Source organism: Staurois parvus, unplaced genomic scaffold, assembly GCF_062004578.1.
Source record: "Staurois parvus isolate SC_StPar_1 unplaced genomic scaffold, SC_StPar_1.0 ptg000175l, whole genome shotgun sequence".
In the NCBI taxonomy this organism is placed as follows: Eukaryota; Metazoa; Chordata; class Amphibia; order Anura; family Ranidae; genus Staurois; species Staurois parvus.
This window is the reverse complement of record NW_028317971.1, coordinates 10,917,084-10,989,172: the sequence shown is the minus strand read 5'-3', so window position 1 is coordinate 10,989,172 and position 72,089 is coordinate 10,917,084. Positions and strand designations below refer to the sequence as shown.

Below are 72,089 nucleotides of genomic sequence, written 5' to 3'. Positions count from 1 at the left end.
CTGTCGTCTCATTAGAAGCATGCCCTGATGTTGTCAGGCATGCATACAAGCACGCAGGGGCCATACAAACTGCTCAGTACCATTTTGAGTTGCTGCAATGAAATTTCAGCAAAATGGACTAGCCTGCTGCATCATTTTTTCACTTTGAATTCCAGGGTGTCTTTTAATTCAGTCCTCTGTAGGTTGATCATTTTCATTTCCATCCAACGATGGGGCATCCTTATGTTCCCAATATATCAGTATAGATATCCAGCATATTTCCCCCATTGAGATCTAATGTGTTTTCAAAGTGTTCCTTTAATTTTTTTTGAGCAGTGTATTCTGCACTTTGATTGGATGTAGAGAAGAGAATACTACAGATAAACAGGTACAACAGATGTAAGGAGGATTTCTTTCATCTCTGTGTATCACCTGAAGCCAGTCACTGGGTATATGTAAGGGTTTACAAACACTTTAAAAGGAGATTACAGATTTTTTATATAGATTCACTCACATCACTTAAATAGTATAGTTTTAATGTATATAATAGTGTGTTTATATACACTAAAGCAGGGGCAGGCAACTTTAACAAGGTGGAGATCTACCTGAACAACATGGGAGAAGTCACAGTCACGGTGTTGCCTTCTCACACCTGATTTAAATCTCTACTTGTCGTACTACTGTGTCACAATCAAGTGCATTGCATGGCAATCATGGTGATGAGGAGGCAACATATCACTTCCTCATCACCTGTCAAATGCACTGGGATTGCTTTGCAGAGGAGCAGCAGTGCCTAATGTACCTGTGAATGAGCCTTTAGCTGTAATTGGCATCGGCACCCTAAGGGCTTGTTCTTATGTAGGTTGGTGGTGGTAAAACTTCGTGGTTGAATGAAAGCTTTACTGCCCCAAATTCCTACCCCCTTTAGCTGCTGAGGCAGCAGTCAAAAGGTGTACACGTGCCACAGCAGGAATTACACTCCTTGTTGCTTTTGGAGGGTGCTACTGACGGTCAACCGAGAGCCATTCAAGTAAATGGGCCACTCTGCAAGTGCCGTGCAACTGCACGCTTCTGCAGGATCCAAGGATTTAAAGCAGGTAGTGAGAAAGCAATGCACCGCTGCCTGTTTAAGCCCTTGTTTGCTGTACTACACATGCAGGGAAATTACAGAGTGGCCTCATTCACTTGAATGCGTCATGTTTAATATGTGATGAACGTGGTGCCCGACCCCTGCCCTTCTCACTAATTTGTGATAAAGGACCAGCCAATCTCATATCACGCTATCACTTGCATAACAATACCACCTCCTGCACAGAGATTTTCCAGCTCACAGGGCCACAATCTAGGTGTCAGCAGCCTGATGGCGATTGTCACTGGGTTAGGTTAATTACGCAATTAACCCTTCAACCTCCAAACTGCCACCAGATTGCTTTGGGACTATCAACCCTTCACAGTGTTAGCAAGAACAAATGTGAACAATAAAACGTCTGTAACACACACTGTCACCACAGACAGGTACAGTCAGAGGATTATTATATACAGTAGCACTCTTCAAGAGACAGGGATTCTTTAGTTTGCATTAAAAGCCTTAGAGATAATTTTAACACTTTTCAAAATAGGGTTTATTAATGAAAAGGTCAAATGGTACAATTAAAATATTTACAGAAAGGGATGTTACAAAGAAATAAAGAGAACAATAAAGCAACAGAGAAATAAAAGAAAGGAGTTAAGAAGGCAGAATTACTTGCATAGTCCTGGTTTTAGCAGAATCCAAAAATGTTGCCGGGGCTCTCAGGTCCGTTAAGATGTTCCTTGGTTAATGGTAAAATGAGAGCTTGCTTACTGGATCCGGTCAGTCCCTTTTCTGTGATATCAAAGGGGTGCTGCTAGAGACCAGCTGACCAATAATCCGGTTTAAAGGATGGGTGCTGGGAGGCCACCACGTTTACGACCAATTCCTAAATATAGTTTTATACTAACATTAATAACTTTCAATACGTGCAGGTGGTAATCTAGCAACTGGCAGATTACTTTTCACAATTATATTTCAAACCCAGGGATATCAAAGCACAGCGTACCTTGGCACCAAGGAGGCAGGAGACTTCTTTCTCCCCTTCCATATGTGCTAACAGTCATGTATGACCTTGATTTGTTCAGTATGACATTCCCCATGCAAATATACACCTAATATTAATGTGCCTGTTCCAATTGAATTCTATGAATTGTATGTGGAATTGTTACATTGTGGAATAGACGTTTTATGGCACACACTGCATTCCTTGAGCCTTAATGGCCTTACACGTCATATGTGATGGCTGTACTGAGTTATTATGGCTTTACGATAGGGCAGAGGAAAGTGTTTTTCATGGTTCATGGAAACAGACATCCTGCCAAAACTAATTAGCTGTTTACAGGTCTGGACACTGCGTCTATGTGTGTTTTAATTAAGATAAACGGTTCTTTTGAAGTTCGTTAAAAGTTACAGCTACACATTCCATAGTTTGCAAAGGGGGGGGGGGGGGGGAGTAGGAACACTGCTAATTAAACCAAAATGCTGAAACCTTAACAAGATGGCTGTCATATACAGCTCAATGTGTCTATTGCGCACAATCGTTACACCTCCACCCTCAGGTGATTGCATGCGAGGGAACTGCAATTTCCCTCCTGATGCAACCGACTCCTGCTGCTGGTTTGCCTTGTTGGGACACAAGCCCATTTTGCTCATTCACCTTTGTGTGGTCTGGTACAACTGCACTGCTGGAGAACCGGTTCCTTCTAAGAAGGGTGCTGTTCTCCCTAGCAACACTGTTGTTCCAACAAAGTGGGTTGTGAGGGGTGAGTACCAGTCTGCTGTAACATTCAAATATCGTGGCAGCTTCTGTGGTGCCCAGCTGATCACAAGACACTGCTGTTCAGGGGTGTCATATGCTTACTCACTGAGATGTAGCTTCTTGTCTAGGTGGAGGATGAGATGTCCCTCTCTGGTCTCATTCTTCAGGCCCAGGACTACACCTGACCTAAAAGGTAGTGGCGTCAGTGTGCGCAAAAAACGGACAGGTGAATTCCGTGGCCCGCATCACAGGTGTGCCGACAGGTACCTTCGTCCAGGTTGAACAATCTTCTTTACAGGCTGGCATCAAGGACACCATTTTCATCTGTTTTCCATTAGTTTGGTCAGTCACAGGTTCAGATGAGCCACAACACCAGGCGTCCTACTGTAGCCAGCTGTACCCAAGAATGACGTAACCTGCTTTTTGGCCTGGGGAGTAGGCCAGGCCATGATAGCCTCAGCCTTCCTAATTTCAGACCTCTGGGGGTCTCTTCCTACCTGTGGTTCCCAGTGCTGAAACACTGTAACTGTCAGAGGGGCATGTCAGAGGTTGACTGTCAGACTAGGCACTGGCAGTTTGTTCATGACTTGTGACAGAAGTCCAAATTGTTCTCCCCAGACAGGGCCAAACACTGCAAGGCCCCTAAAGTAGGCAACTGCATGTGGTTCCACTCCATATTGTAGTTCATTCATGATCCCCGGAGGATGTGCGTTCTCAACCCCAACTAGCTTTTCCTTAAATTCAGGCAAGCCGCATGGGTTGGTGAAGGCTGACTTGTCCTAAGCCTCCTGTGTTAGAGAGGTTGGCCTATACCCACTGCTCAGGTCCATGACTGTTAGACAGCAGGCACCTGCCAGCTGCTCAATTACACCTCATGGTTCCTGAGCATGGGGTAGACTGCAACCGCAAGGCTGGTGTTAAGTTTTCCAAGGTCCTCACAAAGCCTGGTCGTCTGCTCCCTTTTGGAGACTGAGACTACTGGTGACGCCCAGACCCTGTGGGAATTCTGAACCCCTGACTGCGGCATTCCGTCTCTGTGGCCCATTCTGTCTGTGCCTCCTGTGAGACGAGGTGGGACGAAAGCATGAGGGAAGGATACATCCTGCCATCCGCCTCAAACAGCATGGTGGGCCCTCCCAGGGTTTCCCTGAGTCCAGACATTATTTAACATAAGCACTGCCAGCAGCTGCTGTACCTGGATGGAAAGAAAGGGTGATTAGAGCTGAAGGCCTAAGCTCCCTCGCTGAGGGACGGCTATCAACTCCAATAGGGCCCCTCACACGTCCAATCCAGGTGTACTGCCACTGCCCATGACATGCGTTGCGCTGGGTGGTTGTGGAGGAGTGAATCAAAGCCAGAAATAAATCTGTGCAACTTCCTCCCTGGCTTTAGGTTTCCCCCCATGGAAACTCAGGCCATATCAGGTGACACTCTCAATATATGTCCCCTAGGCTGACTGGAAGCAATGAGCAGCTGGTTAACTCTTCCAGTCCCCAAGCCCCCTGCCTGTAGACTGTTCATTCCTAGCTTCTCATCATCCCATTCAAACTGTTGTTGATCTTTCTCAGCAGGGAAGCTCACAGTTAGCTTGGTCACTCCCCAGTGCTGGCTTAGTCATGGGATTACAAGTACCCCCCAGCTGTTCAAAGACAACTACTGGGGGTTATCGAGGCAGAATCCTCTGGGCTGGAGCAAGAAAAGGACCTATCCAGACTATTCCTTTGCTCAGCATCCAGAGACTGTGCCTTTGCCCACTTCTCAGCACTGTGGGTGACCCCCAACAATGAAAAAACATTATTACATTCAGTAATTACATTGTTAACATCAACGACACTCCCCCTCACCCTCCCTTTGTCCATCCACAGGTTGCCCAGATTTTTAACCCAACATCTGCACACAGTACCTTGGTATGTCAAGAGAGTTACGTGGAGGCATCCAGGGTATTGTTAGCAGGGGCATAATAGGAAACATGAGTACCTAAATCAGCACCCAACAGAACGGGTGTGGGGATTTCATCCAAGACTCCCACCTCTCTCATCTCACTTCTTGAACCCCAATCGATGAACAGTTTAGCATGGGGCATGCATGAACGAGTCCCCCCTAGCTCTGGTGAGGGTAAAGAACTTTCCTGCTATGGTGTCCTTTTTTCAATCAACTCTGGTCTCATCACTGTAACTTCCGCCCGTGTTACAGAAACCAGTTACGGTCCGGTTGCCCTCGGTGACTGACTGCAAATTGGCGGGGGTTACCCGAGTTTTCCTGCGGACAAACAGCACAGAAAAAGAGTTGCTGGCCGGCTTGGCAGGTGATGTCTTCCTCTGCTCAGGACACTGCATCCCGAGATGTTCAGGTTTCCCACAGGTGTAACATCTGCGGGTGTCAGTGGATTTGTGGGACACCCCGGTATATGTCTGAGGTTAGCTGATACATCCGGACAATTGCATCCTTTAGAGCAGGGTTTCTCAACCGAGGTTCCATGGATCTCTAGGTTTCCTCCAGCGATTGCTAGGGGTTCCTTGAGCAATGAGAAATTTCTGACTCTCAGATGCATGTCTACGGATATCATTGATCTTTTTTATCCATCTGTAAGGTGGTAATTCTTCCCAATGACACAAGTGTTAGGAGCATTCTTCCCACTGACCATCACACTATTGTATCATGAGTTTTAGCCATAGTAATGTTTTGCAGGGGTTCCCTGAGACCAGAAAGTTATTTCAGGGGTTCCTCTGTGTTGAAAAGGTTGAGAAAGGCTGCTTTAGAGCTTAATAATTGTCATCTTGTTCCACTGGCAATGCGACATAAGCATCCAGGGCCTTGCCGCGCAGCCCTGGTGTCAGGTATGGAGCCCATTGTGCTTGGGGCAGATGGTACTGGCGGCAAGTTTTTCAAATGACACTAAATACACGTCAATGTCACTGTCCTTTTCCAATATCAGGAATTGGGCTGCTGGACCCACAGGCAGAGAGGCGTCCCTGTGCTCTAGGGACCCGATATTTTGAGCCTTTTGCAGCTGCTGGAGCCTAGCAGTTTCCAGTTTGTGCCAATGATCAGCCTCCCTCTGTGCAGTCTCTTTGTCAGCCACTGCCCGGTGTTCCGCTCGCTCAGCTGCTGCCTGGCATTCAAAGAACTGCAGGTACACCAGAGGATCCATCTCCATAACGTGTTTCAGGGCTTTCTGCATTTGAGGAGAGTCTATGCTGGTTATAGGCACTTTGGTGCTGGCCTGCTCATGCAGTGAAGTGGAGGTGACATTCAGTGGTACTCCAGTATCAGTCTCTGCCCATCCTACAAGGCCATATCTGAACCACTCGGCACAGAGGTAGCGGGAACCCCTTCAGTTTCCGGTTCCCCTGGGTTCTGGTCTGCCCGGATATCATACTCTTGTAGGGCATGAATCAAAATTTCACAATTCTTGCCACTGACGTCAATTCCTCTTGCTTCACATTCAGAACTTAAATCATTTTTGCACATTCTGTTGTAATCTGATAACCCAGGCATAATTGCAAGGAAAAAAGATAGAACAGAAAGCAGAGATAGGAAGGAGCTGTTGCGGTCCCTTTTAAAAAAAATGCAACGCTTGTCTCTAAGGACTGTTTCCACAAAGGTTACAATCCTTCAGTGCACAGCGAATTCTGAACGCTGCACTGAATGCGCTAATGCAGAACTATCTCACGTATACTGCCAGCCAATATGTGACAAACGCGGTGCCCGACCCCTGCCCTTCTCACCAACTCATGACAAAGGACCAGCCAATCTCACACCGCACTGTCACTTGCGTAACAATGCCACCCTCAGCTGCACCCTGCACAGAGATTTTCCAGCTCGCGGGACTACAATCTAGGTGCAAGCAACCTGACAGCAATTGTCACTGGGTTAGTTTAATTATACAATTAATCCTTCAAACTCCAAACTGCCACCAGATAACTTTGGGACAATCAACCCTTCACAATGTTACATTGTGGAATAGATGTTTTATGGCACGCTCTGCATTCCTACAGCCTTAATGGCCTTACAGGTCATGTGTGACAGCTTGACTGAGTTTGTGGAAACATCCTGCCAAGACTAATTAGCGGTTTACAGCTCTGGCCAGGTCTGAACCGCTGCTTCTATTTGTGTTTTAATTAAGATAAGAGGTTAATTTGAAGTCCATTAAAAAGTTATAGCTACACATTCCACAGTTTGCAAAGGGGGTGTGTGGTGGTGGTGGGGGGGAGTAGGAACACTGCTTATGAAACCAAAATGCTGAGACCTTAACAAGATGGCTGTCGTGCACAGCTACAGGTCTCTATTGCACACAATCGTTACAGGCTGGTGTTACACCCAACAGCAATGACAGGGCATAGGAGCTGCACTACAGAGGAGACATCAACTTATGCAGCTCTTGCTCCCTACTACAGCTCCAACTTTGTAAGTAGTTCCTCTGCATTGCACTCTGTTTGATGCTCTGGGATGGCATGTCAGCAAGCCCAGACTGAGATCTACTGGTCACCTAGCCAAGATCTACTGGTAGATCACAATCTACTGGTTGTTGACCCCCGCACTAAAGTATAATGTATCAGCGATGATTACAGCTATATGAATTGTTCATATTTACTGCTTTCTTGGTCTTCTCTTTACACATTTACCAAGTTCTACCAGGTAGATGTTCATGTCACTGTGGATACCAGTTTTGGGCAGAAGATCTTGCAGGTGCTTTCTAGTGGGGTTTCCATGTTGTTTTTGGATTTGGGCATATGGGCCCTGTTGCTGTGTTGCCCATCCCTCGTGTTGGTCAGTGCTTTAGGACATCCCAAGTGTTCATGAATATGAAGACCTTGAGTTGTGTTCAAAATAATAGCAATCCAACTAACCAGATCAATCACTGTTTTTGGTATTATATATCTACATGGCAAATAATTTACTAGTAGGTGTAGTGGAGTAATAGAAAACAAACAGACACGACTGTCATGACATGCTTGCTGCGGATTCTGTGCAATTGAATAATTAATTGAAAAGGGCATGTTCAAAATAATAGCAGAGTGGAGCTCAATTAGTGAGGTCATTTAGTCTGGCCCTTATTTAGGGACAGAAGCAACAACTGTTGTACATGCTGAGTATAGTGTATTTCTCTCAGAAAATCTGAGTAAAATGGGTTGTTCTAGACCAGGGGTGGGCAAACTTTTTGACTTGAGGGCCGCAATGGGTTCATATATTGGACCCGGGGGCCGGACCAAGAGTAGATGAATGATGTGTATGTGTCATCCATAGTAAGTATAGTAATATTCCCCCATAGTAAGCATAGTAATTCATCCCCCATATAGTAATTCGTCCCCCATATAGTAATTCGTCCCCCATAGTAATTCATCCCCCATATAGCAATTCATCCCCCATATAGCAATTCATCCCCCATATAGCAATTCATCCCCCATATAGTAATTCATCCCCCATATAGCAATTCATCCCCCATAGTAATTCATCCCCCATATAGTAATTCATCCCCCATAGTAATTCATCCCCCATATAGTAATTCATCCCCCATATAGTAATTCATCCCCCATAGTAATTCATCCCCCACATAGTAATTCATCCCCCATATTAATTCATCCCCCATATTAATTCATCCCCCATATAGTAATTCGTCCCCCATATAGTAATTCATCCCCCATATAGTAATTCATTCCCCATATAGTAAGTCCTCCATATAGTAATTCATCCCCCAAATAGTAATTCCCCCATATAGTAAGTCCCCCATATAGTAATTCCCCCATATAGTAAGTCCTCCATATAGTAATTCATTCCCCATATAGTAAGTCCTCCATATAGTAATTCATTCCCCATATAGTAAGTCCTCCATATAGTAATTCATTCCCCATATAGTAAGTCCTCCATATAGTAATTCATTCCCCATATAGTAAGTCCTCCATATAGTAATTCATCCCCCATATAGTAAGTCCTCCATATAGTAATTCATTCCCCATATAGTAAGTCCTCCATATAGTAATTCATCCCCTATATAGTAAGTCCTCCATATAGTAATTCATTCCCCATATAGTAAGTCCTCCATATAGTAATTCATCCCCCAAATAGTAATTCCCCCATATAGTAAGTCCCCCATATAGTAAGTCCCCCCTGTGTCAATTCACTTACCTTTGCTCCGCGCGTTCCTCTCGTATTCCCGCGCCGTTCTGGTCTTCAGGGAGGACTGTGAGAGAAGAGTTCGTCACGCTGCCCCGCCTACATCCTGGCTGCCCCGCCTACATCCTGACAGCTGCAGAGTCCTGACGCCCGAGAGGAGGGAGGGGGCGGCCATCCGAGAGGGGGGGCGGCCATCCGAGAGGAGGGGAGGGGAGAGGAGGAGAGGAGGAGAGGAGGCCGCCCGCCCGCCCGAGAGGAGGGAGGGGAGCGGGCGCCCGGCACACAGGAGCTGCGGCTTGCCGACCACTGGCCTTTCGGGAGCCTAGCTCCGCGGGCCGGATTAAAAGGTCCGCCGGGCCGTATACGGCCCGCGGGCCGTAGTTTGCCCATTGCTGTTCTAGACACTGTTCAGAAGAACAGTGTACTTTGATTAAAAGTTGATGTAAGACGGGAAAACAAAGTACAGAAACTAATAGGCTTTAAAATGGCAACCAAAACCAAAACCAAAAAGACATTGAAGAAAACATAAAACTACCATTTGAAAGGATCACAGAATAGCCAAAATGGCAAATGATCAGCTCCAGAGTGATCAATGAAGGTCTAAAGTTACCTGTGAGTACTGTAACAATTAGAAGATGCCTATGTGAAGCCAAGCCATCTGCAAGAAGCCCCTGCAGAATCCCATTGTTGAAAAAAACGACATGAGCTGAAGGGGTTACAATCTTCCAAACAAAACATTGACTGGCCTAAAGAGCAATGGCGCAACAATTTGTGGACTGATGAAAGCAAGATCGTTCTTTTTGGGACTAGGGGCCAGAGTTTGTCAGACAACCCCTAAACACTGAATTCACGCCACAGTACATGGTGGCACAAGCATCATGACATGGGAAGTTTCTCAAACTATGGTGTTGGGCCTATTTATCACATACAAGGGATCATGGATCAGTCTGAATACATCAAAATATTTGAAGAGGATATGTTGCCTTATGCTGGAGAGGAAATTCATTGAAAAGGGTGTTTCAACAAGACAAAACACACCAGTAAGCAAGCAGCATCTTGGTTCCAGACCAACAAGATTAACGTGGCCAGTCCAAAACCCAGACCCTAATCCAATAGAAAACTTGTGGGCTGACATCAAAAATGCTGTTTTTGAGGTAAAACCAAGAGATGCAGAGGAATTGCAAAATATATACAATTGTCTTGGGCTGGAATACCTGTTTTCAGGTGCCAGAAGTTGGTCGACTCCATGCAACAGAGATGTGAAGGTTCTCAGAAACAGTGGTTATACTACCAAATATTAGTTCAGTGAGTCACAAGAAAGCTAAATCTTCAAGCATTTTTCAGTTTATATAATAAATGTTTGAGATTGTAAAGAAAAATGCAGACAATGCTATTTTTTTTGAACAGCCTAATATTCATTTTTCTTCACTTTCTGTAAAGTAGTAACAAATTTGAAAATTTTATCTGTGTTTTGATTTGAAATAGACTGCGCAGTGTTCCCAATGCATTGCGTGTGGAAATAAAAGCTTTACTCACTTTTTTAAACACACTGCTATCATTTATAACACAACTGTATGTGTCCTCTAATGTACAATTAAGAAATTAGCATTTTTGGTTTACCCGTAAAATCCTTTTCCTCAAGTACATCACAGGGCACAGAGATCCCCCCTTTTGTCTGTTCTCCTTTTGCTTGCTACAAAACTAAGGCTTAGTTGAGCTGGGGTTATACCTGGGCAGGATTTCCTGCTATTCTTGGCCAGTCTCCATTCACCTGAAAGTGGTAGCATAAGTCAAGTAGTCATGAAAATGAAGACCTCCAAAATATATACAAAATATATACACCTTTTCAGATCAAAGTAGGTACCAGGAGTAAGGCACACAGGGCTTTCAGATTTGTTGCTCTTTGAGGTGTCTTTGCAACCACTGTGGTCAAACTTGTTCAGTTTGATGATAGTGGAGAAATGGAGAATACATCCTATACCGCACATTACAGGCACTTTTAAAAGCCTGCACAGGTTTTTCATTTTTAAACTCTTGCTGCTCACATGATGCATATATGTGTGGCAGCTAAAAAAAGGTGGGCTTTTACTCCCACACACGCATCCATGTGCTGCAGATCTTTCTGTGGTGAGAGCACGATCCCAGCACGGTGACTGAGCTGTCAAAGACAGATCTTGGAAAACATCGGGCCACTGGTTCCCAATTGTGTGACTGCTGTGACAGCCAATCACAATGCTTGCATGATTACTCAATCCTTCCCTCCTGCCAAGCATATAGACCCTGTCAAAGGGATGCTGAGACTAGGCGGGAAGAAGCTAAAGTCGTACTAGCCTGAAATGCATGGTTTGAATGTAATCCTGCCACTTCCTATTGGCCAGTGAGGCCACTCATTGTATTGCTGGCCAATAGGAAGGCTCAGATGGTGGCAAGAAAAGACGTTAAATGCCAACCATGCGAGGTCTATTTGCAAGTGCTTTATAAAGTACCCAATGATTTCTGGCTACTCGGTGCCATGTAAAGAATTGAAAAGCATATGCAGGTGAGAGGCCAGCGTACTATGCTTAAACCACTCTACGGGCACACTTTAAATCAGAGGTAATCTGAAGTACACTGTATGGCCAAAAGCTTTGTAGGCACCTAACCATCACACCTCCTACAGTACAGGGCCAAAATTATACAGGCACCCCACCATATTATTGAGTTTGGGTGTGAAGGAACTCAAGTGGCCTGCACAGAGGCTAGACTTCATTCCCATTAAATAAATGTATGATGAACTTGAACGCCGACTGTGAGGCAGGTCTTCTTAACCAACATTTGCACCTGTCCACACAAATGCTCTTTTAGCTGAATGACTACAAATCCCCACAAACACCCATCAAAATCATGTGGAAAATCTGGTGGTTTTTCAAAGGTGTTTCAACAAGCTCATCTGTAGGAGCCTTATACAGTGTATAATTACATAAAAATGTTATGTTATATTTCCAAGCTGTAGGCTTAAAAAGCAAAAAAAGAAATAATGGAGACAAGGAAAAAGGAACAAAGCAAAGGACAATAGTTCACATATATGACCAGAGTGGAAAATGTTCATCAAAAAAAGGAAAAATGTGAAGCGAAGAACATAGGAGATGCCACTGCTGACATTTTAAAAGGTGAAGGCTGCAGAACTGTTTACTTGATCCTAGCTTCGCTACATGAGAGCTATGTGGTAGGACCTTATAAACACAATGTCCATGCAGTAAAAGTACTACCATAGGCAAATGACAAATATCAAGATTAAGCTATGTATATAAACAATACCTCTTGCCAAACTGATGTGTGCCTTTTTCTCTTTAAAACTTTTCATGCCCCTTTCTGATTCAGAAACTAGCAGTCAGAAGACCTCTCAAGACCACTGTGCATTGAATGGGACAGAAGGAGAAGGAATCTTCTTTCAAATGTAACCACATTTCCCAGCATGCCTCTAGCACATCAGATCAGCATATATTGGCTGTATGCAGGAGGAGAAGGTTAAGGGCAATGATTGCATATTGTTTTGAGGAGTCCTGGAAACAGCAGGCCATGGTATGGCTAATCCCTATGATTACTTATGCCCACAATGGAATAGAGGAATGCCCACAAGGAAGGAAGTATGCAACATGCCATTCATCATGAGTGAATAATAAGATGAGAAGATGCAGAAGGCTTTCAATACTGTGGTTAGCAAAAATTCAATGGCGAGATAACATTGGCAATCCTAACCCGGAAATCATTAAAGCTGCGGGATCAACAAGTAACATTATAGCTATTATTTTGAGACATTGGGCATAAAAAGTGCATTTATTCTTACTAAGTACTTGTACTGGATTATTTTAATATCTGTATAGAATTCTATTTTAACAAAGCTACCACAAGACATAGCTAAAACCATACAGAAAAGTATTGTGTAAGGCAACAGTCAAGTGTTTAGATCAGATGGTCACTGCATGCAATGTAACAGTGGCACCTGCGGCATGACATAATGAGAAACTCAAACACTTGCCACAACAGATACTGTATATAATACCAAAAAATAGTTTTGTAATTTACTGGGAAACAGTTAAATACGTCAGGAAAACAGCAACTGTCAGAAGCGCAGGGCAAGCTCAGGACACCCCTGTATCAATTTATACATTTCTAAGTAACATTTAAAAAAGTTACAACAGGCCAAGTAAGTACAAAATATAATTTTTATTTACATAAAAAGACACAAACTTGCAGTACAGCATGGCCATCAGGAATCTTCCTTCTCCTGGAAACTGTAAAGGATTAAAAAGAGGACTTAAAAAATTGCCAAGAATTTTAATTCTAATTTTAATAAGGCCTCGTTCACACCTTATGCAGAGAGGTTTTTAGTACCTGTCTCTGCAAGGGCAGAAAGAAAACTGTTCTCTAGGTTTCCTATTTACACCACAACACTGGTATCATATGTAATTTTTTTCTATGCTTAAATCTGCAACATGTATGCAGTTTTCTGGTCAGATTAACAAAACAAAAAAAAAAGCCCTCACATGACAACTAGGGAAGCACAGTGGCTAAATGGTTAGTACTTCCGCCTGGCAGTACTAGGTTTGTTGGTTCAAATCCCAACCACGGCACCACTTTCCTGGAGTTTGCATGTTCTCCCTGTTCCTGCGTAGGTTTGCTCAGGGTACTTCCAGGTTCCCACACCAAAGAGATGCTGGTAGGTTAATTGGATCCTGTCTAAATTGGCCCTAGTATGTATATGTATGAATGTAAGTTAGGGACCTTAAACTGTATGCCCCTTGAGGGTTAGGGACTGATGTGAATGTACAATATATATATGTAAAGTGCTGCATAAATTGACGGCGCTATATAAGTACCTGAATTAAATAAATAACTTTGTGGTGAGAACAGGGCATGTAGAGAACTATTGTTTTCCTCGTGTCCTTGCACAGACCTATGTTAGAAATGCGCACGTCTCGGCACTTGGTATGAGCAAGCCCAAAATATTAAAAATATTCTGTGCAAGTGAAACCAGTAAATTTTTTTTCCATCAGTGTGTATGCACACATGGTGGAAACGAGGCCTAAGGGAAAGGACAGTAACCAGCAGCAGCAAAGCAGTCCATCTTACAGTCATGTTTTCCATAAACGAAAATAGGATTGGCTGCTGTAGGTTATTGTACTTTTTTCCATTTAGCCTAATAAATTCTTTATCAACCCAACAAAAAGACATTTTGGACTTCCAATTTCAGAATCAGTAGAAAGTAAATCAGTTAAATGCCCCATAGATACTGTATGTTCAAACTAAACTTATTTATACATCAGTCAAGCAGTCAACTTTCATTCATACAAACTGCCTTTAGATTAGAAAGAAACTAGAAGTAAAAAGCTATATTGCCCAACAAATATGCCAATATAGTTGATTACCATCAATCCAAAGAAAAATACCCATATACAGTACTAATAAACAATTTCAAGTAATGTAAACTGGCAACCAAAAAAGAAAAGAAAAAAAAAAAAAAAAAAGGAGGAGGAGGAGGGGGGAGGAGGAGGGGGGAGGAGGAGGAGGGAGGAGGAGGAGGGAGGAGGGGGGAGGAGGAGGAGGGAGGAGGGGGGAGGAGGAGGAGGGAGGAGGGGGGAGGAGGAGGGAGGGAGGAGGAGAAGAAGAGGTCCTCAGGAGCTTTTAGCCATAATGTGTTCATATGCACATTACCCTACCAAAGTGAACCCCTCCAGCTCTGCTATATCAGAGGTCCCCTACTTTGCTTCCATTTTTGCTCCTTCTTCTGAGTTTGGAGCTTTTGACCACTTGATTTGTCAAGCCTAGAAGTTGCTACTTCCACAAATGTGCATGGCACTTACATTGTGTTAAGCCTGTACACAGAGCATTTGTGGCTCAGTGTACGCCAAAACCCTTTACATGGCGAGTCCGATCAGGTCCGCCTGGCAGTTTTTCAGGCGGACCTGATCGGATGGTCCATTCACCAACACGGACAGGCAGATTAGAAATATATATATATATATATATATATATATCTCAACAGAAATGGATTTTCCCTCTTCCATTTGGGTGAATCAGATTGGAGGTCAATCAGGTGTAAATGGACAGCGGAATCCATTTACACCCCTGCCACCCACAGACACATGTCCACACTGCACAGACTGAGCAGATATGGACCTGTCATCTGCCCCACTCTGCTCTGCTGTGCCCTAAATAGAAAAGTACTGACAGGCAGGGAGAAACATTTATGATAGAAGAGACAACACAGCCCCTGCTGTCATCAAAAAAGTCTGTTGGCACTTTTCACAAAAGCAATCTCACATTCACTTTAAGACTAGGGGGGGGGGGGGGCAAACAGATGCCAATTTTTAAACTTCACATTAAATTTATAGAGACATTACTTGCCTTCAGTTTGATGTGTCCTTTCTGTCTTCTAGTTTAGTGGAGCAGGGGCTAATACAACAGGAGGAGCTGTCACTGGCTCTCATCAAAGGGTGCCTGACCTTGCCCGCCCTTTCTGGTCTCTTCCCCCATTTACAGAAGCTCTACTACCGCTTCTGTGAAAGAAACATGATCTATGAATGGAGGGGGCAGACCTTTTGATCATCCAGCAGTCCTCAATTCAGAGACCATGTTTCATTCATGAAAGCTGTAAAATGGCTTCTATGAATAGAAGATGAGGGTGGAAAGGGCAGGCATAGTGAGGCACTCTTGATGAGAGCCTGTGACAGCTCCCACAGTTCTAGCAATCCCCATTGTCCCGAAAGATTGCGGGGGCAGGTGAGGTTTTATCAGAGGAGAAAGCTTACCACTGAACTAGAACACAGAGGACACATCACAATGAGGGTAAACAAAGTCCCTTGTGATTTTTTTTGTAAGGTAAATGTAGGCTCTAAGCCCAGCCAAACTGCTTCAAATACACTGTTCAGACATCATCTATCTTCCTTAAGCAGTCTCTAATAAAATGCATAATATATATGCTGGAAAGGGGGCTTTACGCTATTGGATGAAGTATGCAAACTCATATTTATTTTTTCTTGGCAAACCACTACAGTGTAGCAAAGGAAATTGACCTAACCAAATTTTTATCTGCCAAACATAGTAGTCCTTATCTGGATTTGAAGACTATAACACAAACATCTGACATATACACAAAATAAATAAATAAATAAAACGGTGTAAGGGGAACTGCACAGGAGGAAGTTGCCTTTGTATGAAAACAAGAAGGGGAAGTCTGTTTCAGAAGAATTTTTAGAGAGTAGCACTACAATGGACAGGAAAGAAATATATGTTACAGGGCAATACAGGCAATATAACTTAAAGATGAAGTTGAGGTATGATTTTGGACCCAGCACAAGTATGCACATACCATACCAATCCTTGTGTAAGCAGCAAATCACTGAAGTAGTCACTGCTACATTGAAAATAATTAATTATTATTATACAGTATTTATATAGCACCAAAGGGTATGCTCAGCGCTGTACAATAGGCTCAGCGCTGTACAATAGACCTACAAAGTCATGCACAACCTTACCCCAGCTACATGACCAACCTCATCTGAAAATATCCTTCACACAATCCTCTTCACTCCTCCAAATGGCTCCTGCTCTTTAGCTCTATCAACACCACACCCCATGCTCACTTCCAGGACTTCTCCAGAGCCTCTCCAATAATCCAGAACTCCCTATTCCAACCTGTATAGCTACCTCCTACTCTTGACTGCCTTTAGGCCACATATGTCAAGCACAAGGCCCACGGGCCAAATGCAGCCCGCCAGGCTATTTCCAGTGGCCCTTGCACCTCTTCTGCAGCTGTGGCACCCCCACCTTGTCTCAGCAGTAGAACATAACTCCTCCATCAGATCCTGTGTTTCTCCATGCAGCTGCAGAGAGGTTCATCTCTGAACCCCCGTCTCAGCAGTTGGCAGCAAAGAAAGTGACAGAAAAGCTCCTGTGCAAGTTTGGCACCCCTGCTTCAGGCAATCTCATCTCTTCAGGGAAGCCTATCCTCCCTCTTCCCTAACTGCATCTTACTTTCTTGAACAACTCATCCCTGCATAGTTATTACCTTTTGTATCACCTTCCCGTCTCTTTAGATTGCAAGGTCTCATGGGCAGAGCCCTTCTAACCCTCTTGTATTGAATCTTACTGTAACTGTATGGTCACTGTTTATTTTGTAAAGTGCGGTGCAAACTGTTGGTGCTATATCAATCCAGTATTATATTATTTTAAGCTATTATTTCTGTGTCAATTCATGTCTTATTTTTTTCAGCATGCAAAAATTAAAATGAAGCAAGCAGACAGCAATGTACACTGTAAACCACACAGAAAAAAAGGATCTCCACTTACCGACACTGCACACAGGTATAAAAGACAGTCTGACCTTCATCGGCAGAACGCATTTGTCTTGTGTAAAAAACCATTTTTTCATACCCACAGCGTGAGCAACGCCTGTCAATCTAAGAAAACGCAGATGTTAACAGAGCTGAATATGTCCAAAATAGAACAGTTTAACGACTCTACAGTATGCAGAGAGAGATTGAAAGGAATACTCTGTGGGTCTGGCCTAAATCTGTGCAGTGCTACAGAAGCAACAGCAGTTCAAAAATACACCAGCCCCACATTATATTTCCAGATAAATGTTTTTGTTTTTTCTTTAAATGTTCTTTATTTTTTCCCCCTTATATACACAAAGGAGTTGTCTAGGTGCTTGGAAAAGTTTAGTTCAATCCGAACACCTTTTTTGTTAAGCGCTGGATTTTGCACAACAATACAGCCTGCCACTATCAAAGCAAATTGGGTACATTTCCAGAAAGTCTCTTGAGGAGTGCAGGCCAATGCCACAAATATTACAATTTATCAATATGCAGTCGTGACAAAGAATATTAAGATGAAATGCTGTATGTTAAAATTGTTTCATAGGGTTAGCAGGGCACCTTTACAATTTATCATATGAACACAAATCATGTTTCCCTGCAAATCTACCACGTTAAAATTATCTTAAACCAAATGGATCAGTACATCTAGCATATGGAAACTGCCTTAAAAACAAATTCCAGACATAAAAAAAAGATGCTTCCTCCCGTCTTTCAGAAGGAGTAATATTTCCCTTATACCTCACTCAAGTATGGTCCCTACATCGGCGCAACCAGTCTCGTGAAGTCTCCCTCTCTAAGACACTCCTGACCACAGTCGCACCCCTGCCTCCTCCACATACAATGCAGGGTTAACCCTTTTACTCTACGGCCAGGTCTGTACGTCAAACAAGCAACATATACTTATTTAACAGCAAAAGTGAAGCATGCAAACGGGACATATATATTACTCTACATAAATGAGTACACCCCTTTTGAAAAGTAAGATTTTAATCAATCTCTCAATGAATACAAGAACAATTTCCAAATTTTTGACAAAACTGGGTTTTATAGAACATTTGTTTAGGTCATTACACGAGTAAGGTTGATAATATAACGTAGATTAAAATATCTTCAGTTTTACTCAAATTACTTGGTCAGATCAGGTGACACACTTGGCCACTGAATCACTTTCGCCCTGCTCTTCAGAAATCCAACAGTGGCCTTAGATGTGCGTTTTGAATCATTGCCATGTTGGAAAAGTGCACGACGACCAACGGCATGGAGTGCTGGTAGTATCTTGTCTTTCAATATAGAGCAGTAGATCAGTGAATTCATGATACCATCAATGAAATGCAGCTCCCTGACACAAGCAGCACTCATGCAGCCCCACAGAAGGACACTGCCACCACCATTTTTCACTGTAGGCACCATGCATATTTCTTTGTGTTCCTCACCTTTGCAACACCATACAGTTTTGAAGTCATCAATTCCAAAAACATTTATTTTGGTCCCAGTAGTCTTCTTTCTCAGCATGGGCCCTGGAAAATTCTAGGCTGGCATTTTTGTGCATGGGCTTTCGGAGAGGCTTCCTTCATGGACAACACCCATGCATGCCATTCCTCTGCAGTGTACGCCGTATTGTGTCACGGGAAACAATCACCCCAGTTTGGCTTTCTACTTCTTTAGCTAACTGCAGTGAACTTGCATGATGATTTTCTTCAACCCTTCTCAACAGAAGACACTCCTATAGCAGTGTTAACTTCTGTGGACATCCTGGATGTCTCTGTGAGATAGTTGCAGTTCCATATTTGTTACATTTTTGCACCACTTTTGCTAAAGTATTCTGACTGACAAGTAAAACTTTGCTGATCTTCTTGTAGCCTTCACTTTTGTTGTGTAAAGAAATTATTTTCCTTTCTCAGCCCTTGTGACATTTCTCTTCCATGTGGTACCATTGCTGACAGCATGAAATGGGAAGGAGTTTTCTTTAAGTAATGCCCTTTTATAATCAACTGTCTGCTGGACACCTGTTTAATGAATAATTAGACTCACCTGTAGTTGAATTCTTGTCAATTAGGATTTTGTCTAAAATTTAGCTTTACTTCTAAGACTTTCATTGGGGTGTATTCATTTCTCCAACATGGTCTTGAATTCATTTGTTAGGAAATATACATTTTTGAGTGTGCAAATTAAAAAAAATCTTGTTTACAATCAATGGCCCACATTTGTGGAAGTATTTTGTAGTATAGTGCCCCATAGAAAATGTTGATTCTAAAATGGAAAGGATTTCTCTACATACATACATACACACACTATATTGCCAAAAGTATTGGGACACCCTCCAAATCATTGGATTCAGGTGTTCCAAGCACCTCCATGACCACAGGTGTATAAAATCAAGCACCTAGGCATGCAGACTGCTTCTACAAACATTTGTGAAAGAATGGGTCACTCTCAGGAGCTCACTGAATTCAAATTGCAAAGATTAGCATGTGATTTGAAGAGGAATACAATTCCTGTCCAAATCTCATGTGGTTTCCCCACTGCTCCTTTGTGAACCCAGGCTTATTACAGCACGAGCTCACACAGAAGTGGTGCGGGAAACCTCTCTGCAGGCATCCCATGCTGAGTGTCAGGGGTAGGAGAGAAAGCAGCAGGGGATTTGAAATCCCCACTGCTTTCTTTCCTCTACGTCCAGCGATGATAGTTCTGGCTAGACGACATCCGATTAGTCAGCACCATCCATGTGACTGTGCTGACCAATCAAAAGTCCTCTAGCCCGAACTGTCATAGCTGCAAGGAGAGGAAATCCCCACTGCTTCACACAGGAGTCGTGGAGAAACCGCATGCAATCTGGACAGGAATTGCATTCCTGTTCAAATCACATGCTATTCTTTACGGTGCAATTTGCGTCCATTAACGCAAATCGTACCAGAAAGTATTGGTATCGACGAGTACTTGACCGAAAGTGCCGGTAAATAAAACAGTATTGGTGCATCCCTAATATATACCTCTGCGCTAGAAGCTTCAAAAATGAAAAACACTGTAAAAGCAGTGTCCACCACATCCTAAGTGAAAAGATTGCCACATCAGTGGGAAAGCAGCACACTAAAAGGTGCTACACTACATAAACACTGAAACTATCCACTATCAACTAAAGACGCTATTAAATGAAACATGTTGGGCGAGCCTGGACAGTAACGTCATCACGCACGGCCACAAGCTCATGCAGATTGTCTGGGGAGTGCACTATCGAGTCCAAAGTGAAGGACACCAGTGTAGGCAATACTGCGGAGTCAAGGAGATTGGCACCCGTGGGCTTTAACTAGGTGCATATGACCTAATTGACAGACATTGTACTGAAGTTGACACAAGAAGGTTGCAGTGAATTTGCACAAGTGTATGGCTGCACATTTTAATTGAAGTTTGGATCGCACATTTAATTTTGAAATGTATTGTATATGCACTTTATGTCTTTTGCACTTAATTATTATCTATATTATAGCAGATGTAAATAGCCAGTAGTGGATCTGCAGATGTTCTTTACAGCATTGTTTCAGAAAATTCATCTGATTCAAGTTTACATTTCATGAAGTAGATGCAAAAAGCCGGTGGTGGATCTTCAGAAGGTTATTACGGCACTACTTCAAAGAATTTTTTCATATGAGGTTTATATATGCATTACATTTTTCCTGTTTAGGTGTTCATTTCTATGTCATTTAAGGGACAGCATACCTAATTTTACATGATGGGACTTTATATATGCCATATGGAGTGAATGTATGTATTTTAAAATTGTTTTTTCAATTAAAACAGAACAGTTTTTATTACAAAAAATCATATGCAGAATAAATGAACAGTCTGAACACACACACTTTAAGTTCCATTTACTTGTTTCACTTTGCTCTTGTATACTGGACAAGCCGAATGCTAGCAACCCAATTGCTTCTAACACTCCCTCTAACAGACTATGGCACTGCATTAGTTTCACTGGAGGGCAGGTAAGACATCACGTGTCTTTCGAACTCATTAAAGAGAACCTGTCACCAAAAACATCATCACATAGGGGACTTTTTGTCTCCTATGCGATGAACAAAAAAGTTTGTGTTTTTTTACTTGTAAAAAATATTGAGCGGTCAAGCACATAAAATCCCCCCGTACAAACAAACACATGTGTCTGCGGTATCTACGAATGGAAATGTTGATTGCGATACATGTTACATGTCAGGGTAAGTAATACAGCCTGTTTCTCTATCCGCTAGACATAATGAGCATTTAACCCTTGCAGTGTGAAGGAACCCAGTGCAAGGGTAAATTTTATCCAACTCTTGGAGTTGGGTTTTAACTTCCAAACAATTTTTTATTTTTGTCCATCCATTCCTGATATTTACAAAGCCCTGTCAGACAACATAGCTAAACCACAACCTGATGTTTCGCTATTACAGGTAAAATAAAAAAAAAATCACAATTAGGTCATCCCCCTGCTCCCCGGCTTTGAACAATGAATTACATCTTTCTGCTCCTCCTGTCAGTATGTTCCTTGTAATCCCATTACAGCCAGGAAAGCAGCTGATCAAATATGATATGTGTTTCAGCAGCTGTTCTGAAGGGCAGTAGAGACATCAGGGGTCTAACAGACCCCTGATATCTCCATAAAGAGTACCTGTCACTGCCAAAAGCTATCAAAAGGAGGCTTGTCCACCCCTTGTGATAGCAATAAAGTTATATGACCAAAAAAATTGCAAACTAGCCACTTTCCCTCCAGAGGATTTACCCCTCCCCCCCCCCCCCCCCACTTCCTGACCAGGCTATTTTTTGCGATACGGCGCTGCAATTGCGCGGTCATGCAATGCTGCACCCAAATGAAATTTATGTCCTTTTTTTCCCCACAAACAGAGCTTTCTTTTGGTGGTATTTGATCACCTGTACTTTTTTTTTATTTGCGCTATAAACAAAAAAAAGACTGAAAATTTTGAAAGAAAAGAAATATTTTTGACTTTTTGTTATAAAATATATATATAAAAAAAAAAAAGTAAATAAAAAAAAAATCCCAATACATGTAAATTAATTGGTTTACGTGAAAGTTATAGCATCTACAAATGGCGGTGTATATATACTGGAGTTTTAAAAAAACTTTTTTTACTAGTAATGGTGGCGATCAGCAACTAATAGCTGGACTGCAGCGGGCATTCTGACAGTGGGAGTGAACTAACTGCCACCTCAATAACGCTAATACAGTGATTAGTGCTAATAAAAAACACTGACACTGTACTGACACTAGGCAGGAAAGGGTTAACATCTGGGGCGATCAAAGGGTTAACTGTGTGTGTTTTACTAGGGAAACCTGCTCCTTTGTATTTCTCTGCTATGCAGACAAATACACAGCACCATGTTATTGCTGGCAGGAAAGAGACCTGGGTTGTTTACACACAGGTCTCTGTCCTGTCACTGTTTCTCCGTGGTCGCCGAGTGCCGACAGGGAATTTCTGGCCGGGACCCAGTGATCAAAATCTGTAGCCGCCAATGGTGCATGGGTAGAATGGCACGTGCTCCCTACCTGGAAATGCAAATCATGTATATATACACGTGATTTTGCGCAGCCCTGCCGCCCTGTAGCAGGATTTCTGCTATAGGGAGGTGGGGAAGCGGTTAAAAAGCACTCCACGCACATGCACTCAAAAGAAAACATGCACGTAGGTCCGGCAAACATCTATGTGAGGTATCTCACGTCGTACAGTGCACAAGTGTCCTCAATTCAACAAGGTCATTTGACAAAAATCATCAGGAAGTGACATCAGTCGCTTATGATGGAACCGGAAGTGCCCATTCCGCCATCTTGTAAATTGGAAGACGTGTATTAACCTACCAATGTGAGCGTTTCAAGCTAAATAAGCCTGTTTTTAGTGGGATTTTCTGAACAGTTTCAATTCCTTTACATTATTTGTATCCAACCTGTTTTTTTTAAGGGAATTATGCTTTTGGGATACCGGAGGAAGAAGTATTGGGAAGATGCTTATGAGCAAACCCTGGGTCACAGAAGCAAGATTGGAAAGGTGTTTTGGCACATGCAGGAAGGACCACATCTTTGTGAATGATAATGGAGGATTTGGTTTGTTTACAACGGGAGCGCAATAGAACGTGAACACAATTATATGAATAATTTCTTTGTTTTGTTGGCATTATACTATTGAGTTTGTTCTTTTTCGGGATAGAAGATTACAAGGGAATTCAACGAATGAAGATACTGATTTAAAGTGATATGCAATACAAAGTCTGTGTTTTGGTAAGAATATAAGCAATAGGGGAGTAAAGAAGTCATGAGACATTGGGGATTTTGGTGACATGCTAGCATGTACACATGTAAGCACAATATCAGAGAATACGTTTTATGTATAAGGTATTACACTATATGAGGTTTTCTCTTTTTTGGGAAGACACGAGGATATATGAATATAAGAAGAGATGGAATACAATGTAGTGATAAAGCTTTATTGGACTCATTTTAACATGGATCAATGAATCCAGTAAGATTCTGCAACACTAAACATAGATAGGAAATATAGATTGAATGATTTAACAAACTGTCTGTAGAAGAGATAATTTTGTGGGCAAATAGTGCTGGATAATCTGGACTCATGTATACATGTTATTAAATATGTGATTGCGTTAAATTGCGCTGAATTCACTGTGCCAACAATCATTACATGTATATAAAAAATGCATCAATCCCATGCAAAAATATAAGTGTTTCCTGCAATTACCAATACATGAAATTCATATAAAATGATATCCTGTGAAACAATACATAAATGTCAATAAAAGGTGTCCTGTGTACTCCACAACAAATAAATCATCATAATTAATAATTAATTGTTGTTATATTTAATCATTGTGGAGTACACAGGACACTATTTTTTAAATGGGATTGATGCATTTTTTATATATGTAGTGATTGTTGGCACAGTGAAATCACTATAGCACAGTCACATTTATTTATTAGTATTACATACACTACAAGTATGAGTGACGGCAGCTGTAGACATAAAAAAAGAAAAGATTTTAGAGCGGGGTTTTGTGTGTGACGAAGACTTTAGTTTGAAAGTCATTTATACATCTGAGGTATCACTGCGAACATAAGAGTGGAAGAATTAATTTGAGGGCCATTTTAGATAAACTGATAACTTGTAAAGACTTTTAAAGTGTCTCCTATGGACAGTTTTAGGTACCGCCGATTGTTGCCATTTCACAGGTGTGCGCAATTTTAAATCTTGGTATCTACTGGACGCAACAGGAAGAAGGGTCAGCCGCACACCGGAGTGTTGATGACCATAGTGTATATTTATTGATCCATAGGACACACAAAACACCAGAACATGAATACAGGACCTGTTAACGCGTTTCATAAAATCTCTTGTTATGATTAAGCCCAAGATCATGTGAAACACGTTAACAGGTCCTGTATTCATGTTCTGGTGTTTTGTGTGTCCTATGGATCAATAAATACACACTATATTCATCAATCCTCCGGTGTGCGGCTGACCCTTCTTCCTATTGCATTGTGTGTGGTGGCGAGCCAGAGCCTGCACCTGTCGTGGTTTGATCTGCATTGTTTGCCTGAGCGGTATATCTCTGTTCTTTGGATATCTACCGGACGCAACATCCTTTATATTTTTCCAAAAAATTTTGTGTATTAAATTGTGTTTGTGTGCACTAAAATTCAGTTACGTTTCTTTTCCCTGAAAATCTGTGCTTGATAAATGGCTGTGCAAACATAGTGAGACATAAAAAATTGCAACAGCCACCACTTTATTCCCCAGGCTTCTCTGCTTTTAGAAAATATATGATATTTGGGGGTTCTAAATAATTTTCTAGCAAAAAATGATTTTTAAATGTATATGAAAAATGTCAAAATTGCCCCAGCAGGCAAGCAGCTAAAGAAATTAGACGAATTGGTTGTACTTGTTGTGATAATTGTGCGTAGAGATACGGACGCTGACAATCATATTTGTATCATACCCTACAAATATTCTCATTCCGTCAAGTCCCCCCTCCCTCTTGGAAGGGAATGTGGTCTGTGTGTGTGCACTGCGGTCACAAATGCATAAGGCACAGCTGGATACTCTTCGTGGTTGTAACCCCAATTAAGCTTGGTGCCAGAGGGTCTGACAAACACTTTTTATCTGGAATGGTAAGATATGCCATATTTGGTGTCTGGACTTCAGAATATGATTCTGCATATTAATCTACCAGTGGCTGGGATGCTACATGTACATATTGAAGGTTATTGACCATGGTATAAACTTGGGAGGGATTTGGTCATAGCCTGGGTCCCCCGCCTAACACTCCTCCCCAAATGAGGCGATTGGCCTTTGGCTTCAGTAGACACCCCCTGCTGGGAAACTAGAAAAAAGGCCGTCATGCCTGGAGAAAGAAGAAGAGATTCTCCCTTTTAACACCAGGAACCATCTTTGGGAGAAAAGACAACCTTTTGTTCAGACACTTGGGGGTTTATTTACTAAAGCTGGAGAGTCCAAAATCAGACTCCCTTCTGCATAGAAACCAATCAGCTTCCAGGTTTCATTGCCAAAGCTTCATTGAACAAGCTGAGGTTAGAAGCTGATTGGTTTCTATGCAGAAGGGAGTCTGATTTTGGACTCTTCAGCTTTAGTAAATAAACCCCTTGGACTCTGCTTAAACCAAGGACTTCTGCAAGTATCCTACCTTCTGAAACTTCTCTTTTATTTCTATGTTGTTTTATGCTCTCTATATTATATATATATATATATATATATATATATATATATATATTTGTTACATCTTTTCTGTAAATATTTTAATTGCACCATTTTAACCTTTTTAGTAATAAAACCTATTTTCTGAAAAGTGTTGAAACTGTCTCTAACACTTTTAATGCAAACTAAAAGAATCCCTGTCTCTGAAGACTGCTACCGTGTGTTTTAACCCTCTGGATACATCTGTCTGCGATGACAGTGTGTATACAGACGCTTATTCATACATCATAGTGTTACTGCTAAGATTTGTGAGTTTCCTACTTCTCTGCAAAAAGGTGGTGGTGGCAGTGTGAAAACTTAATTGAGTAATTAACCTGACCCAGTAACAAATCGCTCTCAGGCTGCTGGCACACAGATTGTGGTCCAGCGAGCTGGAAAATCTTTGTGCAGGGCGCAGCTGAGAGTGGCATTGTTACGCAAGTGGCAGCGCGGTCTTAGATTGGCTGGTCCTTCGGTCACAAGTTGGTGAGAAGGGCTGGGGTTATGACACACTGGCAGTATTATGAAGTTATGAGAATAACCCTTTCCTGACAGACGGCAAAACAAATCTTAACACGTGAAAACAGTTTTGCAACTTTAACATATCCCAACTACTTAGTGTATCCAGGTGAATTATAACTTGTTTTTTCAGGACAAACTGGGCTTTCAGTTGGTGGTAAATTGTAATGGATATCTTCTGATTCCCCCCTCCCACCCCACCAAAGGAAACGTGGCACAAAATAGTAAAAAAAATATTTATAGCCAAATTTAAAAATATATATATTTCTTGCCATCGCGATAACCTACCACCAAAGAGCAACCCAAAATAAATTCTCCTGCTCCTGATGATTGCAGCAATACCACATTTGTGTATGTTATTTTGTTGTTTGCACCCATAGTAGGGCCCAGAAACAATAGTGTGCATTTTGCTTTTTCTTTTTTTAATCCTATCTAAAATTCACTGACTCTGACCCAGATCAAACCCTGATCTATATTTTATATTTATTTATTTTTACACACTTTTCTTTGGTTACACTTTTCCCTTTTACAAAGGAGAAAAAGATACAATGTATCTTCTTCTCCATTCAACAGGAGAAAATAACACAGGTTGGGCTGTACAGTGAGTAATCACTGTGATCGCCAATCAGAGACTATCCCTGTGATCAGGTGATTGGAAAATAGGCCTCATGGTTATCAATTGTTAGTAGGAGCCCCAGATCTCTGGATGGGAGCTTGGTGTCTTGCTGGGAGTGTGCTCTCAGCTCACAGTAGAGCATATACTGTATGTGGCTCCAAATAAGAAGACCCACTTTTGTTAGGTTGGATATATACTTTTATGCAGGGTGTAGACAATGAGTGAAAAAAAGAAATTTAAAGAAAAAAAAAAATCATAAAATAAAAATATGATTATAAATACCATATTAAAAAATAGTAAAAAGAATATAAAAAGAATAAAAAACAAAAACCTGTAGTGCGCTGTATAGCATGTGCATAAACAAAATGAGTTGTGTGTTGAGCACCCAAGGTGAACATCTTACCAGGGGTCCTTTTAAGCTGTCGGTCTCTTCAGCCTCATTTGACAATGCAATGGTGTCCAGCTTGTTAAACATTACAGATGTCTGAACATACTTTCCCAGGAAATCTAGAACAGGAAAAGATGTATGGTTGATAGATTACAAAAACATTTTGCTTGTCTCCCTTTGCTCTCCATTCCGACACCCACCCTGCTGATGCCAGGCACCGATACGGTGAGTGTGTGCACGCTCATTCCCCTTTTCTAACTAAGCTCATACCTTTTTTTTAAGTTAGCAGCCCCCACTTTCAGACTCCTCACCTAAGCGAGAATGACATATTTATCATCCCGTAGCCTCCTGGGATATATACGCCATATCCCCCAGGAGGCTGTGGAGCTTAAAGTGATTGTAAAGTTTTAGATTTTTTTTTTTTTAAATAACAAACATGTTATACTTACCTGCTCTGTGTAATTGTTTTGCACAGAGCAGCCTCGATCCTCCTCTTCTCAGGTCCCCAACCAGTGCTCCAGGCTCCTCCCTCCCACTGAGTGCCCTTGAGCATGCTGCTCTTACTCTGGTGGTACACATGCGTGCTCGCTTTTGTGATGCCTCTGTGTGTCTGAGACACAGGGGTTTGGACATTTTTGAAAAAATTACTTGTCCAAGGAACTAAAATCAGTGTCCCAATCTTCTTGTCCCTTATGACAATTTACATGTCCAGATAAAAAACATTTTTCTTAACCAAAACTGTATTTAAAATCGGAGGCAATATTAGGAATGTTTTAAAAACAAAAAGGGATTTTATGGTGACTTAAACATTTAATATTTTTAACACTGCGCTCTTTATTTCTGCCTCCCCTCCCTGCCTGTCTCCAGCACCGCACTCGGGGACTAGCAGGGAGCAGAGAGACCTTGCAGTGTAAAGAGCACCGATTGGGTGCTTGTCAGGAAAAGGGAGTGTCAGGCTTATCCTTTATCCCTTTCGCGTTTTTTGCTCAAGATTAAAAAAAATAATTTTAGGCCTGAAGATTACACAAAACCCCCAAACATGATATATTTTCTGAAATCAGACACCCTACAGAATAAAATAGTGGTAGTTCCAATTTTTTTATGTTGCATGATATTACTGCAAAATTTCAGTAACAAATACAAGTTAGTTCATTTTAAGGCACAAAAAGAAGCCATAAATAACCATATTTTTTTGTAAAATATAAAAGATGAGGTTGCAGCAAGTAAATAGATATCCAACTTATCAAACCTTAAATTTGTGCGCACTCGTGAAATGGCGACGAACTTCAGTACCCTATATTTTCTATAGATCGACACTTTTAAACATTTCAATACCGGGCAATTTTACACCTTCCTGCCCAGGCCATTTTTCAGGTTTCAGCGCTCTCACACTTTGAATGACAATTGCGGTCATACAACATTTCTACCCAAACTAAAATTTTATCATTTTCTTCACACAACTAGAGCTTTCTTTTGGTGGTATTTAATCACCGCTGGGGTTTTTATTTTTTGCTAAATTAACAAAAAAAGACCAAAAATTTTGTTAAAAAAAAACAACACATTTTTCTTTGTTTCTGTTATAAACGTTTACAAATAAATAATTGTTGTTCATAAATTTAGGCCGAGATGTATTCTGCTACATGTCTTTGGTGAAAATAACCCAAATTAGGATGTATTATTTCGTTTGTAGGAAAGTTATAGAGTTCACAAACTATGGTATAGATCTGAAAATTGATCATCCCACGATGTGCATGAGAGAAAAAGCTCTCCAGTGTCATTGCCTCCTAACTGGCTCCCACTGTTGTCAATCACAATCAGTGAAGGGGTTTTTTTTTTTTTTGTTTTTTTACACAATTTGCTTATAGCAAAGAATTACTTTGCTATAAGTAAGCATTTACCTGAATGACATCGATTCATTCAGGTTTTTGTTCTTTGTGCTTAGCTGTGATTTGGCCACAGCTAATCACATGACATGTGCATGTGACCTGCTGTGACCATTCACAGCTAGGCACTAGTATACAATGGATGGCATGAATGAAGCCATCCATTGTATACAACTGTCATGTGACCTGCTGTAATTGGTCACAGCTGGTCACATGGTACCGGCAACGGGGGCCAGTACTCAGATCTGTCATCGTCTGTGTCCGAGGTACACGGCCGGTGACAGATCGCGCCGCTGCACGGCTCTGCAACCGCACGAACTGCGCATGTGCGGGAGGACGCCAAATGGCGTACACCCCGGAAAGCTGAAGCATTTTTGCGGCCGCCAAATGGCTATAGGCCGGCGGCTAATGGTTAAAGCTCCTTATATGTCATCAGTATAGCGTACGGAGGAGGTGTGGTGCTAGAATTATTGCTCTCGTTCTGGCGTGTGGGGTGATATGCAACATGTGTATCACAATCAATGTTTTCGTAAGTAGGTGCCCCAATGTGTGCATTTACATTTGTACATGCGTATATGTGGGGGGGGGGGCATGGTGTGTGCTTGGGTGTAACTTTCATTTTTTACAATTAAAAAAAACAAAACAAAAAAAAACCCTTTTTTTAACCTAATTTTGTTTTTTCATCACATAGAGGACAATGTCCCCTACGTGATGATTTTTTTGGAGACAGGTTCTCTTTATTGAGGCATCCAAGATCTAAAAGACCCTGGATGTCTCCCCTCTGTTCCCCTGAATGTAATGCAGTGCACATCACACTGCATTACATTCTTTCCCTGGCTTAATTGCTGGGAATCTCTCACCGGGGACCCGGAAGTGACATAACGTCACTTATGGGTCGGGTCAGAACAAAAAAGGGAGGGGAGTGGACGGGTCTGCTCTCCTCCCTCCCCTAAAGCCACCGGCGGTGAGCCAATCCCGGGCCCGCAGATGGGCAAGCACAGCCCGAGAAACAGTGGGCGGAGGAAGTAGAGAGGCTGGCACTGTGTGGAAGCTTTCCACCTGACAGGTGAGCCCTGTTGCTTTCCTGCAGCAGGGCTGAAGGTAAAAAAAAAAAAAAAAACCCCTACCTGCCTGGCGCCAAAAACTACATGTCCCAGGCGTCGGGCGATAGGATTTCAACATCCCTGGAGACAGAGTGTGGTGAGGCTCTACCCCACTCACTGACTGTGATTGACAACAGTGGGAGCCAGTTAGGAGGCAAAGACACGGGAGAGCTTTTCTCTCATGCACATCGTGGGATGGGGATCAGGCTCAGATACGTATCAGTGGGGGTTGAGGTGAAAGCTGCACACTGAAGGTTTTTTACCTTCACAATAGAATGCACGAAAATAAAAAACCTTCAGGCTTTAGAACCACTTGAAGCAATGCACTTTTTATTTGATCCTTCAGTCCAACTTGAGGCCTGCCGCAGCCTCTGCCGGCCCCACCTGAGGCCTGCCGCAGCCTCTGCCGGCCCCACCTGAGGCCTGCCGCAGCCTCTGCCGGCCCCACCTGAGGCCTGCCGCAGCCTCTGCCGGCCCCACCTGAGGCCTGCCGCAGCCTCTGCCGGTCCCACCTGAGGCCTGCCGCAGCCTCTGCCGGTCCCACCTGAGGCCTGCCGCAGCCTCTGCCGGCCCCACCTGAGACCTGCCGCAGCCTCTGCCGGCCCCACCTGAGACCTGCCGCAGCCTCTGCCGGCCCCACCTGAGGCCTGCCGCAGCCTCTGCCGGCCCCACCTGAGGCCTGCCGCAGCCTCTGCCGGCCCCACCTGAGGCCTGCCGCAGCCTCTGCCGGCCCCACCTGAGGCCTGCCGCAGCCTCTGCCGGCCCCACCTGAGGCCTGCCGCAGCCTCTGCCGGCCCCACCTGAGGCCTGCCGCAGCCTCTGCCGGCCCCACCTGAGGCCTGCCGCAGCCTCTGCCGGCCCCACCTGAGGCCTGCCGCAGCCTCTGCCGGCCCCACCTGAGGCCTGCCGCAGCCTCTGCCGGCCCCACCTGAGGCCTGCCGCAGCCCCATCTGAGGCCTGCCGTAGCCTCTGCCAGCTCCATGTACGGCCTGCCGTAGCCTCTGAGTCCCATCTGAGGCCTCCAGATACAACTTTATTCCATTAAAGTCAGGAGTATAATTCGAGAAGCAGCCAACACATTTCAGGGAGCCAAGTACCCACTTCATCAGGACTGGAAAGAACATAACAAGATTTTCATATCAATCTGTCCATTCACTGGGTCATAATTAAGATCACAGTCAATTGTAATGAGAGTATCAAAATAACTGCATAAAAATGAGGACATGGGGCTGAGCAAAAGTTAAAACATAGGCGCTGAACAAAAATGAGGACATGGGGGCTGAACAAAAATGAGGACACGGGGGCTGAAAAAAAATGAGGACACGGGGGCTGAACAAAAATGAGGACACGGGGGCTGAACAAAAATGAGGACACGGGGGCTGAACAAAAATGAGGACACGGGGGCTGAACAAAAATGAGGACACGGGGGCTGAACAAAAATGAGGACACGGGGGCTGAACAAAAATGAGGACACGGGGGCTGAACAAAAATGAGGACACGGGAGCTGAACAAAAATGAGGACACGGGGGCTGAACAAAAATGAGGACACGGGGGCTGAACAAAAATGAGGACACGGGGGCTGAACAAAAATGAGGACACGGGGGCTGAACAAAAATGAGGACACGGGGGCTGAACAAAAATGAGGACACGGGGGCAGAACAAAAATGAGGACACGGGGGCTGAACAAAAATGAGGACACGGGGGCTGAACAAAAATGAGGACACGGGGGCTGAACAAAAATGAGGACACGGGGGCAGAACAAAAATGAGGACACGGGGGCAGAACAAAAATGAGGACATGGGGGCTGAACAAAAAAAAACAGTGGGAGCCAGTTAGGAGGCAAAGACACGGGAGAGCTTTTTCTCTCATGCACATCGTGGGATGGGGATCAGGCTCAGATACGTATCAGTGGGGGTTGAGGCGAAAGCTGCACACTGAAGTTTTTTTACCTTCACAATAGAATGCACGAAAATAAAAAACCTTCAGGCTTTAGAACCACTTGAAGCAATGCACTTTTTATTTGATCCTTCAGTCCCACCTGAGACCTTCCGTAGCATCTGCCAGCCCCACCTGAGGCCTGCCGTAGCCTCTGCCAGCCGCACCTGAGGCCTGCCGTAGCCTCTGCCAGCATCTGAGACCTGCTGTAGCCTCTCCCAGTCCCATCTGAGGCCTGCCGTAGCCTCTGCCATTCCCATCTGAGGCCTGCCGTAGCCTCTGCCATTCCCATCTCAGGCCTGCCGTAGCCTCTGCCATTCCCATCTGAGGGCCTGCCGTAGCCTCTGCCATTCCCACCTGAGGCCTGCCGTAGTCTCTGCCAGCCGCACCTGAGGCCTGCCGTAACCTCTGCCAGCCGCACCGGAGGCCTGCCGTAGCCTCTTCCAGCATCTGAGACCTGCCGTAGCCTCTCCCAGTCCCATCTGAGGCCTGCCGTAGCCTCTGCCATTCCGATCTGAGGCCTGCCGTAGCCTCTGCCATTCCGATCTGAGGCCTGCCGTAGCCTCTGCCAGCCCCATCTGAGGCCTGCCGTAGCCTCTGCCAGCCCCATCTGAGGCCTGCCGTAGCCTCTGCCAGCCCCATCTGAGGCCTGCCGTAGCCTCTGCCAGTCCCATCTGAGACCTGCCGTAGCCTCTGTCAGTCCCATCCGAGGCCTCCAGATACAACTTTATTCCATTAAAGTCAGGGGTATAATTCGAGAAGTAGCCAACACATTTCAGGGAGCTAAGTACCCACTTCATCAGGACTGGAAAGAACATAACAAGATTTTCATATCAATCTGTCCCTTCACTGGGTCATAATTAAGATTACAGTCAATTGTAATGAGAGTATCAAAATAATTGTATAAAAATAAAAACATGGGGGCTGAACAAAAATGAGGACATGGGGGCTGAACAGAAATGAGGACATGGGGGCTGAACAAAAATGAGGACATGGGGGCTGAACAAAAATGAGGACATGGGGGCTGAACAAAAATGAGGACATGGGGGCTGAACAAAAATGAGGACATGGGGGCTGAACAAAAAAAAACAGTGGGAGCTAGTTAGGAGGCTTTAGAACCACTTGAAGCAATGCACTTTTTATTTGATCCTTCAGTCCCACCTGAGGCCTTCCGTAGCATCTGCCAGCCCCACCTGAGGCCTGCCGTAGCCTCTGCCAGCCGCACCTGAGGCCTGCCGTAGCCTCTGCCAGCCTCTGAGACCTGCTGTAGCCTCTCCCAGTCCCATCTGAGGCCTGCCGTAGCCTCTGCCATTCCCATCTGAGGCCTGCCGTAGCCTCTGCCATTCCCATCTCAGGCCTGCCGTAGCCTCTGCCATTCCCATCTGAGGGCCTGCCGTAGCCTCTGCCATTCCCACCTGAGGCCTGCCGTAGCCTCTGCCAGCCGCACCAGAGGCCTGCCGTAACCTCTGCCAGCCGCACCGGAGGCCTGCCGTAGCCTCTGCCAGCATCTGAGACCTGCCGTAGCCTCTCCCAGTCCCATCTGAGGCCTGCCGTAGCCTCTGCCATTCCGATCTGAGGCCTGCCGTAGCCTCTGCCAGCCCCATCTGAGGCCTGCCGTAGCCTCTGCCAGCCCCATCTGAGGCCTGCCGTAGCCTCTGCCAGCCCCATCTGAGGCCTGCCGTAGCCTCTGCCAGCCCCATCTGAGGCCTGCCGTAGCCTCTGCCAGCCCCATCTGAGGCCTGCCGTAGCCTCTGTCAGTCCCATCCGAGGCCTCCAGATACAACTTTATTCCATTAAAGACAGGGGTATAATTCGAGAAGTAGCCAACACATTTCAGGGAGCTAAGTACCCACTTCATCAGGACTGGAAAGAACATAACAAGATTTTCATATCAATCTGTCCCTTCACTGGGTCATAATTAAGATTACAGTCAATTGTAATGAGAGTATCAAAATAATTGTATAAAAATAAAAACATGGGGGCTGAACAAAAATGAGGACATGGGGGCTGAGCAAAAATGAGGACATGGGGGCTGAGCAAAAATGAGGACATGGGGGCTGAACAAAAATGAGGACATGGGGGCTGAACAAAAATGAGGACATGGGTGCTGAACAAAAATGAGGACATGGGCGCTGAACAAAAATGAGGACATGGGCGCTGAACAAAAATGAGGACATGGGCGCTGAACAAAAATGAGGACATGGGCGCTGAACAAAAATGAGGACATGGGCGCTGAACAAAAATGAGGACATGGGGGCTGAACAAAAATGAGGACATGGGGGCTGAACAAAAAAAAACAGTGGGAGCCAGTTAGGAGGCAAAGACACGGGAGAGCTTTTTCGCTCATGCACATCGTGGGATGGGGATCAGGCACAGATACGTATCAGTGGGGGTTGAGGCGAAAGCTGCACGCTGAGGTTTTTTACCTTCACAACAGAATGCACGAAAATAAAAAACCTTCAGGCTTTAGAACCACTTGAAGCAATGCACTTTTTATTTGATCCTTCAGTCCCACCCGAGGACTGCCGTAGCCTCTGCCAGACCCATCCGAGACCTGCCGTAGCCTCTGCCAGCCCCATCTGAGGCCCGCCGTAGCCTCTGCCAGCCCCATCTGAGGCCCGCCGTAGCCTCTGCCAGCCCCATCTGAGGCCCGCCGTAGCCTCTGCCAGCCCCATCTGAGGCCCGCCGTAGCCTCTGCCAGCCCCATCTGAGGCCTGCCGTAGCCACTGCCAGCCCCATCTGAGGCCCGCCGTAGCCTCTGCCAGCCCCATCTGAGGCCCGCCGTAGCCTCTGCCAGCCCCATCTGAGGCCTGCCGTAGCCTCTGCCAGCCCCATCTGAGGCCTGCCGTAGCCTCTGCCAGTCCCATCTGAGACCTGCCGTAGCCTCTGTCAGTCCCATCCGAGGCCTCCAGATACAACTTTATTCCATTAAAGTCAGGGGTATAATTCGAGAAGTAGCCAACACATTTCAGGGAGCTAAGAACCCACTTCATCAGGACTGGAAAGAACATAACAAGATTTTCATATCAATCTGTCCCTTCACTGGGTCATAATTAAGATTACAGTCAATTGTAATGAGAGTATCAAAATAATTGCATAAAAATAAAAACATGGGAGCTGAACAAAAATGAGGGCATGGGGGCTGAACAAAAATGAGGGCATGGGGGCTGAACAAAAATGAGGGCATGGGCGCTGAACAAAAATGAGGACATGGGGGCAGAACAAAAATGAGGACATGGGGGCAGAACAAAAATGAGGACATGGGGGCTGAACAAAAATGAGGACATGGGGGCTGAACAAAAATGAGGACATGGGGGCTGAACAAAAATGAGGACATGGGGGCTGAACAAAAATGAGGACATGGGGGCTGAACAAAAATGAGGACATGGGGGCTGAACAAAAAAAAACAGTGGGAGCTAGTTAGGAGGCAAAGACACGGGAGAGCTTTTTCTCTCATGCACATCGTGGGATGGGGATCAGGCTCAGATACGTATCAGTGGGGGTTGAGGCGAAAGCTGCACTCTGAAGGTTTTTTACCTTCACAATAGAATGCACGAAAATAAAAAACCTTCAGGCTTTAGAACCACTTGAAGCAATGCACTTTTTATTTGATCCTTCAGTCCCACCCGAGGCCTGCCGTAGCCTCTGACAGACCCATCTGAGGCCTGCCGTAGCCTCTGACAGACCCATCTGAGGCCTGCCGTAGCCTCTGACAGACCCGTCTGAGGCCTGCCGTAGCCTCTGACAGACCCGTCTGAGGCCTGCCGTAGCCTCTGACAGACCCGACTGAGGCCTGCCGTAGCCTCTGTCAGCCCCATCTGAGGCCTGCCGTAGCCTCTGCCAGCTCCATGTAAGGCCTGCGGTAGCCTCTGTCAGTCCCATCTGAGGCCTCCAGATACAACTTTACTCCATTAAAGTCAGGGGTATAATTCGAGAAGTAGCCAAAACATTTCAGAGAGCCAAGTACCCACTTCATCAGGACTGGAAAGAACATAACAAGATTTTCATATTAATCTGTCCCTTCACTGGGTCATAATTAACCATTAACCGCCCGGCCAATGGCCGTTTGGCGGCTTCAAATGTGTCTCTGCACTCCGAGTGCACGCCATTTGGCGTGCTCCCGCACATGCGCAGTTTGCGCTAATGCAGAGCGGCGCAGCAGTGCGATCTGTCACCGGCTGTGCACCTCGGACACGGCCGATGACAGATCCGAGTACCGGCTCCCGTTGCTGGTACCATGTGACCTGCTGTGACCAAACACAGCAGGTCACATGACAGTTGTATAAAATGGATGGCTTCATTCATGATGCCATCCATTGTATACTAGTGCCTAGCTGTGAATGGTCACAGCTAATCACATGCACATGTCATGTGATTAGCTGTGACCAAATCACAGCTAAGCACAAAAAAAAAAAAAAAAAAAAAAAAAAAAGCTGAATGAATCGTTTTCATTCAGGTAAATGCTTGCTTATAGCAAAGTAATTCTTTGCTATAAGCAAATTGTGTAAAAAAAAAATAAATAAATACTGATCACTTCCCCAAAGTAGTACAATTAGTAGTAGTAGTAGTACAAGAAACAAGTGTTACTATAGTAACACTGTACTACTTTGGTCATAGTATAATATGAAAAAAAAAATCTTAAAAAAAATTTAAAAAATGTAATAAACAATTAAATATAATTTAAAAAAAAAAAATTATATATATATATATATTTTTTTTTTTTTTTTTTTTTTTTTTTTTTTTCATACCGTCACCAGTCAGTGTCCCTGTTAATCGCCATGCCAGTTATATGATGACGCTGTACTGCACTGGTGACTGTATGTAAAAAAAAAAAAATAGTGAAAATAATTTTTTTAATTTTTTCATTTTCCGAAAAATTATGACAAAAAAATACAGCTTCAAAAAACTCGCCATGCCTCTTATGAAGTACGTCGGACTGTCTACTCTGCAAAAAGGGGTCATTTGGGGATATCTGTACTATTCTGACATTCTTGGACCTCAAGAAATTAGATTGGTCAGTACTTCAGGATCGATCAATTTTCAGATCTATACCATAGTTTGTGAACTCTATAACTTTCCTACAAACTAAATAATACATCCTAATTTGGGTTATTTTCACCAAAGACATGTAGCAGAATACATCTCGGCCTAAATTTATGAAGAACAATTATTTATTTGTAAACTTTTATAACAGAAACAAAGAAAAATGTGGGTTTTTTTTTAAAATTTTGGTCTTTTTTTGTTAATTTAGCAAAAAATAAAAACCCCAGCGGTGATTAAATACCACCAACAGAAAGCTCTAGTTGTGTGAAGAAAATGATAAAATTTTAGTTTGGGTACAATGTTGTATGACCGCGCAATTGTCATTCAAAGTGTGAGAGCGCTGAAAAGTGAAAAATGGCCTGGGCAGGAAGGTGTAAAATTGCACGGTATTGAAACGGTTAAGATCACAGTCAATTGTTATGAGAGTATCAAAATAATTGCATAAAAATGAGCACATGGGCGCTGATAAAAATGAGGAGACATGGGCGCTGAACAAAAATGAGGAGACATGGGCGCTGATAAAAATGAAGAGACATGGGCGCTGATAAAAATGAGGAGACATGGGCGCTGATAAAAATGAGGAGACATGGGCGCTGATAAAAATTAAGAGACATGGGCGCTGAATACAAATGAGGAGACATGGGCGCTGAATACAAATGAGGAGACATGGGCGCTGAATACAAATGAGGAGACATGGGCGCTGAACGAAAATGAGGAGACATGGGCGCAGATGGGAATGACAGAGGCTACGGCAGGCCTCAGATGGGAATGACAGAGGCTACGGCAGGCCTCAGATGGGAACGACAGAGGCTACGGCAGGCCTCAGATGGGAACGACAGAGGCTACGGCAGGCCTCAGATGGGAACGACAGAGGCTACGGCAGGTCTCAGATGCTGGCAGAGGCTACGGCAGGTCTCAGGTGCGCCCATGTCAGCCCCATCTGAGGCCTGCCGTAGCCTCTGTCAGCCCCATCTGAGGCCTGCCGTAGCCTCTGTCAGCCCCATCTGAGGCCTGCCGTAGCCTCTGTCAGCCCCATCGGAGGCCTGCCGTAGCCTCTGTCAGCCCCATCTGAGGCCTGCCGTAGCCTCTGTCAGCCCCATCTGAGGCCTGCCGTAGCCTCTGTCAGCCCCATCTGAGGCCTGCCGTAGCCTCTGTCAGCCCCATCTGAGGCCTGCCGTAGCCTCTGTCAGCCCCATCTGAGGCCTGCCGTAGCCTCTGTCAGCCCCATCTGAGGCCTGCCGTAGCCTCTGCCAGCCACACCTGAGGCCTGCCGTAGCCTCTGCCAGCCGCACCTGAGGCCTGCCGTAGCCTCTCCCATTCCGATCTGAGGCCTGCCGTAGCCTCTGCCAGTCCCATCTGAGGTCTGCCGTAGCCTCTGCCAGCCCCATCTGAGGTCTGCCGTAGCCTCTGCCAGCCCCATCTGAGGTCTGCCGTAGCCTCTGCCAGCCCCATCTGAGGTCTGCCGTAGCCTCTGCCAGCCCCATCTGAGGTCTGCCGTAGCCTCTGCCAGCCCCATCTGAGGTCTGCCGTAGCCTCTGCCAGCCCCATCTGAGGTCTGCCGTAGCCTCTGCCAGCCCCATCTGAGGTCTGCCGTAGCCTCTGCCAGCCCCATCTGAGGTCTGCCGTAGCCTCTGCCAGCCCCATCTGAGGTCTGCCGTAGCCTCTGCCAGCCCCATCTGAGGCCTGCCGTAGCCTCTGCCAGCCCCATTTGAGGCCCGCCGTAGCCTCTGCCAGCCCCATCTGAGGCCTGCCGTAGCCTCTGCCAGCCCCATCTGAGGCCTGCCGTAGCCTCTGCCAGCCCCATCTGAGGCCAGCCGTAGCCTCTGCCAGCCCCATCTGAGGCCCGCCGTAGCCTCTGCCAGCCCCATCTGAGGCCCGCCGTAGCCTCTGCCAGCCCCATCTGAGGCCTGCCGTAGCCTCTGCCAGCCCCATCTGAGGCCTGCCGTAGCCTCTGCCAGCCCCATCTGAGGCCTGCCGTAGCCTCTGCCAGCCCCATCTGAGGCCTGCCGTAGCCTCTGCCAGTCCCATCTGAGACCTGCCGTAGCCTCTGTCAGTCCCATCCGAGGCCTCCAGATACAACTTTATTCCATTAAAGTCAGGGGTATAATTCGAGAAGTAGCCAACACATTTCAGGGAGCTAAGAACTCACTTCATCAGGACTGGAAAGAACATAAGATTTTCATATCAATCTGTCCCTTCGCTGGGTCATAATTAAGATTACAGTCAATTGTAATGAGAGTATCAAAATAATTGCATAAAAATAAAAACATGGGGGCTGAACAAAAATGAGGACATGGGGACTGAACAAAAATGAGGACATGGGCGCTGAACAAAAATGAGGACATGGGCGCTGAACAAAAATGAGGACATGGGGGCTGAACAAAAATGAGGACATGGGGGCTGAACAAAAATGAGGACATGGGGGCTGAACAAAAATGAGGACATGGGGGCTGAACAAAAATGAGGACATGGGGGCTGAACAAAAATGAGGACATGGGGGCTGAACAAAAATGAGAAATTCTGAAATTCTGAAGGACCCTCTGCACACTGGTATATACCCTTTCAAGCAAACTATGCAACAAATAGGGATATTTGGTTCACACATATTGCAATACATGTTTAAGCTGGCCAACTGCGTCAAAGGGATCTCTTGTTTGAACAAAAATGAGGACATGGGGGCTGAACAAAAAAAAAACAGTGGGAGCTAGTTAGGAGGCAAAGACACGGGAGAGCTTTTTCTCTCATGCACATCGTGGGATGGGGATCAGGCTCAGATACGTATCAGTGGGGGTTGAGGCGAAAGCTGCACGCTGAGGTTTTTTACCTTCACAATAGAATGCATGAAAATAAAAAACCTTCAGGCTTTAGAACCACTTGAAGCAATGCACTTTTTATTTGATCTTTCAGTCCCACCCGAGGCCTGCCGTAGCCTCTGACAGACCCGTCTGAGGCCTGCCGTAGCCTCTGACAGACCCGTCTGAGGCCTGCCGTAGCCTCTGACAGACCCGTCTGAGGCCTGCCGTAGCCTCTGACAGACCCGTCTGAGGCCTGCCGTAGCCTCTGACAGACCCGTCTGAGGCCTGCCGTAGCCTCTGACAGACCCGTCTGAGGCCTGCCGTAGCCTCTGACAGACCCGTCTGAGGTCTGCCGTAGCCTCTGCCAGCCCCATCTGAGGCCTGCCGTAGCCTCTGCCAGCTCCATGTAAGGCCTGCGGTAGCCTCTGTCAGTCCCATCTGAGGCCTCCAGATACAACTTTACTCCATTAAAGTCAGGGGTATATTCGAGAAGTAGCCAAAACATTTCAGAGAGCCAAGTACCCACTTCATCAGGACTGGAAAGAACATAACAAGATTTTCATATTAATCTGTCCCTTCACTGGGTCATAATTAACCATTAACCGCCCGGCCAATGGCCGTTTGGCGGCTTCAAATGTGTCTCTGCACTCCGAATGCATGCCATTTGGCGTGCTCCCGCACATGCGCAGTTTGCGCTAATGCAGAGCGGCGCAGCAGTGCGATCTGTCACCGGCTGTGCACCTCGGACACGGCTGATGACAGATCCGAGTACCGGCTCCCGTTGCTGGTACCATGTGACCTGCTGTGACCAAACACAGCAGGTCACATGACAGTTGTATAAAATGGATCATTCATGATGCCATCCATTGTATACTAGTGCCTAGCTGTGAATGGTCACAGCTAATCACATGCACATGTCATGTGATTAGCTGTGACCAAATCACAGCTAAGCACAAAAAAAAAAAAACAAAAAAAAAAAAAAAAAGCTGAATGAATCGTTTTCATTCAGGTAAATGCTTGCTTATAGCAAAGTAATTCTTTGCTATAAGCAAATTGTGTAGAAAAAAAAAAAAAAATACTGATCACTTCCCCAAAGTAGTACAATTAGTAGTAGTAGTAGTACAAGTAACAAGTGTTACTATGGTAACACTGTACTACTTTGGTCATAGTATAATATGAAAAAAAAAATCTTAAAAAAAATTTAAAAATATGTAATAAACAATTAAATATAATAAAAAAAAATATATATATATATATATATATATATATATATATATATATATATATATATATATATTTTTTTTTTTTTTTTTTTTTTTTCATACCGTCACCAGTCAGTGTCCCTGTTAATCGCCATGCCAGTTATATGATGACGCTGTACTGCACTGGTGACAGTATGTAAAAAAAAAAAATTGTGAAAATAATTTTTTTAATTTTTTCATTTTCCGAAAAATTATGACAAAAAAAATACAACTTCAAAAAACTCGCCATGCCTCTTATGAAGTACGTCGGACTGTCTACTCTGCAAAAAGGGGTCATTTGGGGGATATCTGTACTGTTCTGACATTCTTGGACCTCAAGAAATTAGATTGGCTGTCAGTACTTCAGGATTGATCAATATTCAGATCTATACCATAGTTTGTGAACTCTATAACTTTCCTACAAACGAAATAATACATCCTAATTTGGGTTATTTTCACCAAAGACATGTAGCAGAATACATCTCGGCCTAAATTTATGAAGAACAATTATTTATTTGTAAACTTTTATAACAGAAACAAAGAAAAATGTGGGTTTTTTTTTTAAATTTTGATCTTTTTTTGTTAATTTAGCAAAAAATAAAAACCCCAGCGGTGATTAAATACCACCAAAAGAAAGCTCTAGTTGTGTGAAGAAAATGATAAAATTTTAGTTTGGGTACAATGTTGTATGACCGCGCAATTGTCATTCAAAGTGTGAGAGCGCTGAAAAGTGAAAAATGGCCTGGGCAGGAAGGTGTAAAATTGCACGGTATTGAAACGGTTAAGATCACAGTCAATTGTTATGAGAGTATCAAAATAATTGCATAAAAATGAGCACGTGGGCGCTGAAAAAAAATGAGGAGACATGGGCGCTGATAAAAATGAGGAGACATGGGCGCTGATAAAAATGAGGAGACATGGGTGCTGATAAAAATGAGGAGACATGGGTGCTGATAAAAATGAGGAGACATGGGCGCAGATGGGAATGACAGAGGCTACGGCAGGCCTCAGATGGGAATGACAGAGGCTACGGCAGGCCTCAGATGGGAACGACAGAGGCTACGGCAGGCCTCAGATGGGAACGACAGAGGCTACGGCAGGCCTCAGATGGGAACGACAGAGGCTACGGCAGGCCTCAGATGGGAACGACAGAGGCTACGGCAGGTCTCAGATGGGAACGACAGAGGCTACGGCAGGTCTCAGATGCTGGCAGAGGCTACGGCAGGCCTCAGGTGCGCCCATGTCAGCCCCATTTGAGGCCTGCCGTAGCCTCTGTCAGCCCCATCTGAGGCCTGCCGTAGCCTCTGTCAGCCCCATCTGAGGCCTGCCGTAGCTTCTGTCAGCCCCATCTGAGGACTGCCGTAGCCTCTGTCAGCCCCATCTGAGGCCTGCCGTAGCCTCTGTCAGCCCCATCTGAGGCCTGCCGTAACCTCTGTCAGCCCCATCTGAGGCCTGCCGTAGCCTCTGTCAGCCCCATCTGAGGCCTGCCGTAGCCTCTGTCAGCCCCATCTGAGGCCTGCCGTAGCCTCTGTCAGCCCCATCTGAGGCCTGCCGTAGCCTCTGTCAGCCCCATCTGAGGCCTGCCGTAGCCTCTGTCAGCCCCATCTGAGGCCTGCCGTAGCCTCTGTCAGCCCCATCTTAGGCCTGCCGTAGCCTCTGTCAGCCCCATCTGAGGCCTGCCGTAGCCTCTGTCAGCCCCATCTGAGGCCTGCCGTAGCCTCTGTCAGCCCCATCTGAGGCCTGCCGCAGCCTCTACCAGCCCCATCGGAGGCCTGCCGCAGCCTCTGCCAGCTCCATGTAAGACCTGCGGTAGCCTCTGTCAGTCCCATCTGAGGCCTCCAGATACAACTTTATTCCATTAAAGTCAGGGGTATAATTCGAGAAGTAGCCAAAACATTTCAGGGAGCCAAGTACCCACTTCATCAGGACTGGAAAGAACATAACAAGATTTTCATATCAATCTGTCCCTTCACTGGGTCATAATTAAGATTACAGTCAATTGTAATGAGAGTATCAAAATAATTGCATAAAAATAAAAACATGGGGGCTGAACAAAAATGAGGACATGGGGGCTGAACAAAAATGAGGACATGGGGGCTGAACAAAAGTTAAAACATGGGGGCTGAACAAAAATGAGGACATGGGGGCTGAACAAAAAAAAACAGTGGGAGCCAGTTAGGAGGCAAAGACACGGGAGAGCTTTTTCTCTCATGCACATCGTGGGATGGGGATCAGGCTCAGATACGTATCAGTGGGGGTTGAGGCGAAAGCTGCACGCTGAAGGTTTTTTTACCTTCACAATAGAATGCACGAAAATAAAAAAACCTTCAGGTTTTAGAACCACTTGAAGCAATGCACTTTTTATTTGATCCTTCAGTCCCACCTGAGACCTTCCGTAGCATCTGCCAGCCCCACCTGAGGCCTGCCGTAGCCTCTGCCAGCCGCACCTGAGGCCTGCCGTAGCCTCTGCCAGCCGCACCTGAGGCCTGCCGTAGCCTCTGCCAGCCGCACCTGAGGCCTGCCGTAGCCTCTGCCATTCCCATCTGAGGCCTGCCGTAGCCTCTGCCATTCCCATCTGAGGCCTGCCGTAGCCTCTGCCATTCCCATCTGAGGCCTGCTGTAGCCTCTGCCATTCCCATCTGAGGCCTGCCGTAGCCTCTGCCATTCCCATCTGAGGCCTGCCGTAGCCTCTGCCAGCCCCATCTGAGGCCTGCCGCAGCCTCTGCCAGCTCCATGTAAGACCTGCGGTAGCCTCTGTCAGTCCCATCTGAGGCCTCCAGATACAACTTTATTCCATTAAAGTCAGAGGTATAATTCGAGAAGTAGCCAACACATTTCAGGGAGCCAAGTACCCACTTCATCAGGACTGGAAAGAACATAACAAGATTTTCATATCAATCTGTCCCTTCACTGGGTCATAATTAAGATTACAGTCAATTGTAATGAGTATCAAAATAATTGCATAAAAATAAGGACATGGGGGCTGAACAAAAATGAGGGCATGGGGGCTGAACAAAAATGAGGGCATGGGGGCTGAACAAAAATGAGGACATGGGGGCTGAACAAAAATGAGGGCATGGGGGCTGAACAAAAATGAGGGCATGGGGGCTGAACAAAAATGAGGACATGGGGGCTGAACAAAAGTTAAAACATGGGGGCTGAACAAAAATGAGGACATGGGGGCTGAACAAAAATGAGGACATCGGGGCTGAACAAAAGTTAAAACATAGGCGCTGAACAAAAATGAGGATATGGGGGCTGAACAAAAATGAGGACATGGGGGCTGAACAAAAGTTAAAACATAGGCGCTGAACAAAAAAGAGGACATGGGGGCTGAACAAAAATGAGGACATGGGCGCTGAACAAAAATGAGGACATGGGCGGTGAATAAAAATGAGGACATGGGGGCTGAACAAAAAAAAACAGTGGGAGCCAGTTAGGAGGCAAAGACACGGGAGAGATTTTTCTCTCATGCACATCGTGGGATGGGGATCAGGCTCAGATACGTATCAGTGGGGGTTGAGGCGAAAGCTGCACGCTGAAGTTTTTTTACCTTCACAATAGAATGCACGAAAATAAAAAAAGGCTTCAGGCTTTAGAACCACTTGAAGCAATGCACTTTTTATTTGATCCTTCAGTCCCACCTGAGACCTTCCGTAGCATCTGCCAGCCCCACCTGAGGCCTGCCGTAGCCTCTGCCAGCAGCACCTGAGGCCTGCCGTAGCCTCTGCCAGCCGTACCTGAGGCCTGCCGTAGCCTCTGCCATTCCCATCTGAGGCCTGCCGTAGCCTCTGCCATTCCCATCTGAGGCCTGCCGTAGCCTCTGCCATTCCCATCTGAGGCCTGCCGTAGCCTCTGCCATTCCCACCTGAGACCTTCCGTAGCATCTGCCAGCCCCACCTGAGGCCTGCCGTAGCCTCTGCCAGCAGCACCTGAGGCCTGCCGTAGCCTCTGCCAGCCGTACCTGAGGCCTGCCGTAGCCTCTGCCATTCCCACCTGAGGCCTGCCGTAGCCTCTGCCATTCCCATCTGAGGCCTGCCGTAGCCTCTGCCATTCCCATCTGAGGCCTGCCGTAGCCTCTGCCATTCCTATCTGAGGCCTGCCGTAGCCTCTGCCATTCCCATCTGAGGCCTGCCGTAGCCTCTGCCATTCCCATCTGAGGCCTGCCGTAGCCTCTGCCATTCCCATCTGAGGCCTGCCGTAGCCTCTGCCAGCCCCATCTGAGGCCTGCCGTAGCCTCTGCCAGCCCCATCTGAGGCCTGCCGTAGCCTCTGCCATTCCCATCTGAGGCCTGCCGTAGCCTCTGCCATTCCCATCTGAGGCCTGCCGTAGCCTCTGCCAGCCGCACCTGAGGCCTGCCGTAGCCTCTGCCAGCCGCACCTGAGGCCTGCCGTAGCCTCTGCCAGCCGCACCTGAAGCCTGCCGTAGCCTCTGCCAGCCGCACACTCTGCCAGCCCCATCTGAGGCCTGCCGTAGACTCTGCCAGCCCCATCTGAGGCCTGCCGTAGACTCTGCCAGCCCCATCTGAGGCCTGCCGTAGACTCTGCCAGCCCCATCTGAGGCCTGCCGTAGACTCTGCCAGCCCCATCTGAGGCCTGCCGTAGACTCTGCCAGCCCCATCTGAGGCCTGCCGTAGACTCTGCCAGCCCCATCTGAGGCCTGCCGTAGACTCTGCCAGCCCCATCTGAGGCCCGCCGTAGACTCTGCCAGCCCCATCTGAGGCCCGCCGTAGACTCTGCCAGCCCCATCTGAGGCCCGCCGTAGACTCTGCCAGCCCCATCTGAGACCTGCCGTAGCCTCTGCCAGCCCCATCTGAGGCCTGCCGTAGCCTCTGCCAGCCCCATCTGAGGCCTGCCGTAGCCTCTGCCAGCCCCATCTGAGGCCTGCCGTAGCCTCTGCCAGCCCCATCTGAGGCCTGCCGTAGCCTCTGCCAGTCCCATCTGAGACCTGCCGTAGCCTCTGTCAGTCCCATCCGAGGCCTCCAGATACAACTTTATTCCATTAAAGTCAGGGGTATAATTCGTGAAGTAGCCAACACATTTCAGGGAGCCAAGTACCCACTTCATCAGGACTGGAAAGAACATAACAAGATTTTCATATTAATCTGTCCCTTCACTGGGTCATAATTAAGATTACAGTCAATTGTAATGAGAGTATCAAAATAATTGCATAAAAATAAAAACATGGGGGCTGAATAAAAATGAGGACATGGGGGCAGAACAAAAATGAGGACATGGGGGCAGAACAAAAATGAGGACATGGGGGCTGAACAAAAATGAGGACATGGGGGCTGAACAAAAATGAGGACATGGGCGCTGAACAAAAATGAGGACATGGGCGCTGAACAAAAATGAGGACATGGGCGCTGAACAAAAATGAGGACATGGGGGCTGAACAAAAATGAGGACATGGGGGCAGAACAAAAATGAGGACATGGGGGCTGAACAAAAATGAGGACATGGGGGCTGAACAAAAATGAGGACATGGGCGCTGAACAAAAATGAGGACATGGGCGCTGAACAAAAATGAGGACATGGGGGCTGAACAAAAATGAGGACATGGGGGCTGAACAAAAATGAGGACATGGGGCTGAACAAAAATGAGGACATGGGGGCTGAACAAAAATGAGGACATGGGGGCTGAACAAAAATGAGGACATGGGGGCTGAACAAAAATGAGGACATGGGGGCTGAACAAAAATGAGGACATGGGGGCTGAACAAAAATGAGGACATGGGCGCTGAACAAAAATGAGGACATGGGGGCTGAACAAAAAAAAACAGTGGGAGCCAGTTAGGAGGCAAAGGCACGGGAGAGCTTTTTCTCTCATGCACATCGTGGGATGGGGATCAGGCTCAGATACGTATCAGTGGGGGTTGAGGCGAAAGCTGCACGCTGAGGTTTTTTACCTTCACAACAGAATGCACGAAAATAAAAAACCTTCAGGCTTTAGAACCACTTGAAGCAATGCACTATATATTTGATCCTTCAGTCCCACCCGAGGACTGCCGTAGCCTCTGCCAGACCCATCCGAGACCTGCCGTAGCCTCTGCCAGACCCATCCGAGACCTGCCGTAGCCTCTGCCAGACCCATCCGAGGCCTGCCGTAGCCTCTGCCAGACCCATCTGAGGCCTGCCGTACCCTCTGCCAGACCCATCTGAGGCCTGCCGTAGCCTCTGCCAGCTCCATGTAAGGCCTACAGTAGCCTCTGCCAGCCCCATCTGAGACCTGCCGTAGCCTCTGTCAGTCCCATCTGAGGCCTCCAGATACAACTTTATTCCATTAAAGTCAGGGGTATAATTCGAGAAGTAGCCAACACATTTCAGGGAGCCAAGTACCCACTTCACCAGGACTGGAAAGAACATAACAAGATTTTCATATCAATCTGTCCCTTCACTGGGTCATAATTAAGATCACAGTCAATTGTAATGAGAGTATCAAAATAATTGCATAAAAATAAAAACATGGGGGCTGAACAAAAATGAGGACATGGGGGCTGAACAAAAATGAGGACATGGGGGCTGAACAAAAATGAGGACATGGGGGCTGAACAAAAATGAGGACATGGGGGCTGAACAAAAATGAGGACATGGGGGCTGAACAAAAATGAGGACATGGGGGCTTAACAAAAATGAGGACATGGGGGCTGAACAAAAATGAGGACATGGGGGCTGAACAAAAATTAAAACATAGGTGCTGAACAAAAATGAGGACATGGGGGCTGAACAAAAATGAGGACATGGGCGCTATATAAAAATGAGGACATGGGGGCTGAACAAAAATGAGGACATGGGGGCTGAACAAAAATGAGGACATGGGGGCTGAACAAAAATGAAGACATGGGGGCAGAACAAAAAAAAACAGTGGGAGCCAGTTAGGAGGCAAAGACACGGGAGAGCTTTTTCTCTCATGCACATCGTGGGATGGGGATCAGGCTCAGATCCGTATCAGTGGGGGTTGAGGCAAAAGCTGCACACTGAAGTTTTTTTACCTTCACAATAGAATGCACGAAAATAAAAAACCTTCAGGCTTTAGAACCACTTGAAGCAATGCACTTTTTATTTGATCCTTCAGTCCCACCCGAGGCCTGCCGTAGCCTCTGCCAGACCCCTCTGAGGCCTGCCGTAGCCTCTGTCAGACCCGTCTGAGGCCTGCCGTAGCCTCTGCCAGACCCGTCTGAGGCCTGCCGTAGCCTCTGCCAGACCCGTCTGAGGCCTGCCGTAGCCTCTGCCAGACCCGTCTGAGGCCTGCCGTAGCCTCTGCCAGACCCGTCTGAGGCCTGCCGTAGCCTCTGCCAGCCCCATCTGAAGCCTGCCGTAGCCTCTGTCAGCCCCATCTGAGGCCTGCCGTAGCCTCTGCCAGACCCATCTGAGGCCTGCGGTAGCCTCTGTCAGTCCCATCTGAGGCCTCCAGATACAACTTTACTCCATTAAAGTCAGGGGTATAATTCGAGAAGTAGCCAAAACATATCAGAGAGCCAAGTACCCACTTCATCAGGACGGGAAAGAACATAACAAGATTTTCATATTAATCTGTCCCTTCACTGGGTCATAATTAACCATTAACCGCCCGGCCAATGGCCGTTTGGCGGCTTCAAATGTGTCTCTGCACTCCGAGTGCACGCCATTTGGCGTGCTCCCGCACATGCGCAGTTTGCGCTAATGCAGAGCGGCGCAGCAGTGCGATCTGTCACCGGCTGTGCACCTCGGACACGGCCGATGACAGATCCGAGTACCGGCTCCCGTTGCTGGTACCATGTGACCTGCTGTGACCAAACACAGCAGGTCACATGACAGTTGTATAAAATGGATGGCTTCATTCATGATGCCATCCATTGTATACTAGTGCCTAGCTGTGAATGGTCACAGCTAATCACATGCACATGTCATGTGATTAGCTGTGACCAAATCACAGCTAAGCACAAAAAAAAAAAAAAAAAAAAAAAAGCTGAATGAATCGTTTTCATTCAGGTAAATGCTTGCTTATAGCAAAGTAATTCTTTGCTATAAGCAAATTGTGTAAAAAAAAAAAAAAAATACTGATCACTTCCCCAAAGTAGTACAATTAGTAGTAGTAGTACAAGTAACAAGTGTTACTATGGTAACACTGTACTACTTTGGTCATAGTATAATATGAAAAAAAAAATCTTAAAAAAAATTTAAAAATATGTAATAAACAATTAAATATAATAAAAAAAAAAAAAAATATATATATATATATATATATATATTTATATTTATTTCTTTTTTTCATACCGTCACCAGTCAGTGTCCCTGTTAATCGCCATGCCAGTTATATGATGACGCTGTACTGCACTGGTGACAGTATGTAAAAAAAAAAAATGTGAAAATAATTTTTTTAATTTTTTCATTTTCCGAAAAATTATGACAACAAAAATACAACTTCAAAAAACTCGCCATGCCTCTTATGAAGTACGTCGGACTGTCTACTCTGCAAAAAGGGGTCATTTGGGGGATATCTGTACTATTCTGACATTCTTGGACCTCAAGAAATTAGATTGGCTGTCAGTACTTCAGGACTGATCAATATTCAGATCTATACCATAGTTTGTGAACTCTATAACTTTCCTACAAACTAAATAATACATCCTAATTTGGGTTATTTTCACCAAAGACATGTAGCAGAATACATCTCGGCCTAAATTTATGAAGAACAATTATTTATTTGTAAACTTTTATAACAGAAACAAAGAAAAATGTGGGTTTTTTTTTTAAATTTTGGTCTTTTTTTGTTAATTTAGCAAAAAATAAAAACCCCAGCGGTGATTAAATACCACCAAAAGAAAGCTCTAGTTGTGTGAAGAAAATGATAAAATTTTAGTTTGGGTACAATGTTGTATGACCGCGCAATTGTCATTCAAAGTGTGAGAGCGCTGAAAAGTGAAAAATGGCCTGGGCAGGAAGGTGTAAAATTGCACGGTATTGAAACGGTTAAGATCACAGTCAATTGTTATGAGAGTATCAAAATAATTGCATAAAAATGAGCACATGGGCGCTGAACAAAAATGAGGAGACATGGGCGCTGATAAAAATGAGGAGACATGGGCGCTGATAAAAATGAGGAGACATGAGCGCTGAATACAAATGAGGAGACATGGCCGCTGAACGAAAATGAGGAGACATGGGCGCAGATGGGAACGACAGAGGCTACGGCAGGCCTCAGATGGGAACGACAGAGGCTACGGCAGGCCTCAGATGGGAACGACAGAGGCTACGGCAGGCCTCAGATGGGAACGACAGAGGCTACGGCAGGCCTCAGATGGGAACGACAGAGGCTACGGCAGGCCTCAGATGGGAACGACAGAGGCTACGGCAGGTCTCAGATGCTGGCAGAGGCTACGGCAGGCCTCAGGTGCGCCCATGTCAGCCCCATCTGAGGCCTGCCGTAGCCTCTGTCAGCCCCATCTGAGGCCTGCCGTAGCCTCTGTCAGCCCCATCTGAGGCCTGCCGTAGCCTCTGTCAGCCCCATCTGAGGCCTGCCGTAGCCTCTGTCAGCCCCATCTGAGGCCTGCCGTAGCCTCTGTCAGCCCCATCTGAGGCCTGCCGTAGCCTCTGTCAGCCCCATCTGAGGCCTGCCGTAGCCTCTGTCAGCCCCATCTGAGGCCTGCCGTAGCCTCTGCCAGCCCCATCTGAGGCCTGCCGTAGCCTCTGCCAGCCCCATCTGAGGCCTGCCGTAGCCTCTGCCAGCCCCATCTGAGGCCTGCCGTAGCCTCTGCCAGCCCCATCTGAGGCCTGCCGTAGCCTCTGCCAGCCCCATCTGAGGCCTGCCGTAGCCTCTGCCAGCCCCATCTGAGGCCTGCCGTAGCCTCTGCCAGCCCCATCTGAGGCCTGCCGTAGCCTCTGCCAGCCCCATCTGAGGCCTGCCGTAGCCTCTGCCAGCCCCATCTGAGGCCTGCCGTAGCCTCTGCCAGCCCCATCTGAGGCCTGCCGTAGCCTCTGCCAGCCCCATCTGAGGCCTGCCGTAGCCTCTGCCAGCCCCATCTGAGGCCTGCCGTAGCCTCTGCCAGCCCCATCTGAGGCCTGCCGTAGCCTCTGCCAGCCCCATCTGAGGCCTGCCGTAGCCTCTGCCAGCCCCATCTGAGGCCTGCCGTAGCCTCTGCCAGCCCCATCTGAGGCCTGCCGTAGCCTCTGCCAGCCCCATCTGAGGCCTGCCGTAGCCTCTGCCAGCCCCATCTGAGGCCTGCCGTAGCCTCTGCCAGCCCCATCTGAGGCCTGCCGTAGCCTCTGCCAGCCCCATCTGAGGCCTGCCGTAGCCTCTGCCAGCCCCATCTGAGGCCTGCCGTAGCCTCTGCCAGCCCCATCTGAGGCCTGCCGTAGCCTCTGCCAGCCCCATCTGAGGCCTGCCGTAGCCTCTGCCAGCCCCATCTGAGGCCTGCCGTAGCCTCTGCCAGCCCCATCTGAGGCCTGCCGTAGCCTCTGCCAGCCCCATCTGAGGCCTGCCGTAGCCTCTGCCAGCCCCATCTGAGGCCTGCCGTAGCCTCTGCCAGCCCCATCTGAGGCCTGCCGTAGCTTCTGCCAGTCCCATCTGAGACCTGCCGTAGCCTCTGTCAGTCCCATCCGAGGCCTCCAGATACAACTTTATTCCATTAAAGTCAGGGGTATAATTCGAGAAGTAGCCAACACATTTCAGGGAGCCAAGTACCCACTTCATCAGGACTGGAAAGAACATAAGATTTTCATATCAATCTGTCCCTTCACTGGGTCATAATTAAGATTACAGTCAATTGTAATGAGAGTATCAAAATAATTGCATAAAAATAAAAACATGAGGGCTGAACAAAAATGAGGACATGGGGGCTGAACAAAAATGAGGACATGGGGGCAGAACAAAAATGAGGACATGGGGGCAGAACAAAAATGAGGACATGGGGGCAGAACAAAAATGAGGACATGGGGGCTGAACAAAAATGAGGACATGGGGGCTGAACAAAAATGAGGACATGGGGGCTGAACAAAAATGAGGACATGGGGGCTGAACAAAAATGAGGACATGGGCGCTGAACAAAAATGAGGACATGGGCGCTGAACAAAAATGAGGACATGGGGGCTGAACAAAAATGAGGACATGGGGGCTGAACAAAAATGAGGACATGGGGGCTGAACAAAAATGAGGACATGGGCGCTGAACAAAAATGAGGACATGGGCGCTGAACAAAAATGAGGACATGGGGGCTGAACAAAAAAAAAACAGTGGGAGCCAGTTAGGAGGCAAAGACACGGGAGAGCTTTTTCTCTCATGCACATCGTGGGATGGGGATCAGGCTCAGATACGTATCAGTGGGGGTTGAGGCGAAAGCTGCACGCTGAGGTTTTTTACCTTCACAACAGAATGCACGAAAATAAAAAACCTTCAGGCTTTAGAACCACTTGAAGCAATGCACTTTTTATTTGATCCTTCAGTCCCACCCGAGGACTGCCGTAGCCTCTGCCAGACCCATCCGAGACCTGCTGTAGCCTCTGCCAGACCCATCCGAGACCTGCCGTAGCCTCTGCCAGACCCATCCGAGCCCTGCCGTAGCCTCTGCCAGACCCATCCGAGGCCTGCCGTAGCCTCTGCCAGACCCATCTGAGGCCTGCCGTAGCCTCTGCCAGACCCATCTGAGGCCTGCCGTAGCCTCTGCCAGACCCATCTGAGGCCTGCCGTAGCCTCTGCCAGCTCCATGTAAGGCCTACAGTAGCCTCTGCCAGCCCCATCTGAGACCTGCCGTAGCCTCTGTCAGTCCCATCTGAGGCCTCCAGATACAACTTTATTCCATTAAAGTCAGGGGTATAATTCGAGAAGTAGCCAACACATTTCAGGGAGCCAAGTACCCACTTCATCAGGACTGGAAAGAACATAACAAGATTTTCATATCAATCTGTCCCTTCACTGGGTCATAATTAAGATCACAGTCAATTGTAATGAGAGTATCAAAATAATTGCATAAAAATAAAAACATGGGGGCTGAACAAAAATGAGGACATGGGGGCTGAACAAAAATTAAAACATGGGGGCTGAACAAAAATGAGGACATGGGGGCTGAACAAAAATGAGGACATGGGGGCTGAACAAAAATGAGGACATGGGGGCTGAACAAAAATAAGGACATGGGGGCTGAACAAAAATGAGGACATGGGGGCTGAACAAAAATGAGGACATGGGGGCTGAACAAAAATTAAAACATAGGCGCTGAACAAAAATGAGGACATGGGGGCTGAACAAAAATGAGGACATGGGGGCTGAACAAAAATGAGGACATGGGGGCTGAACAAAAATGAGGACATGGGGGCTGAACAAAAATTAAAACATAGGCGCTGAACAAAAATGAGGACATGGGGGCTGAACAAAAATGAGGACATGGGGGCTGAACAAAAATGAGGACATGGGGGCTGAACAAAAATGAGGACATGGGGGCTGAACAAAAATGAGGACATGGGCGCTGAACAAAAAAAAACAGTGGGAGCCAGTTAGGAGGCAAAGACACGGGAGAGCTTTTCTCTCATTCACATCGTGGGATGGGGATCAGGCTCAGATACGTATCAGTGGGGGTTGAGGCGAAAGCTGCACGCTGAAGGTTTTTTACCTTCACAATAGAATGCATGAAAATAAAAAACCTTCAGGCTTCAGAACCACTTGAAGCAATGCACTTTTTATTTGATCCTTCAGTCCCACCCGAGGCCTGCCGTAGCCTCTGCCAGACCCGTCTGAGGCCTGCCGTAGCCTCTGCCAGACCCGTCTGAGGCCTGCCGTAGCCTCTGCCAGTCCCGTCTGAGGCCTGCCGTAGCCTCTGCCAGTCCCGTCTGAGGCCTGCCGTAGCCTCTGCCAGCCCCATCTGAGGCCTGCCGTAGCCTCTGTCAGCCCCATCTGAGGCCTGCCGTAGCCTCTGCCAGCTCCATGTAAGGCCTGCGGTAGCCTCTGTCAGTCCCATCTGAGGCCTCCAGATACAACTTTACTCCATTAAAGTCAGGGGTATAATTCGAGAAGTAGCCAAAACATTTCAGAGAGCCAAGTACCCACTTCATCAGGACTGGAAAGAACATAACAAGATTTTCATATTAATCTGTCCCTTCACTGGGTCATAATTAACCATTAACCGCCCGGCCAATGGCAGTTTGGCGGCTTCAAATGTGTCTCTGCACTCCGAGTGCACGCCATTTGGCGTGCTCCCGCACATGCGCAGTTTGCGCTAATGCAGAGCGGCGCAGCAGTGCGATCTGTCACCGGCTGTGCACCTCGGACACGGCTGATGACAGATCCGAGTACCGGCTCCCGTTGCTGGTACCATGTGACCTGCTGTGACCAAACACAGCAGGTCACATGACAGTTGTATAAAATGGATGGCTTCATTCATGATGCCATCCATTGTATACTAGTGCCTAGCTGTGAATGGTCACAGCTAATCACATGCACATGTCATGTGATTAGCTGTGACCAAATCACAGCTAAGCACAAAAAAAAAAAAAAAAAAAGCTGAATGAATCGTTTTCATTCAGGTAAATGCTTGCTTATAGCAAAGTAATTCTTTGCTATAAGCAAATTGTGTAAAAAAAAAAAAAAATACTGATCACTTCCCTAAAGTAGTACAATTAGTAGTAGTAGTAGTAGTAGTAAAAGTAACAAGTGTTACTATGGTAACACTGTACTACTTTGGTCATAGTATAATATGAAAAAAAAAAATCTTAAAAAAAAATTAAAAATATGTAATAAACAATTAAATATAATAAAAAAAAAAAATATATATATATATATATATATATATATATATATTTTTTTTTTTTTTTTTTTTCATACCGTCACCAGTCAGTGTCCCTGTTAATCGCCATGCCAGTTATATGATGACGCTGTACTGCACTGGTGACAGTATGTAAAAAAAAAAAAATTGTGAAAATAATTTTTTTAATTTTTTAATTTTCCGAAAAATTATGACAAAAAAAATACAACTTCAAAAAACTCGCCATGCCTGTTATGAAGTATGTCAGACTGTCTACTCTGCAAAAAGGGGTCATTTGGGGGATATCTGTACTATTCTGACATTCTTGGACCTCAAGAAATTAGATTGGCTGTCAGTACTTAAGGATTGATCAATATTCAGATCTATACCATAGTTTGTGAACTCTATAACTTTCCCACAAACTAAATAATACATCCTAATTTGGGTTATTTTCACCAAAGACATGTAGCAGAATACATCTCGGCCTAAATTTATGAAGAACAATTATTTATTTGTAAACTTTTATAACAGAAACAAAGAAAAATGTGGGTTTTTTTAAAAAAATTTTGGTCTTTTTTTGTTAATTTAGCAAAAAATAAAAACCCCAGCGGTGATTAAATACCACCAAAAGAAAGCTCTAGTTGTGTGAAGAAAATGATAAAATTTTAGTTTGGGTACAATGTTGTATGACCGCGCAATTGTCATTCAAAGTGTGAGAGCGCTGAAAAGTGAAAAATGGCCTGGGCAGGAAGGTGTAAAATTGCACGGTATTGAAACGGTTAAGATCACAGTCAATTGTTATGAGAGTACCAAAATAATTGCATAAAAATGAGCACATGGGCGCTGAACAAAAATGAGGAGACATGGGCGCTGATAAAAATGAGGAGACATGGGCGCTGATAAAAATGAGGAGACATGGGCGCTGATAAAAATGAGGAGACATGGGCGCTGATAAAAATAAGGAGACATGGGCGCTGATAAAAATTAAGAGACATGGGCGCTGAACAAAAATGAGGAGACATGGGCGCTGATAAAAATGAGGAGACATGGGCGCTGATAAAAATGAGGAGACATGGGTGCTGATAAAAATGAGGAGACATGGGCGCTGAATACAAATGAGGAGACATGGGCGCTGAATACAAATGAGGAGACATGGGCGCTGAATACAAATGAGGAGACATGGGCGCTGAATACAAATGAGGAGACATGGGCGCTGAATACAAATGAGGAGACATGGCCGCTGAACGAAAATGAGGAGACATGGGCGCAGATGGGAATGACAGAGGCTACGGCAGGCCTCAGATGGGAACGACAGAGGCTACGGCAGGCCTCAGATGGGAACGACAGAGGCTACGGCAGGCCTCAGATGGGAACGACAGAGGCTACGGCAGGCCTCAGATGGGAACGACAGAGGCTACGGCAGGCCTCAGATGGGAACGACAGAGGCTACGGCAGGCCTCAGATGGGAACGACAGAGGCTACGGCAGGCCTCAGATGGGAACGACAGAGGCTACGGCAGGCCTCAGATGGGAACGACAGAGGCTACGGCAGGCCTCAGATGGGAACGACAGAGGCTACGGCAGGCCTCAGATGGGAACGACAGAGGCTACGGCAGGCCTCAGATGGGAACGACAGAGGCTACGGCAGGCCTCAGATGGGAACGACAGAGGCTACGGCAGGCCTCAGATGGGAACGACAGAGGCTACGGCAGGTCTCAGATGCTGGCAGAGGCTACGGCAGGCCTCAGGTGCGCCCATGTCAGCCCCATCCGAGGCCTGCCGTAGCCTCTGCCAGCCCCATCCGAGGCCTGCCGTAGCCTCTGCCAGCCCCATCCGAGGCCTGCCGTAGCCTCTGCCAGCCCCATACGAGGCCTGCCGTAGCCTCTGCCAGCCCCATACGAGGCCTGCCGTAGCCTCTGCCAGCCCCATCCGAGGCCTGCCGTAGCCTCTGCCAGCCCCATCCGAGGCCTGCCGTAGCCTCTGCCAGCCCCATCCGAGGCCTGCCGTAGCCTCTGCCAGCCCCATCCGAGGCCTGCCGTAGCCTCTGCCAGCCCCATCCGAGGCCTGCCGTAGCCTCTGCCAGCCCCATCCGAGGCCTGCCGTAGCCTCTGCCAGCCCCATCCGAGGCCTGCCGTAGCCTCTGCCAGCCCCATCCGAGGCCTGCCGTAGCCTCTGCCAGCCCCATCCGAGGCCTGCCGTAGCCTCTGCCAGCCCCATCCGAGGCCTGCCGTAGCCTCTGCCAGCCCCATCCGAGGCCTGCCGTAGCCCCTGCCAGCCCCATCCGAGGCCTGCCGTAGCCCCTGCCAGCCCCATCCGAGGCCTGCCGTAGCCCCTGCCAGCCCCATCCGAGGCCTGCCGTAGCCCCTGCCAGCCCCATCCGAGGCCTGCCGTAGCCCCTGCCAGCCCCATCCGAGGCCTGCCGTAGCCCCTGCCAGCCCCATCCGAGGCCTGCCGTAGCCCCTGCCAGCCCCATCCGAGGCCTGCCGTAGCCCCTGCCAGCCCCATCCGAGGCCTGCCGTAGCCCCTGCCAGCCCCATCCGAGGCCTGCCGTAGCCCCTGCCAGCCCCATCCGAGGCCTGCCGTAGCCCCTGCCAGCCCCATCCGAGGCCTGCCGTAGCCCCTGCCAGCCCCATCCGAGGCCTGCCGTAACCTCTGCCAGCCCCATCCGAGGCCTGCCGTAACCTCTGCCAGCCCCATCCAAGGCCTGCCGTAGCCTCTGCCAGCCACACCTGAGGCCTGCCGTAGCCTCTGCCAGCCACACCTGAGGCCTGCCGTAGCCTCTGCCAGCCACACCTGAGGCCTGCCGTAGCCTCTGCCAGCCACACCTGAGGCCTGCCGTAGCCTCTGCCATTCCCATCTGAGGCCTGCCGTAGCCTCTGCCATTCCCATCTGAGGCCTGCCGTAGCCTCTGCCAGCCCCATCTGAGGCCCGCCGTAGCCTCTGTCAGTCCCATCTGAGGCCTCCAGATACAACTTTATTCCATTAAAGTCAGGGGTATAATTCGAGAAGTAGCCAAAACATTTCAGGGAGCCAAGTACCCACTTCATCAGGACTGGAAAGAACATAACAAGATTTTCATATCAATCTGTCCCTTCACTGGGTCATAATTAAGATCACAGTCAATTGTAATGAGAGTATCAAAATAACTGCATAAAAATGAGGACATGGGGCTGAACAAAAATGAAACCATGGGGGCTGAACAAAAATGAAACCATGGGGGCTGAACAAAAATGAAACCATGGGGGCTGAACAAAAATGAAACCATGGGGGCTGAACAAAAATGAAACCATGGGGGCTGAACAAAAATGAAACCATGGGGGCTGAACAAAAATGAAACCATGGGGGCTGAACAAAAATGAAACCATGGGGGCTGAACAAAAATGAGGGCATGGGGGCTGAACAAAAATGAGGGCATGGGGGCTGAACAAAAATGAGGGCATGGGGGCTGAACAAAAATGAGGGCATGGGGGCTGAACAAAAATGAGGACATGGGGGCTGAACAAAAATGAGGGCATGGGGGCTGAACAAAAATGAGGGCATGGGGGCTGAACAAAAATGAGGACATGGGGGCTGAACAAAAATGAGGACATGGGGGCTGAACAAAAATGAGGACATGGGGGCTGAACAAAAATGAGGACATGGGGGCTGAACAAAAATGAGGACATGGGGGCTGAACAAAAATGAGGACATGGGGGCTGAACAAAAATGAGGACATGGGGGCTGAACAAAAAAAAACAGTGGGAGCCAGTTAGGAGGCAAAGACACGGGAGAGCTTTTTCTCTCATGCACATCGTGGGATGGGAATCAGGCTCAGATACGTATCAGTGGGGGTTGAGGCGAAAGCTGAACACTGAAGGTTTTTTACCTTCACAATAGAATGCACGAAAATAAAAAAACCTTCAGGCTTTAGAACCACTTGAAGCAATGCACTTTTTATTTGATCCTTCAGTCCCACCTGAGGCCTGCCGTAGCCTCTGCCAGCTGCACCTGAGGCCTGCCGTAGCCTCTGCCAGCATCTGAGGCCTGCCGTAGCCTCTGCCAGCCCCATCAGAGGCCTGCCGTAGCCCCTGCCAGCCCCATCAGAGGCCTGCCGTAGCCCCTGCCAGCCCCATCAGAGGCCTGCCGTAGCCCCTGCCAGCCCCATCAGAGGCCTGCCGTAGCCCCTGCCAGCCCCATCAGAGGCCTGCCGTAGCCCCTGCCAGCCCCATCAGAGGCCTGCCGTAGCCCCTGCCAGCCCCATCAGAGGCCTGCCGTAGCCCCTGCCAGCCCCATCAGAGGCCTGCCGTAGCCCCTGCCAGCCCCATCAGAGGCCTGCCGTAGCCCCTGCCAGCCCCATCAGAGGCCTGCCGTAGCCCCTGCCAGCCCCATCAGAGGCCTGCCGTAGCCCCTGCCAGCCCCACCTGAGGCCTGCCGTAGCCTCTGCCAGCCGCACCTGAGGCCTGCCGTAGCCTCTGCCAGCCGCACCTGAGGCCTGCCGTAGCCTCTGCCAGCCGCACCTGAGGCCTGCCGTAGCCTCTGCCAGCCGCACCTGAGGCCTGCCGTAGCCTCTGCCAGCCGCACCTGAGGCCTGCCGTAGCCTCTGCCAGCAGCACCTGAGGCCTGCCGTAGCCTCTGCCAGCCGCACCTGAGGCCTGCCGTAGCCTCTGCCAGCCGCACCTGAGGCCTGCCGTAGCCTCTGCCAGCCGCACCTGAGGCCTGCCGTAGCCTCTGCCAGCCGCACCTGAGGCCTGCCGTAGCCTCTGCCAGCCGCACCTGAGGCCTGCCGTAGCCTCTGCCAGCCGCACCTGAGGCCTGCCGTAGCCTCTGCCAGCCGCACCTGAGGCCTGCCGTAGCCTCTGCCAGCCGCACCTGAGGCCTGCCGTAGCCTCTGCCAGCCGCACCTGAGGCCTGCCGTAGCCTCTGCCAGCCGCACCTGAGGCCTGCCGTAGCCTCTGCCAGCCGCACCTGAGGCCTGCCGTAGCCTCTGCCAGCTGCACCTGAGGCCTGCCGTAGCCTCTGCCAGCCGCACCTGAGGCCTGCCGTAGCCTCTGCCAGCCGCACCTGAAGCCTGCCGTAGCCTCTGCCAGCCGCACCTGAAGCCTGCCGTAGCCTCTGCCAGCCGCACCTGAGGCCTGCCGTAGCCTCTGCCAGCCGCACCTGAGGCCTGCCGTAGCCTCTGCCAGCCGCACCTGAGGCCTGCCGTAGCCTCTGCCAGCCGCACCTGAGGCCTGCCGTAGCCTCTGCCATTCCCATCTGAGGCCTGCCGTAGCCTCTGCCAGCCGCACCCGAGGCCTGCCGTAGCCTCTGCCAGCCGCACCCGAGGCCTGCCGTAGCCTCTGCCATTCCCATCTGAGGCCTGCCGTAGCCTCTGCCATTCCCATCTGAGGCCTGCCGTAGCCTCTGCCATTCCCATCTGAGGCCTGTCGTAGCCTCTGCCAGTCCCATCTGAGGCCTCCCGTAGCCTCTGCCAGTCCCATCTGAGGCCTGCCGTAGCCTCTGCCAGTCCCATCTGAGGCCTGCCGTAGCCTCTGTCAGTCCCATCTGAGGCCTCCAGATACAACTTTATTCCATTAAAGTCAGGGGTATAATTCGAGAAGTAGCCAAAACATTTCAGGGAGCCAGGTACCCACTTCATCAGGACTGGAAAGAACATAACAAGATTTTCATATCAATCTGTCCCTTCACTGGGTCATAATTAAGATCACAGTCAATTGTAATGAGAGTATCAAAATAATTGCATAAAAATAAAAACATGGGGGCTGAACAAAAATGAGGACATGGGGGCTGAAAAAAAATGAGGACATGGGGGCTGAACAAAAAAAAACAGTGGGAGCCAGTTAGGAGGCAAAGACACGGGAGAGCTTTTTCTCTCATGCACATCGTGGGATGGGGATCAGGCTCAGATACGTATCAGTGGGGGTTGAGGCGAAAGCTGCACACTGAAGTTTTTTTACCTTCAAAATAGAATGCACGAAAATAAAAAACCTTCAGGCTTTAGAACCACTTGAAGCAATGCACTTTTTATTTGATCCTTCAGTCCCACCCGAGGCCTGCCGTAGCCTCTGCCAGCCGCACCTGAGGCCCGCCGTAGCCTCTGCCAGCCGCACCTGAGGCCCGCCGTAGCCTCTGCCAGCCGCACCTGAGGCCCGCCGTAGCCTCTGCCAGCCGCACCTGAGGCCCGCCGTAGCCTCTGCCAGCCGCACCTGAGGCCCGCCGTAGCCTCTGCCAGCCCCATCCGAGGCCCGCCGTAGCCTCTGCCAGCCCCATCCGAGGCCCGCCGTAGCCTCTGCCAGCCCCATCTGAGGCCTGCCGTAGCCCCTGCCAGCCCCATCCGAGGCCTGCCGTAGCCCCTGCCAGCCCCATCTGAGGCCCGCCGTAGCCTCTGCCAGCCCCATCTGAGGCCTGCCGTAGCCTCTGCCAGCCCCATCTGAGGCCTGCCGTAGCCTCTGCCAGCCCCATCTGAGGCCTGCCGTAGCCTCTGCCAGCATCTGAGACCTGCCGTAGCCTCTGCCAGCCGCACCTGAGGCCTGCCGTAGCCTCTGCCAGCCGCACCTGAGGCCTGCCGTAGCCTCTGCCAGCCACACCTGAGGCCTGCCGTAGCCTCTGCCAGCCACACCTGAGGCCTGCCGTAGCCTCTGCCAGCCACACCTGAGGCCTGCTGTAGCCTCTGCCAGCCCCATCTGAGGCCTCCAGATACAACTTTATTCCATTAAAGTCAGGAGTATAATTCGAGAAGTAGCCAAAACATTTCAGGGAGCCAAGTACCCACTTCATCAGGACTGGAAAGAACATAACAAGATTTTCATATCAATCTGTCCCTTCACTGGGTCATAATTAAGATCACAGTCAATTGTAATGAGAGTATCAAAATAATTGTATAAAAATAAAAACATGGGGGCTGAACAAAAATGAGGACATGGGGGCTGAACAAAAATGAAACCATGGGGGCTGAACAAAAATGAGGGCATGGGGGCTGAACAAAAATGAGGGCATGGGGGCTGAACAAAAATGAGGGCATGGGGGCTGAGCAAAAATGAGGGCATGGGGGCTGAACAAAAATGAGGGCATGGGGGCTGAACAAAAATGAGGGCATGGGGGCTGAACAAAAATGAGGACATGGGGGCTGAACAAAAATGAGGACATGGGGGCTGAACAAAAATGAGGACATGGGGGCTGAACAAAAATGAGGACATGGGGGCTGAACAAAAATGAGGACATGGGGGCTGAACAAAAATGAGGACATGGGGGCTGAACAAAAAAAAACAGTGGGAGCCAGTTAGGAGGCAAAGACACGGGAGAGCTTTTTCTCTCATGCACATCGTGGGATGGGGATCAGGCTCAGATACGTATCAGTGGGGGTTGAGGCGAAAGCTGCACTCTGAAGGTTTTTTACCTTCACAATAGAATGCACGAAAATAAAAAAACTTCAGGCTTTAGAACCACTTGAAGCAATGCACTTTTTATTTAATCCTTCAGTCCCACCTGAGGCCTCCCGTAGCCTCTGCCAGCCCCATCTGAGGCCTGCCGTAGCCTCTGCCAGCATCTGAGGCCCGCCGTAGCCTCTGCCAGTATCTGAGGCTTGCCGTAGCCTCTGCCATTCCCATATGAGGCCTGCCGTAGCCTCTGCCATTCCCATCTGAGGCCTGCCGTAGCCTCTGCCATTCCCATCTGAGGCCTGCCGTAGCCTCTGCCATTCCCATCTGAGGCCTGCCGTAGCCTCTGCCATTCCCATCTGAGGCCTGCCGTAGCCTCTGCCATTCCCATCTGAGGCCTGCCGTAGCCTCTGCCATTCCCATCTGAGGCCTGCCGTAGCCTCTGCCATTCCCATCTGAGGCCTGCCGTATCCTCTGCCATTCCCATCTGAGGCCTGCCGTAGCCTCTGCCATTCCCATCTGAGGCCTGCCGTAGCCTCTGCCATTCCCATCTGAGGCCTGCCGTAGCCTCTGCCATTCCCATCTGAGGCCTGCAGTAGCCTTTGCCATTCCCATCTGAGGCCTGCCGTAGCCTCTGCCATTCCCATCTGAGGCCTGCCGTAGCCTCTGCCATTCCCATCTGAGGCCTGCCGTAGCCTCTGCCATTCCCATCTGAGGCCTGCCGTAGCCTCTGCCATTCCCATCTGAGGCCTGCCGTAGCCTCTGCCATTCCCATCTGAGGCCTGCCGCAGCCTCTGCCATTCCCATCTGAGGCCTGCCGTAGCCTCTGCCATTCCCATCTGAGGCCTGCCGTAGCCTCTGTCATTCCCATCTGAGGCCTGCCGTAGCCTCTGCCAGCCCCATCTGAGGCCTGCCGTAGCCTCTGCCAGCCGCACCTGAGGCCTGCCGTAGCCTCTGCCAGCCGCACCTGAGGCCTGCCGTAGCCTCTGCCAGCCGCACCTGAGGCCTGCCGTAGCCTCTGCCATTCCCATCTGAGGCCTGCCGTAGCCTCTGCCATTCCCATCTGAGGCCTGCCGTAGCCTCTGTCATTCCCATCTGAGGCCTGCCGTAGCCTCTGCCAGCCCCATCTGAGGCCTGCCGTAGCCTCTGCCAGCCCCATCTGAGGCCTCCAGATACAACTTTATTCCATTAAAGTCAGGGGTATAATTCGAGAAGTAGCCAACACATTTCAGGGAGCTAAGTACCCACTTCATCAGGACTGGAAAGAACATAACAAGATTTTCATATCAATCTGTCCCTTCACTGGGTCATAATTAAGATCACAGTCAATTGTAATGAGAGTATCAAAATAATTGCATAAAAATAAAAACATGGGGGCTGAACAAAAATGAGGACATGGGGGCTGAACAAAAATGAGGACATGGGGGCTGAACAAAAATGAAACCATGGGGGCTGAACAAAAATGAAACCATCGGGGCTGAATAAAAATGAGGGCATGGGGGCTGAACAAAAATGAGGGCATGGGGGCTGAACAAAAATGAGGAAATGGGGGCTGAACAAAAATGAGGACATGGGGGCTGAACAAAAATGAGGACATGGGGGCTGAACAAAAAAACAACAGTGGGAGCCAGTTAGGAGGCAAAGACACGGGAGAGCTTTTTCTCTCATGCACATCGTGGGATGGGAATCAGGCTCAGATACGTATCAGTGGGGGTTGAGGCGAAAGCTGAACACTGAAGGTTTTTTACCTTCACAATAGAATGCACGAAAATAAAAAAACCTTCAGGCTTTAGAACCACTTGAAGCAATGCACTTTTTATTTGATCCTTCAGTCCCACCTGAGGCCTCCCGTAGCCTCTGCCAGCTGCACCTGAGGCCTGCCGTAGCCTCTGCCAGCATCTGAGGCCTGCCGTAGCCTCTGCCAGCCCCATCAGAGGCCTGCCGTAGCCCCTGCCAGCCCCATCAGAGGCCTGCCGTAGCCCCTGCCAGCCCCATCAGAGGCCTGCCGTAGCCCCTGCCAGCCCCATCAGAGGCCTGCCGTAGCCCCTGCCAGCCCCATCAGAGGCCTGCCGTAGCCCCTGCCAGCCCCATCAGAGGCCTGCCGTAGCCCCTGCCAGCCCCATCAGAGGCCTGCCGTAGCCCCTGCCAGCCCCATCAGAGGCCTGCCGTAGCCCCTGCCAGCCCCATCAGAGGCCTGCCGTAGCCCCTGCCAGCCCCATCAGAGGCCTGCCGTAGCCCCTGCCAGCCCCATCAGAGGCCTGCCGTAGCCCCTGCCAGCCGCACCTGAGGCCTGCCGTAGCCCCTGCCAGCCGCACCTGAGGCCTGCCGTAGCCCCTGCCAGCCGCACCTGAGGCCTGCCGTAGCCCCTGCCAGCCGCACCTGAGGCCTGCCGTAGCCTCTGCCAGCCGCACCTGAGGCCTGCCGTAGCCTCTGCCAGCCGCACCTGAGGCCTGCCGTAGCCTCTGCCAGCCGCACCTGAGGCCTGCCGTAGCCTCTGCCAGCCGCACCTGAGGCCTGCCGTAGCCTCTGCCAGCCGCACCTGAGGCCTGCCGTAGCCTCTGCCAGCCGCACCTGAGGCCTGCCGTAGCCTCTGCCATTCCCATCTGAGGCCTGCCGTAGCCTCTGCCATTCCCATCTGAGGCCTGCCGTAGCCTCTGCCATTCCCATCTGAGGCCTGCCGTAGCCTCTGCCATTCCCATCTGAGGCCTGCCGTAGCCTCTGCCATTCCCATCTGAGGCCTGCCGTAGCCTCTGCCAGTCCCATCTGAGGCCTCCCGTAGCCTCTGCCAGTCGCATCTGAGGCCTGCCGTAGCCTCTGCCAGTCCCATCTGAGGCCTGCCGTAGCCTCTGTCAGTCCCATCTGAGGCCTCCAGATACAACTTTATTCCATTAAAGTCAGGGGTATAATTCGAGAAGTAGCCAAAACATTTCAGGGAGCCAGGTACCCACTTCATCAGGACTGGAAAGAACATAACAAGATTTTCATATCAATCTGTCCCTTCACTGGGTCATAATTAAGATCACAGTCAATTGTAATGAGAGTATCAAAATAATTGCATAAAATTAAAAACATGGGGGCTGAACAAAAATGAGGACATGGGGGCTGAAAAAAAAATGAGGACATGGGGGCTGAACAAAAAAAAACAGTGGGAGCCAGTTAGGAGGCAAAGACACGGGAGAGCTTTTTCTCTCATGCACATCGTGGGATGGGAATCAGGCTCAGATACGTATCAGTGGGGGTTGAGGCGAAAGCTGAACACTGAAGGTTTTTTACCTTCACAATAGAATGCACGAAAATAAAAAAACCTTCAGGCTTTAGAACCACTTGAAGCAATGCACTTTTTATTTGATCCTTCAGTCCCACCTGAGGCCTGCCGTAGCCTCTGCCAGCCGCACCTGAGGCCTGCCGTAGCCTCTGCCAGCATCTGAGGCCTGCCGTAGCCTCTGCCAGCCGCACCTGAGGCCTGCCGTAGCCTCTGCCAGCCGCACCTGAGGCCTGCCGTAGCCTCTGCCAGCCGCACCTGAGGCCTGCCGTAGCCTCTGCCAGCCGCACCTGAGGCCTGCCGTAGCCTCTGCCAGCCGCACCTGAGGCCTGCCGTAGCCTCTGCCATTCCCATCTGAGGCCTGCCGTAGCCTCTGCCAGCCGCACCTGAGGCCTGCCGTAGCCTCTGCCATTCCCATCTGAGGCCTGCCGTAGCCTCTGCCATTCCCATCTGAGGCCTGCCGTAGCCTCTGCCATTCCCATCTGAGGCCTGCCGTAGCCTCTGCCAGTCCCATCTGAGGCCTGCCGTAGCCTCTGCCAGTCCCATCTGAGGCCTCCCGTAGCCTCTGCCAGTCCCATCTGAGGCCTGCCGTAGCCTCTGCCAGTCCCATCTGAGGCCTGCCGTAGCCTCTGTCAGTCCCATCTGAGGCCTCCAGATACAACTTTATTCCATTAAAGTCAGGGGTATAATTCGAGAAGTAGCCAAAACATTTCAGGGAGCCAAGTACCCACTTCATCAGGACTGGAAAGAACATACCGTATTTGCCGGCGTATAAGACGACTGGGCGTATTAAGACGACCCCCCTACTTTTCCTGCTAAAATGTAGTGTTTGGGCTATACTCGCCGTATAAGACTACCCCTCTTCCAATGCACACCAGTGGGAGGAATAGCGCCCCATCATTGATGTCAGTGGGAGGAATAGTGCCCCATCATTGGTGTCAGTGAGAGGAATAGTGCCCCATCATTGATGTCAGTGGGAGGAATAGTGTCCCATCATTGGTATCAGTGGGAGGAATAGTGCCCCATCATTGATGTCAGTGGGAGGAATAGTGCCCCATCATTGGTATCAGTGGGAGGAATAGTGCCCCATCATTGGTATCAGTGGGGGGAATAGGTGCCCCATCATTGGTATCAGTGGCAGGAATAGTGCCCCATCATTGGTATCAGTGGGAGGAATGGTGTCCCATCATTGGTGTCAGTGGGAGGAATGGTGTCCCATCATTGGTGTCAGTGAGGGGTGGAATAGTGCCCCATCATTGGTGTCAGTGGGGGGTGGAATAGTGCCCCATCATTGGTGTCAGTGGGGGGTGGAATAGTGCCCCATCATTGGTGTCAGTGGGGGGGGGGAATAGTGCCCCATTGTTGGTGTCAGTGGGGGGGGAGGAATAGTGCCCCATCGTTGGTGTCAGTGGGGGGGAGGAATAGTGCCCCATCATTGGTATCAGTGGGAGGAATAGTGCCCCATCGTTGGTATCAGTGGGAGGAATAGTGCCCCATCATTGGTATCAGTGACACCAATGATGGGGCACTATTCCTCCCACTGACACTTGCTGACCCTGTTCTAGTACGGTGCTGCTGCAGCCAGCATATGTGGTTGCAGCAGCACCTCTACACAGAGCACTTACCTGCTGCTCCGGCACTCAATTTTCGCGGGGCCGCTCGGCTCCGCCCCCTCGCCGGTGATTGGCCGCCTGTGTGCCTTTCCCGAGCTACAGTTCTGGCGGCCAATCACCGGTGAGGAGGCGGAGCCGCGCAGCCGCACGAACATCCAGTGGCCGAACTGAAGGAGACGCCGCGCTTCCTGGACCGGATCGTCGTGGGACTGGATCCAGGTAAGAGGCGTCAGCCCCTGCAAACCCCTGTACTTAATGCCGCAGCCCCCCTAACATGTGTACCGGCGTATAAGACGACCCCCAATTTTTGAGAAGATTTTCAAGGGTCAAAAAGTCGTCTTATACGCCGGCAAATACGGTAACAAGATTTTCATATCAATCTGTCCCTTCACTGGGTCATAATTAAGATCACAGTCAATTGTAATGAGAGTATCAAAATAATTGCATAAAAATAAAAACATGGGGGCTGAACAAAAATGAGGACATGGGGGCTGAACAAAAATGAGGACATGGGGGCTGAACAAAAAAAAACAGTGGGAGCCAGTTAGGAGGCAAAGACACGGGAGAGCTTTTTCTCTCATGCACATCGTGGGATGGGGATCAGGCTCAGATACGTATCAGTGGGGGTGGAGGCGAAAGCTGCACACTGAAGTTTTTTTACCTTCAAAATAGAATGCACGAAAATAAAAAACCTTCAGGCTTTAGAACCACTTGAAGCAATGCACTTTTTATTTGATCCTTCAGTCCCACCTGAGGCCTGCCGTAGCCTCTGCCAGCCGCACCTGAGGCCCGCCGTAGCCTCTGCCAGCCGCACCTGAGGCCCGCCGTAGCCTCTGCCAGCCGCACCTGAGGCCCGCCGTAGCCTCTGCCAGCCGCACCTGAGGCCCGCCGTAGCCTCTGCCAGCCCCATCTGAGGCCCGCCGTAGCCTCTGCCAGCCCCATCTGAGGCCCGCCGTAGCCTCTGCCAGCCCCATCTGAGGCCCGCCGTAGCCTCTGCCAGCCCCATCTGAGGCCCGCCGTAGCCTCTGCCAGCCCCATCTGAGGCCCGCCGTAGCCTCTGCCAGCCCCATCTGAGGCCCGCCGTAGCCCCTGCCAGCCCCATCTGAGGCCTGCCGTAGCCCCTGCCAGCCCCATCCGAGGCCTGCCGTAGCCCCTGCCAGCCCCATCTGAGGCCCGCCGTAGCCTCTGCCAGCCCCATCTGAGGCCTGCCGTAGCCTCTGCCAGCCCCATCTGAGGCCTGCCGTAGCCTCTGCCAGCATCTGAGACCTGCCGTAGCCTCTGCCAGCATCTGAGACCTGCCGTAGCCTCTGCCAGCCGCACCTGAGGCCTGCCGTAGCCTATGCCAGCCGCATCTGAGGCCTGCCGTAGCCTCTGCCAGCCGCACCTGAGGCCTGCCGTAGCCTCTGCCAGCCCCATCTGAGGCCTCCAGATACAACTTTATTCCATTAAAGTCAGGAGTATAATTCGAGAAGTAGCCAAAACATTTCAGGGAGCCAAGTACCCACTTCATCAGGACTGGAAAGAACATAACAAGATTTTCATATCAATCTGTCCCTCCACTGGGTCATAATTAAGATCACAGTCAATTGTAATGAGAATATCAAAATAACTGTATAAAAATAAAAACATGGGGGCTGAACAAAAATGAGGACATGGGGGCTGAACAAAAATGAAACCATGGGGGCTGAACAAAAATGAAACCATGGGGGCTGAACAAAAATGAAACCATGGGGGCTGAACAAAAATGAAACCATGGGGGCTGAACAAAAATGAAACCATGGGGGCTGAACAAAAATGAAACCATGGGGGCTGAACAAAAATGAGGGCATGGGGGCTGAACAAAAATGAGGGCATGGGGGCTGAACAAAAATGAGGGCATGGGGGCTGAACAAAAATGAGGGCATGGGGGCTGAACAAAAATGAGGACATGGGGGCTGAACAAAAATGAGGACATGGGGGCTGAACAAAAATGAGGACATGGGGGCTGAACAAAAATGAGGACATGGGGGCTGAACAAAAATGAGGACATGGGGGCTGAACAAAAATGAGGACATGGGCGCTGAACAAAAAAAAACAGTGGGAGCCAGTTAGGAGGCAAAGACACGGGAGAGCTTTTTCTCTCATGCACATCGTGGGATGGGGATCAGGCTCAGATACGTATCAGTGGGGGTTGAGGCGAAAGCTGCACACTGAAGTTTTTTTACCTTCACAATAGAATGCACGAAAATAAAAAACCTTCAGGCTTTAGAACCACTTGAAGCAATGCACTTTTTATTTGATCCTTCAGTCCCACCTGAGGCCTGCCGTAGCCTCTGCCAGCCGCACCTGAGGCCCGCCGTAGCCTCTGCCAGCCGCACCTGAGGCCCGCCGTAGCCTCTGCCAGCCGCACCTGAGGCCCGCCGTAGCCTCTGCCAGCCCCATCTGAGGCCCGCCGTAGCCTCTGCCAGTCCCATCTGAGGCCCGCCGTAGCCTCTGCCAGCCCCATCTGAGGCCCGCCGTAGCCTCTGCCAGCCCCATCTGAGGCCCGCCGTAGCCTCTGCCAGCCCCATCTGAGGCCCGCCGTAGCCTCTGCCAGCCCCATCTGAGGCCCGCCGTAGCCTCTGCCTGCCCCATCTGAGGCCCGCCGTAGCCTCTGCCAGCCCCATCTGAGGCCCGCCGTAGCCTCTGCCAGCCCCATCTGAGGCCCGCCGTAGCCTCTGCCAGCCCCATCTGAGGCCCGCCGTAGCCTCTGTCAGTCCCATCTGAGGCCTCCAGATACAACTTTATTCCATTAAAGTCAGGGGTATAATTCGAGAAGTAGCCAACACATTTCAGGGAGCCAAGTACCCACTTTATCAGGACTGGAAAGAACATAACAAGATTTTCATATCAATCTGTCCCTTCACTGGGTCATAATTAAGATCACAGTCAATTGTAATGAGAGTATCAAAATAATTGCATAAAAATAAAAACATGGGGGCTGAACAAAAATGAGGACATGGGGGCTGAACAAAAATGAGGACATGGGGGCTGAACAAAAATGAAAGCTGAGCTCGAGCCATTTATCCTCCATAGTGTCCCAGGTATGTACAATATGTAAAGTACATATCACAATTCCTCTTCCATTGTAAGGTGGAGTGATGAGTGAAGAAGGGAGGTGACCCCACTCCGGCCTTACCTGACCCCACCCCGGCCTTACCTGTCACTTGTGTCCGTTGAGAGCAGCAGGGGCAGGTGACTGTGTCCGCAATACCAGGAGGGGGCAGCACCGAGCCGCAATCCGAGCAGAAGTCAGACTCCGAGCTGAAGCACGTGCCGGATGAGTCCATCCTATGGTGGGGGAAGGGGGAGACAGACACGTGTGAGCCCGTGGAGATTACAGTGAAGCCGCTGCCTTCTATGGCGGAGCGGAGACCCCCACACAGCCAGCCCCGGACCCAGCATGTCATAACATCAGACACGTTGTTATCTCTCTGGGGGATGAAAGCACACCGACAGCATCCCACATGTACCCATCCCCCACACCGTACTCACCTCTAGAAGACCCGTACTACCGAACAGCTCCACCACTTGCTGGGTCCTTCACGTCTACCGATCACCATAGAGTCCTACATCCTGGTGCTCACAGCGCCCTCTACTGGATTCAGCCAACAACCTCCAGTGGCGGAATTTCTATAGTAATAAGGCTCCAGACTTGTGACATGATCTGCAGACATAAAGGGAAATCTTTTTTTTTGGATATACCAGGCGTATCTCGGTTTACGGATTGTAAAAAATTTGTAAACCGAAACATAGTTTCCCATAGGAATGCACTGAAAACCAATTAATCTGTTCCGGAGGTCAGAAAATAGTAAAAAAAAAAAGTCTTATCTGTTCAAAACTCTTTATAAAGTGCACTTTAACCTCCCTAGCGGTCTGATTATGTCAGTATTTCTGTGCTCAAAGTGGTACATTTTTTTGCATGGAAATATGTAGTTTTTTTTATTGTAGGCCTGTAATTCTTAGGAATAACTCACTGAAATCTGTCCGAACAAGAGTAGTAAACATTCCAGGTGTCATAAAATTGGAAGCACGAAATTATAATATAATAAATAATCATAAAAAATAATAATATAATATTAAATTTAATTCAATAATGTAATCAAACCAAAAACCAAATTTGAAATACAGAGGCAAGTTCATACATCATTGAGCAAAGTCGCAAAATCGTTTTCAGTGTCTGATGATGAATTTCCCCACGAATCATTATCACTTAATTCTGCAAGTAGTTCTGATTTACTATCGCTGTTCTCTAGCTGGTCTAAAACCACTTTTGACCTATAGGGACACTTTTTGGACCCCATGGACATTTCTCAGTTTCCAGGCAGAAAGAACAGTAAAGATGCAGGCAGGGCACAGGACAAAGCACTAGGGACAAATGTATGTGAAATGTTTGATAATGTTATACTATGAGATTTTAGTGTATTGAGTGAATGTCACTTTTAAAATTTTTTAATTTCCTGCCGTTCCGTCCCCATACGTCCCGACGCTCGCAGGGAACAGAACCCGGAAGACAGATGCAGGCATCCGCTGGAGGACATTACAGGGGACACTGTAGGGGGGATATCACGGGAGCG

The 72,089-nt window shown here is 48.1% G+C and overlaps 1 protein-coding gene across 1 annotated transcript; it reads right to left on the bottom strand.

Annotated features, from left to right (window-relative positions):
* Positions 1-13,111: 13,111 nt before the first annotated feature.
* POLR1H (RNA polymerase I subunit H) lies at positions 13,112-71,125 on the bottom strand. Its single transcript, XM_089676959.1, has 5 exons — positions 71,008-71,125; positions 70,673-70,803; positions 27,573-27,676; positions 17,256-17,365; positions 13,112-13,198 (listed from the first exon to the last, which is right to left on the bottom strand). Exons 2-5 carry the CDS (start codon positions 70,800-70,802, stop codon positions 13,174-13,176), a joined length of 369 nt encoding a protein of 122 aa, XP_089533085.1. The 5' UTR covers position 70,803; positions 71,008-71,125; the 3' UTR covers positions 13,112-13,173.
* Positions 71,126-72,089: the final 964 nt, after the last annotated feature.

Coding starts and splice junctions, on each gene's coding strand:
- POLR1H (XM_089676959.1), bottom strand. CDS start 70,802: ATGGACTCATCCGGCACGTGCTTCAGCTCGGAGTCTGACTTCTGCTCG. Junction 27,677..70,672: donor TCAACGGACACAAGTGACAG/GTAAGGCCGGGG, acceptor TTCCTGTTCTAG/ATTTCCTGGGAAAGTATGTT. Junction 17,366..27,572: donor ACAGCTTAAAAGGACCCCTG/GTAAGATGTTCA, acceptor GCGTTTTCTTAG/ATTGACAGGCGTTGCTCACG.